Below are 68,902 nucleotides of genomic sequence, written 5' to 3'. Positions count from 1 at the left end.
CATCACGTGGACATTTACAGCAGCCAAATACTCTTTAAACGCCGCGACGTTGATTCTAAATGTGGAGGGAAAAACAGGAGGACCCGGAGACAAATCCACGCAACCACGGGGAGAGTGCCGCCGCAAACTCCAAATATACAGCAGTAGGGTCGAGATCGAACCCGCAACCTCCTGCATACCAGGTGAGGTCGTCACCATGGCGCCAGTGTGCAGGAGCGAGATGGATTATTGCTGTCGCAAGATCGTGGAGGGATGGCGAGAGCTTGTGGAGACCTTGATCCAGCAGTGAATAGATCATGGCTGATGATAAAATGTGCTTTTCTTTTTTCCTTGAGCACAATTCCCCTCTGTCACAATAATAAAAAAAGCCCTACAAACAAATGTGTGTTATTACAACTGACTCACGAATAGACATTTTATTTTGTAAGGCAATATACTGTACAATACGTGCTATGCGTACACTACACACGATACAATGGCGGGATCCGGACAATCTGACCCCATCTTTAGGCGGTCCGCCAACCCCAGTCCCCAGGGAATGTTTGGCGAATGAACCCAAGGCACCTCGCGCAGGCCCAGAGAACAACATCAAAGAGCAGCGCCATGCATCAGTATTCCTCTAACCAAGCGAGCAGAAGTACGGGGAAAGCTGTGCTCGACACAACCCCCCCCCCCCCCCAAGACCGACGCGGGGAGCGTCTCAGACAAGACACCTCCTGGAGTGTGACCTCTGACCCCCAGGCCTGTCCACTACCAAGCAGATGACCTCGTTGTTTTGTTTTGTGTCTCAGTCAACGCTCACCCGTGATTCATCACAATATATTACAGCGTGTAATAATACTTGCATTTAGACTGCATTCATAATGTCAGGGAACGTCTCAAAGTGCTAGTGTTTAGTCAAGGGAAACCCCGAGTGTGTGTATGTTGAACTTCGTTCGCGATAATCGGGGAGGTGCGGGGGAAGGACCACAAACTAACACACAAAACGCAGTGCTAAAGAAATCAGTTGTCAAAAACGAATTTCAGCTTCATTGTCCCCTGTACGGCACATGGTGACTCGCCACCGACCTGCAAATGCGCATTACTGCCAAGTGTCATCTCAATTGGGTCATTGCTTTATTTTGCCTTCCATTTATTATCATTATCATCCCAATCCACTGCTCGATGAGTACCTCCTCACACCTGCGCAAGTCATCAGGGTTATCTGACCAAACTTTACCACCCGCTGCTCAGTGGAGGGTGGGGAGGGCCGAGAGCGTAGACGTGGGAGCACAGAGGTGCAGTACAATAATGCATATTACAGCTTAGCCTCTGACTGCCCTGTTAAACCCGAAACTGGCTGCCAGAATTCAAATTTCAGCCACGGCTACCATCAGTGGCGAGTGGTATCTGACCTAGACTGGTCCACCACCTTCCATTAACCTACACCAAGGATGGTCAAGCAACTCGCATTCACCAATGCGACAGGACCTTACCTGCTACAATAATAAGTAATATTAAAAAAAAAAACTTTTTCAAAAACACGCTTTTATTAAATGTACCAGTAATGGAAGAACTCCACGACTCCAGGAAAGGGGCCCGAAGCTTGCAATAACGTAAGGGACCGTGGCCAATTACAGCCAACGTCAGTTGACCGTAGACAATTAGAGCCAAGCCGAAACATAACATATACAAAAGAATGTTACAACATTTTTTTATGATAGAATATAGTATTGTCGTCAGTATGACATAAGTATACCAAGTTTACAGTCGATACCATAATTGTAAGTGGGTTAAAATTGAGTTACAAGATTTGAGGCTACAACAACAACGACAACAACAACAGACAGAGTGAGTTAAAAGAAAGCGTGTAATAATACAAATAATAAAAAGTAGTTGCGTTTAATTGCACTGCGGCCCGTAACAACCGCGCTACGCACCAAAGTGGACGTCGCGGGTGACGCGAGATGAGGGTCCCCGTGACCTGGCGATGCGGCCACCTTCGCTGTACGACAAGGCCCACGACAATGGCTTCGTCCGTCGAGCTAAATGTCGTCACATCATGCCTGTCGGTGTTCGTTAAATTTTGCAACTTAGTACATTTGCTAATAATTCTGGTTGAACAAAGACGACGAATAAAAATCCACGGTTTTTAAAAAAAAACCCACATCCGTTTCCCGTTAAATTAGCGCATTGCAAAAATGTCATCCGGAATAATTGACGACGTGGGGGGTTATTTTCCTAGTTCGTCCGACTATTGTATTCTTTATTGTCTAAATGTCAACATTTACGGGCGTTATGGATTATGAAGTTGCTTTGTTAAAAGACTCCTGGCAACAGCTCACATGGAGCGAACTTGGGAGCTGAATAACTTTTTTTTTTTTAAAATCGTACAAGGTCACAAGTTTAAAACCCCAGCCAATCATTCCTCCGGGTCGCTAAACGAGTACCGCTTTGTGGGGTAAAACCAATGACAGTAGTTGGTTGCGTAAACTCATTTCCCCTCCTTCCCCCCCCCCCCCGCCCCGTGAGAATTTCCACGGTAGGCACTGTGGGGGTCCTCAACAACATCAGCGGGGAGCTACTCTGCGTGCCACGCTGGCCCGGGTGGGGGGAGACGCTTAGACCTATGTACGACATTATAAAATAACAAAGAAAAGCAATTTGAATTCGGCAGAGGCATCAGCAGTGCACCAGGTGGGGTAAAACGCGCCGCTCCAATTTCGCCTGGGCATTGCGTAACGATGCGGGAGGAGGCGCTGACGCTCGTCTTGGGGGTGGCGTCCCTGACTCAGAGGCTCACCGTGCCGCTGCCGTACAAGCGAATTGTAATTCGACGATGATGAAGTGTCTGAGGTTGCGATTGTGTTTGGGTGCCAAACAAAAGCTACGTTGGTATTATTACAGTGTGTAACACATTTTTTTTATTTTGTTGTAACCTTTGGTTCTTTCGGTAAAGTCGCGTAGATAGAAAATAATAATGTAAAGGTAAAAACAAAACACGACGTTTCGATCGCAACACATGCGATCGTCGTCAGGTGAACAAATATAGGGCTGGCGGAACGTTGAGAGAAATATCGCGAGAGAGCTGTTTGAGCGAAATGCAGAGCCACCGCAACTAAATGTTTTATATGCTTGGAGTAGGCGGGGCTGGAGATGGAATTTGCAAGTAAATGCAAGATCGCAAAGCGAGCTTTAAGTCAAGATTTAGTAAGTGTTATTTCCTAATTGCTTATGCCTTAAAAGTACAGAAAATGGCTGTTTTTCCTCACAAACTTTGCTTTTGTGACCAGGACAGTGATACTTTGAAATTTACCTATTTTCAAAGAGAAAACGGGCGAATTTGTGTCTTTCGTTCACAAAAAGTCCTGGTCACAATAGCAAAGTTATTGGGGAACAATATCCATTTTCTATACTTTGTAGGCATAAGCAATTGAAAAAATAACACTTACTACCCATGAACAAAAACAATGGTGTTACATGGTGTAATCATGATTTCTTCCTACGTGGGGCGAGGCGGCGTGCGACGCCCATGAACCCGGCCACCCCATCTCAAGCAGGAGCAGCGGTGGACTTCCCTGCCACGTGGCACCTGAAGCGGACGGGATCCCTGGCTCCCTTCGCAAACCCTCACCGAGCGGTGCGGTGCGGTGCGACAAGTGTGGTCACACAACCCCAGCGACCGGCGGGGCCGGCATGCGGGAAGCCGACAAGCGTCACTCGATGGACAAAGCGCGGATCAATTCTCGTTATTGGTATCTAAGCGGTAACTGTCCGTTCACTGGCTCGGGCGAGAGGTCTTCGTGCGTTGGCGCAAGATCGCAGGATGGTTTTCCCCACCGCACCAAACTGCGTCAGGACAGCAGCTGGCGCGTGGACTCTCGTCGTGCTGCATTCACTCAAGACACAAAGGTGCGTTGTACAAACGCGATGCAGCATTTTGTTCGTCTGCTGAGCCCTTTGTGATGCAGGTTTGCCCTTGAAAAAGAGACAAATTTTTGTCGCAAGGGAATCTCGCCTGGTTTTCAATAAAACTCTGGACGACGCTCGATACTCACTGCCGCTCTCCGTGCGTTCACCATCAGTCTTTGTTCACTTTTTCCCACAAATGTTTAGATAATGTGGTCTTCCACTCAACCGAGCGTGGAGGTGGGCGCTCATCTGCAGTGAACAGCCATGAGCCAGCCATGGACATTTCACATTCCGATGGCGGTGGGGAAGGGGGGGGGGCGAGTATATCCAAAATAAAACTACTGCTGGCTTTCTGCACAAGGTGATACCCATCATACCTACAGTACGTATTCCTTAGCGTCCGTTGATACCTCTCACTGCCCTTCCCCCGTACCTCCAATTAGCAGGGTTGGCTACGTACGGTGCGAAAGAAGTTCAACGCACAGTACATTATACTCATTGTATTGACCCCGGGAGGGGGGGGGGGCGATGATGGGTAGAGTTGACCCCGTAGCCAGAATTAGAACTCACAGCTTTGCAACTGCGAGCCAACTGCCCTCCGATGATCGCCTATTAAGAGGGAGGCTTCACGTCGTTTTACAGACTTGGGAACAGAGCAGATGAGAGATGAACATTATTGTCGTGTTGCTGTTGATTGAGTTTAAACACAAACGGCTACGTGCGGGCCCTAACAGCTTCAACTGGGGGGAGTGGAAGCCAAGGCAAGGGGGTGGAGTGTGCAATCGCCCGTACATTGTGTTCTGACCGTGGGGGCATTTACAAGCGGAAGGGTTTTATCGTTCATGGGTGGCAGCGTGGCACAGTGGCAATATTCGAGCTTCGTGGTAATAACGACCTGGATTCGATTCCCGACTCGGAGTTTGCGCGTTCTCTCCTCTCCCTCTTCTGCGTCGGTTTCCTCCCATAGCTTAACCCCCCCTCCCCACACCCCCATACCAATGCAACTGAGTATCGGTTGAAATATCGCAATGCTGACAAAATGACCTGCAAATCACTCAATTGGGAAGCGACATCGTGAAAACGTTGGCAGGAACTTCTCGAAAAAAGAACACGGGAGACTTGCCGAGCCTTTCGTGGTGCACGTAAGCGTCATACCGCTCGGCACAACAAAATAAAATACCGCTCCCGACGCCGTGGGCGTAGTTTCCACCGCCCCAGGGCGGATGCTGTTGGGCACCGCTGCGTCGGAAACTTTTGAAAGTCACAAAGTCGCACGAAGCCGGCGCCCAGCGGAGCCGCCGGCCTCTCCGTCCGTCCATCATCCTCCCCCTTGATTGTGACCCAGCAGAAGAGGCTCCCTCGTTTCAATTTACCCCCCCCCCCCCCCCCCACAAACAACGATCCTGCATTGAACGGCGTCGGAACATTATAGCGCGGCAGACGGGGCCACGGCCGTCTCGACCAGGGTCGGCTACCTGCGACTCCAGAGCCGAGAGCGACTTCGTTACGCGCTGTTTCGTGACTTCAATGTGCACGGCACTCGCACGCATTGCAGCTCTTGAAATATTGAGGTGTGGTTTTTTTTTTAACCGAATTTGAACAAAAATGGCTCTTCGTGTTATTTTGGTTGCCGACCCCTGAGCTAGACAGAGAACAAAACTCGGGGCTCGTCCAGCAACGGATTCTAGAGCCAGGTTCCTTCTTTTTTAATCTCCATATATACAAGGCAAAGTTATGAATGTGTGTCTGTTCATAATGTTTAGCGTACTTCCCGACATGCAACAAACTGGAAATTTGCCATATAGGTACTTTCCAGACGATACACCATGCACAAATTCTAAAAATACACTTTTGTTTTTTTTCTTGGAGGGTGGAGCTCCACAATGCTTATATTTTTTGCACGGCAAGTGAGCTGTGACGTCAAATCTGTCACGTGACATGTGGAGGCGTAACGCATTGTAGTGTAGCGGGTAGTGCGCTGCGCCGGTGACGATTATTTGAACCGGTCCTGGGCCTCCCCTAGGTCGACTCAGCCTCAAACAAGTAACTGGTGTGGTGTGTGAACATCGCAACTGGGGAGACAAAGGCGGCCGGGCGTGGTGGATCCAAGTCCCGGGTGAAGCCGGGTAGTAAAGCTAGTATAGAATAAAACTGAAATAAAACTTGCTGCGGCTTGTTTCGTAATGCAGCGCTTCACCCGACCGGCGTGGTGAGCAACACGAGTTGACTTAGAGCAACACGAGGTCACTTAGAGCAACACGAGCTGACTTAGAGCAACACGAGTTGACTCAGAGCAACACGAGCTGACTTAGAGCAACACGAGGTGACTTAGAGCAACACGAGTTGACTTATAGAGCAACACGAGGTCACTTAGAGCAACACGAGGTCACTTAGAGCAACACGAGCTGACTTAGAGCAACACGAGCTGACTTAGAGCAACACGAGGTCACTTAGAGCAACACGAGCTGACTTAGAGCAACACGAGCTGACTTAGAGCAACACGAGGTCACTTAGAGCAACACGAGCTGACTTAGAGCAACACGAGCTGACTTAGAGCAACACGAGGTCACTTAGAGCAACACGAGCTGACTTAGAGCAACACGAGCTGACTTAGAGCAACACGAGGTCACTTAGAGCAACCCGAGCTGGCTTAGAGCAACACGAGGTCACTTAGAGCAACACGAGGTCACTTAGAGCAACACGAGTTGACTTATAGAGCAACACGAGGTCACTTAGAGCAACACGAGGTCACTTAGAGCAACACGAGTTGGCTTAGAGCACCACGAGGTCACTTAGAGCAACACGAGCTGACTTAGAGCAACACGAGTTGACTTAGAGCAACATGAGTTGACTTAGAGCAACACGAGCTGACTTAGAGCAACACGAGCTGACTTAGAGCAACACGAGTTGACTTAGAGCAACACGAGCTGACTTAGAGCAACACGAGTTGACTTAGAGCAACACGAGCTGACTTAGAGCAACACGAGGTGACTTAGAGCAACACGAGTTGACTTAGAGCAACACGAGCTGACTTAGAGCAACACGAGCTGACTTAGAGCAACACGAGTTGACTTAGAGCAACACGAGTTGACTTAGAGCAACACGAGTTGACTTAGAGCAACACGAGCTGACTTAGAGCAACACGAGTTGACTTAGAGTAACACGAGTTGACTTAGAGCAACACGAGGTCACTTAGAGTAACACGAGCTGACTTAGAGTAACACGAACTGACTTAGAGCAATACGAACTGACTTAGAGCAACACGAGCTGACTTAGAGCAACACGAGTTGACTTAGAGCAACACGAGGTCACTTAGAGTAACCGGTTTGATTGAATCGTTAAATTGAAAAGCAGGATAGTAGGAGTTGTTATAATGAAATACGTCTGATTAAAGCCCACCTTAGAGAGGGGGGTAAAATTGTATTAGTGTTATAGCCACTACTGGTCACGTTACACCGATCTATATCAACTACACAACACGCTCCGTATCGGTAACCTGAAGGCTTTAAAATTATTTTAAAAAATATTTATAAGGTGTTATTATGATGTTTTATTCGGTTTTATTTTAGCACAGGTTAAACTCATTGAGTAATACAATGCTAATTTTTGTTTGGGACCTGGTTAAAGAAAACTGGTTGCAGCGAAAACAGAGAAATAAAAACAATAGACGAACAACCGTACACAATCAAGTTCCAAATGGCACGGTCGTGCATCAACACCATGGTGCAACCAGCACGCAGAATACAAGGCTAACAGGACACATCACAAGCAAAATAGATATCATCATGACTTAAAGTCTGCAAAGCGAAGCAATTCGTTGCACGTACACTTGAGAGAAATTTATTAGTAATTAAGCCCACCTCTAGTAGGTGAGTGTTTTTTTGTCACGATGATTACATTACACTGTTTGCACCGTCTCAAACAACTATGCACGTTTCATATCAGTAACTATTTACTAAAACTATTTTTATGTTATCAGGTAAGGCCCACTGAGCGACATATCTCTTATTATAATATTTGGTTTTTTTACCCTTTAATCTGGCAACAAAACTGACACCTTTTTTACGAGGAGTCAGTCTTGTTGCCAGATTAAAGGGTAAAAAAAACTATTATCATATTTTAACTGGCAAATGAGGTACCAATGGTATATCTCTTATTGTTTGGGTCTTTCGGTAAAGTCACGTAGATATGTTCAAAGAAAATAACAAAAACCGCGACGTTACGATCACAACACAAGCGGTCGTTATCAGGAAAAGGGGGGTTAGCTTCTAAAGGCAAACTGTTTATAAAGGTTTGAAATGTGCATAGCCCAAATGTCAGCAGCATGGGAGGGGCAGCTAATGTTCCCGTAGAGTGGATGCCTGGATGGCATCTTATTCTTAGGTTTTTTCGGTAAAGTCACGTAGGTAAAAACTGAAATTAAAATTAATAAAAGTAAAATAAAAATCACGACGTTTCGGAGGCAACACAAGCTTCCGTCTTCAGGTGGAACCGTCCCAGCACGATTGTTGTATAAAGTTTTACGTGATCTGATCCCAAGTTTTACTTGATACAGCAATCTTTACTTGATACAGCAATTGTGCTGTGACGGTTCCACCTGAAGACGGAAGCTTGTGTTGCCTCCGAAACGTCGTAATTTTTATTTTACTTTTATTAATTTAAATTATATTTTTTACCTACGTGACTTTACCGAAAAAACCTAAGAGTATGAATCCTTGCAGTCACGAAAGCTTCAAATCTAGAATGGATGGCATCTGTGTGAAATCCGTTAAGCTATCACCCCAACCGTTGGAAAATAACCATCTGAGGACCAAATCAAAACCATCACCTTGCCATACATAGCAGGGGTCACCAAAAAGATTTCCAAAATCATGAGCAAACACAACATCCAGGGTCGATTCAACACAGTACATGAAATTCGTGATCTGATCCCATCTGTGAAGGATGTGATCCCTGACATGTAGTACCCCGGCGTCTACAAACTAAGCTGTGTCTGCGGCAGTAGTTACATTGGGGAAACTCAGCGACATGTCTCGGACCGTGTTCGTGAACATGAGGCAGATTTGAAACACGGTGGGACCAATACCTCGGCCGTGGCTGATCGTTGTTTTAATGCGGTGGGCACACACAAAATTGATTTCTCTAAGACGAAGGTACTTTGCAAACCCACTGGCTATCAACAAAGATTAGTTCATGAAGCCATCCATATATACAGACACAATTTCAACCGAGAAGATGGGTACAAATTGAGCAATCATTGGAAGGACGTTATCAACCAGTTTAAGTCATAACTGGCTGTGGTGTTTCCATCCTACCACATTCCGATGCCAGTTGTTATTTTCGGTTCTCCGATTTTACATGAACAGGTTAAATTTCTCACACTAACACAGCCAACTCGCGCGCCGACCTAGAGGTTGCGGCTCTGCGATCTTCCATTAACATGCTAATCTCTCACATTAACATAGTCACCTCAGCACGCTCGCCGTGGAGGCCGCTCACCGACCTTACGTTAACATGCCAATTCTTTGTTTTACCTGGCAGCCCTCTAATTGGTGGAAAACCCACCACTGTCGCAGGTCGCCACCCACCACTTACATCAACATTAGCTGCCCCGCCCATGCTGCTGACATTTTGACTACGCCCATTTGAACCCTTTATAAACAGTTTGCCTTTAGAAGCTCACCCCCCTTTTCCTGATGACGAACGCTTGTGTTGCGGTCGAACCTATCTACGTGACTTCACCGAAAAGACCCAAAGAATAAGAATTCCTGCAGTCACGAAAGCTTTAAGTCTATATGTCGCTTTTTTAAAAGCGACATGGCTCTTACAAATAATAGCTCAACTGAAGTGGCTTATCACGTGGAAATGTATAGCAGCCAAACACTCTAAACGCGTGATGTTGATTCTAAATGTGTGGGGGGGGGGGGGGGGGAACTGGAGGACCGGGAGAAAAATCCACGTAACCATGGGGAGAGAGACACTGCAGACTCCAAATATACAGCAGGTGTCAGGGTCGGGTTCGAACCGACGACCTCCTGCGTACCCATGAAACCCGGTCACCTCGCTGCCCCCTCCCCCCGCCCACGCCCCCCACTCCCATCTGCCCCCCCCACATTGCCCCCCCACCAGCCCCGAACAAATGCTCACATGCAATGCAGGCCCTGCACAATATCGCCGGTGATTACAGGGAAATAATACGGTGCGATGGCTCCCGCTGCCAAAGGAGCAATCTCGCGGCATGGAGGCCCATCCCGCGAGACACTTTCCCTCTCCTTGCTCTCTCGCTTGGTAATTTTCTCTCAAACTTTTCTGGCAAAAATGGAAGTTTACGGTACCCCCACCCCCTCACCCCCCGCCTCATCCTCCCACCAATTTTTTTAACTTAACAAAACTCCGATCGTTTTTTGTGTTGTTTGTTGCGGGGTCCAATTCGCCGGCTGGTTTAACCCCCTCAATGCTCGCCGTGCAGAGTTGGCACGACGCGGCCATCTTGCAACGCTGCCACGCGGCAAGCACGTGGGGCCCAAAGTCTGAGGCCCGCGCTCCATCAGCGTCGCACTTGTTCACTTACATCAACTTACCGCTGCTCAGAGGTCGCAAACGGGTTTTGATTCCTTTCCCGTACCCGTCCCCGGCCGCACCAGGGTCGCAAATGGGTACCCGTACCCTACCCGAAATGAGTGACAAACGGTGACTCACCAGTGACTCACGGCCTACCCGTACCCGTACCCGGCCCGCACCAGGGTCGCAAACGGCTACCCGTACACGGCCGGGTAGCCAGGTATCGGATAGGGTACGGGTATCGGGTACCCGGTGGCGACCTCTGCCACTGCTGCAGCAAGGCCAACTCCGTGTCAGTCATGATCAGGTTCTTTTGACCAGACTTTAGTAATAATTTACTTATGATGAAAATAATAATAATTTCCACTTGTACCGTGCCACGCAGTGTTTGCTCACTCTCGTAGGGAGCATCCCGGAGGTGAGCCGGCAGCAAAGTATCCCCCTGCCCCAAGCTCTGCGATCCTCTCCATATCAAGGTGTTATCGGCCCAATTCGTGAGTGTTTACATGCGGGAGCAAACCGGAATACCCGGAGAAAACTCACACGTGCGGAGGGGACAATAGCCAGATGGAACAAGAGTTTACAAGCCTGGGTGGGCACGTCCTCAACGCGCGCGGGGAGGTTACGGCAACATGTGTGCGATGATCCACTAACCCTCTCTGTCTCCACAGTGCTGGATTACGGTGTCACGTGTGCCACTTCACTACGCTGGTGAACGGGGGGCACCAGAGCCGCTTCAGATGACACTCGCCAACAATGCTAGCCGCCGCCGGGAATCGAACTCCGATGGCCGGATGTCGAGCGCAGTGCACTCACCGCTGTGCCACTCCTCTCCCCTCCCTTCCCTCACCAAGCACATTTTACCCAAATCACCCTAGATGAATCCAACCTTGTCAGATTCCAGAAACGAAGAAGGTTTGAACCTGGTCAGTCCTTGGCTGGGAGGCCGTTTAGACACTCCTGGTGATGTAGGCCTGAGCTTCACGGTCGCTAGGCGATGGCGGTACAGCGATGGGCTCAATCTATCTGTGTGGAGCTACGATTGTCACCCCTCCCTCCTATGCGTGGTGGATTTTCTCCGGGACCTCCGGTTTACTTGCCACACGATGCCAAACACTCGCTCGTGGAATTTGGCCGAACATTTCAAATGCCGCGGGATCCTCCTGAGGAAGTCTTGAGACTCGCCGAGACTTTTCCTGAGGTAAATTGTTGGCATCGTTATTATGATTTCTCACTCCTCAGCCAAGAAGTCAACTTTCATTCACAGCAGTGAAGGAAACAGGTGGACTCGAGGGCTGGTGATGTGAGTGGAAGCTTTGGGGATCTGCGGTGATCATGATGAGGTGGGTGGGGGGGTGAGGATGAGCTGATGGGGGTGTAGTGGGGGGGGGGGCAGCCTCTTTTTTTGTTTCTTTGTGGCCGTGGTACAATTAGTCCCAGGGCCTTGGTGCATTCAAGACGATGACAAAAGAGAATAAATCCTTGAGCTGTCACCAAAAAAATTATTAATAAACCGCGCCAAATCCAGGGCTCAGATCCAGCTGCGTCTGTCCGGGTCGGCGGCGCGGAAAACATCTCCACACCCGGCACACCACGTCCAGTATACAGTAGGGTACCTCCCACTGTGGCTGTGGCTACTGCGAGTCACGTGCTACCTACTCGAGCAGCGACTGAGAACAATTTCTGCATGCAGCACACCATCTATATTTAATGTACGTTTTTTTTACTTCTTCCGCACCGTACGTAGCCAACCGTGCTAATCGGAGGTGCGGGAGAAGGACAACAAACTAAATACAAAACGCATTTTAAAAAATATTAGTTTAAAATCTTGATTTAAAAGTGCATAGCACCCAGTGACTAACTAATATTGGAAGGGAGAGCGTTCCAGACGGCCACAGAAGCGCATTTGAGAGCGTGCTGCGCGGTGACCGTCTTTGTGATGGCTCGGCATTTGCCGCTGCGATGACGACGGGAGTCCGCGTGATGGTGGTGTGCGGTTGTGTTCGTCGCAGTGCCGCCTACTCCAGCTCGCCAGCGACCCGGGGAATGTTCGGTGAGCAACGGGGCCCTGGCGACGCGCACGAGCAGAGCGTGACTCCTCGTGCGCGCTCCTCGCTCGCAGAACGGGGGGGAGGGGGGGCGGTCTGGCTACCTGCGAGCGTTGCGCCAGATTCTCAAGAGGCAAAGGATGCCACCAGAGAATCTGAGTCTTTTGTTTCGACCGGTGGAAGAATCCAATGAGCGATGGGGCTCTTGTTCCCACAGACGTCCAGAAATGCAGTGCACTGGCGGTCAGCCAAGTCGGCGGGAGAGGGGACAGGTCTCCACGGGTTTGTCTGGAGCCAGTCGGTGGCCCTCGGTGGGAAGTGGCGGAGATTCTGGCAAGTTGTAGCGGTGCTAATCTTAGTCACACTCGTAGTCCAGTCGACTGTCACCTGTGCCGTTAAAGTCGAAACTCAGTCTGTGGATCTCGATAAAAACTCTAAACTATTTTTGTTTATATTTTACCAGCTAAGGCCTCACTGAACTATGTAGCTCTTTTTAAGAAGCGACCTGGCCACAAATGATACCTCAACGAAGTGGCTTATCACGTGGACATCTATAGCAGCCTCATACTCTAAACGCACGCTGTTTCTAAATGTGCAGGTGAAACTAGAGGACCCTGAGAAAAATCATTGCGACCACGGGGAGAGAGACACCGCAAACTCCAAATATACAGCCGGCGTCAGGGTCGGGATTAAACCCACGGCCTCCTGCATACGAGGCGAGCGAGTCAACGTCTTGCCATCTCGTCGACAAAGCAGCCACAATGTTCAGTCAAGCGCTCCGAATTACTCAGCGTTGGTGACTAGGGGTGCGTAATCCCATGCCCTTAATATTATCGGGCCAGTGAACCCAGTAAATCTTGGTATATATGTATACAGCCAATTAGCATGTTTGATCTTCTACCAGTGCACCGCAGTCTCTATTAACGCTGCTAAATTCTCCCAGTCCGCGCCTCCACTCAAACTCGTTCATTTCTCCTCGCCACGGACGGTGGCGCTTTGCTCCTTTGGTTTGCAGGAGTCGTCGTCGCGCCTGGCGATGTCCATCCGGGCTTCGTCACGACCGTCGCCCTCTGCGGTGGAAACAAAAACAAAGGGCACGCGTCTCTCTTCAACGAAATTTCCGCCGCCGAATGTCGTGAACGACCTTGGCTACGTCCAGCGGCCCAAGGGGTCGGTGCCGGGGGGGGAGGAGGCTGCGCGTTCCATCGGCGGACATAACGCGCGCATACATCGAGTCCCCGCTTTAGAGGCAAGGACATTGGCTTTCCTCGGTGTGGGGGGGGGGAGGTTGATATTCCTTTCAGCAAAAGTTTCTAAGGGTATACAGTATGTACGTGTATTAAAAGAGCTTTTGTTATGCGCTATATTTATTTATTATTTCTAACACTACGAGGTTGGCGAGTGCTCCCCGTAATTTGCCGCACGTCTAAATGAGCTATTGAATCAAGGCGACCCTGGATGTGACATCAGCGCACGAGATTTTAATGCGATGCTTTATGCTCATGGTCTCTCGGCCTGGCCTCTCTCTCTCTCTCTTGATCTTCATTCCCCCCCTCCCATGACCCCCCGACCTCCCACTCAGTCTTCCCCTCCTCCCACTCCATCTCCACCACTCTTCTCTCCCCCCACCACTCCATTCTCCCCCCCCCCCTCTTCATCATCTACTATTCTCTCATAGCCCCACACCAACCGTCTCCCCCACCCACCCCACCACCGTGCCCTCCGGCTTCTCTCATGCTCACCTCTCTCCCCCTCTCCATCTCACTCCACCGCCTCCGAGCCTCCCTCCCCCGCTCCCTTCTCCTCACGTCGCACCTCCTCCCCGCGCGATCCGCTCCTCTCGCTCCGTCCTTGCGTCCCCCCACCCGCTGGGCCGGCGTGCGTGCGCTCGAGTCGTCTCCGCGGCGGGCGGGCGGGCGAGCAGCAGACGCGGTGCCCTCTCCCATCGCGGGCTCGTGCCGCTTTGCCGCCGGGAGACGGCAACACGCGATCCACGGAGGAGGAAGAGGGGGGCCGGGCCCGAACCATGGAACACTCCGGAGAGGAGACGGAGCGAGAGAGAGAAGGGGGCACTCGGGATCGCACGCGCGCTGCCAGGTAAACTCACAGGCGCGCGCCCGCCCGCACTCCCCTCCTGCGTGACGCCACGTGAGCGCGTCTGCGACGGCGACCCTCGTTAGTGATGGGGGGTTCGTCCGGTGCGCAAGGCGCTCTTCGCTCGGATGAGTGCTCGCGCGCGAGAGAGGGAACCTTTCCCCGTGGCGCTGCGTTAAGCGAGCGCGCAGGAACCTCCCACCCTCCCCCCCAACGATCTGACCGCGGCAGCACTTTTTGGGGACGACGTTTGCCGCGGGACGTATAAAGAGGAGAGACACCGATTACGCTTTTTAACGGCAACTCTCCTGCGTCGGGTGACGGACTGAGCTCCGACAGGTTCCACAGAGCGCTGTTTTATAATTGCGGCGTCACGGTACAAAACGAGAGACCCGCGGTCTCGACGGGCACCCGCTTGGTTATAAATAATATCCATAGACACAAATGCGTGGCTTCGCATTTGCGCGCGTACGAGGCGAGCTTCATTCGACGTTCTTGGAGAGATCTGTGCCGGCAACGACGGTCGCGTCTCTGCCACGGCACGCGGAGCGAGGAGCCGCCGGGTGCCATCGGCGCGGCTCCCAGCAGGGGCCCTGGGGAGCCCCGCGCCGCCGTCGCTTCCCCACGACGCGGCCTCCGTCAAACGGCGCTTGCTGAAATGACAGCGCGATGTTTGGCTTTGTGCCGCAGCAAAATCCAAACGACCCCTCCCCTCCGGGGGGAGAGGAGGAGGAGGGGGGAGGCTAAAAAGGTTGCCCTGTCTGGCGCATGCTCTCTGCTGCGTTGCTTTGATACATTTGCCCTTTTTTTAATTCATGAGCAACCTTTAGAAAATAAAACTATCGGGAACAACATTCGGGACCGGTGGGTGGTACCGCTATGCATTATTGCAATCAAAATAAACCGGAGGGAGATTTAGAGGTTTTTTTAATTTCTATTTTGCAAAGCTGTCAAAGTGGGGGGCCCAGTTGTGAAAAAAAGGAAATAAAAAAATAAACATCACCCCTTTACATTTCTTAAAAAGTGGCAGCAAAGATTTCGGTGGATTTTATTTATGCGAGGAGTTTTCTTTACCGCCCCCCCCCCACCCTGACGTGGGTGGCACGGTGGCATCGTGAACCGGGGAACCCGAGTTCGATTCCTGGCCACGGCTAACATCAGAGGCGAGTGATGCCTGCACCTGTGCTTGGCTACCGATGTGCACTGACCGTAGTGGTGAAGTATGGTGGAACAAAACAATCCCCACGTCCGACGGGGTGTTTGAGAGACCTTCAACCCGACAGAGGATTGACAATGGGGCTGCATCATCATTATTATTACATTTTTAAGTGTATGAAGAATGATCATGGGAGGATGCCTCATATCTCCAGATTACGATCAAGAGCGGCTTAGAGCAGACAGAGTGCTTTTGTTAACGAAATCAGAGGTTTAGTTGTGGTTTTTGTCTTCTTATTAAATATATTCAAATGGATATGTGTCTTTTACTCTAAGGCTTTAATGAGAAATATTGAAATTGCTACGGGCAGGACAGTAAATCCAATGCAAGAGACTTCTAGAACACAAATCGCCGCCGAGCTCCTGATGACAACACACGCGCCGCTTTTGCTCTCCGCGATACATTCGGCTGCTCGCTTCTCGCGTTTTTATTTTTTTAAAGGGCCGCGCTTTTGCGGGCCGCGTCGACACGGCCGTCCACAAAGGTGCAGTAACACAAAAAAACACAACAACGCATCTTACCAACGGGGCAAATTTTGCAACAAAACGTTACATTCTGAAACGTAAACAACGTCCGGCACGGTCGGAAGGCCCGTGATTCGTGCGGAGCCCACACGGAGCCGCGCGATCCACGTTTGAGCCACGTGGAGCCACGTGATCCACGTTGGAGCCACGTGGAACCATGCGATCCATGTGGAGCCACGTAGAGCCATGCGATCCACGTTGGAGCCACGTGGAGCCACGCGATCCATGTGGAGCCACGTGATCTACGTTGGAACCACGTGGAGCCACGTGGTGCCATTCGATCCACGTGGAGGCACGCGATCCATGTGGAGCCACGTGATCTACGTTGGAACCACGTGGAGTCACGTGGTGCCATTCGATCCACGTGGAGGCACGCGATCCGTGCGGAGCCACGCGATCAGCACGGAGCCACGCTGAGCCACTCGGAGCTACGCACGCTGCAGCTGCTCAGCTTGTAGTTCAACATTTAATTGATTTGGTGCCTGCCGCAGCTAATCACCGGCAGGATTTAGCGCCTCGGGCGGGCGCAGTTTATTAAAATTAGCGCGGACGCGACCATATGGCGGGGTGTTTATTTGCTTGGCTTAAATGTCAGCGCCGCTGAAACGATAGCGCCTCTCAGTCTGGGGCTTTGAGCGGCGCCAGGTGTCTCCGTGCCTGGAATGTCAACCCGGGGGGAGCGGGAGAGCCACCGCGAGCGCCTCCCTCCCCGATGCCGCGGAGAATCCACGGGCGCCGGCGTCCGTTGCTTCGTCGTCACCGTCGCATCCTCGGGATGGGTCGTGGTCGCGTTTACATTGACGATGCTGTTGCTGCTGCCTGCTGTTGCTGCTGCTGCTGATACGTGCGGTGCGAAAGAAGTTCAACGTCGTGCATACAGCAACAAAAAGCCACAAGGTTACTTCGAGCGCAAGATGTTTTCGCCAAATGAATACAATGTGTGATCAGTCAGGATGACAGTAACAATGATGGTAACCGTGGCCGATTATGCTGAAAACAACACCCCCTCTCGCAGACATCGCTATCACTCCGCGGGTTTCCGTGGCTGTGCAGCTGTGCGGCTCTCCGATGTGCTCACGGTTCGTACCGCGCGTTGTTCGGCACGATGTCCGACGTGTCGCTCCACGTGCTGGGGGCTTCTTCAGGAACCGAATTTTGTTTAAGCTGGATACACACCAGAAAGAGAGACAGAGAGCCGCTCCCAGAGACGTCGCAGCCGGAGCTTGCGTGGTTTCCGTAATGTCGAGGGTCAGTTTTGTTTGACGCAAAGGGCCCTTCAAAGGCGTTCACTCCGCCAGGAGCGCCCGGCGCCGTTGAGTTGTGGCCGTGCCCCTTGGGCTTCGTTGGACCCCGCGTGGACACCTCGAGGAGTGTCTCGGAGAAGTCTCGCCGCCTCTTCATACCTCACGGGCACCTGTGGCTCCCCCTACACTGGATCCCGGCCAGAGTTCCAACTTAATTCGTTGAGGCCAACCACCACACTGCTACTGTTGGGGCAAGCGCTGTTAGCGAGCACCTATGAATGAGGGCACGACCTCACGAGGGGGTGGGTGGCCAGCACCACGCCCGGCCGTCTTTGTCTCCCTAGCGGTTATGTCGAGGCTAAGTCGACCTAGGGGAGGCCTAGGACCGGTTCAGATAATGTTTACGCCTCAACTACACGCTCACTCACCCACCTACCTACACACCCACCCACTCACCACACTGCAGGTCACAATTACACACTCACTCACCAACCCACTAACCACAATGCAGGTCACAACTCCAGCGGTTGAGTGAGCGGCTCGCAATTGGAAAGGTTGTGAGTTCACATTCTGGCTGGGGGGTTAACTTAGCCCACCGTCCCTCCAGAGTCGATCAAATGACCACGATGTTTGTGGGGTGATTATCCTATGAAGACACCCGCCCCTGCCATAGAAATGTTGAATTTCCACCACTGGCTCTAGGCTGTTCTAAACATTCATGAGCACTGCTTCGATTTGAGCGAGAAGCCTCTGACTCAATTGCAACTTTATTCGTACCGTTTGTTGTGGGCCGCTTGGCATCCTTGGCTTCTCGTCCTGTGCCCAGGGGGTGGCCTCTGCGAGTGGCAGTGACCGTGGCTGTGTGGGGGTCACGTCCCGTCCCCACCCCCTGATATAAATCAATCGTTGAATGAAAGCCCTTGTTAATAACCACGTGCTTTAAATGTTGAGATTGATCAAAGTTGACCACTCATCGAGGCGTGGGTGACGGAGGTTTCTATTGCGTGTTTTAACGAGAGCAGTGGGGCGGCTGTCGAGTGTGTGCAGGCGGTGCAACTGCACCAGGGCCCACCGAGAGTGGGGGGAGTTCGGGTGACCGGACTACGTAGAGAAGTTATAGAGGCGGGGGGGGGGGGGGCAGCAGCCCAATTTCACTCCTTGCACGAGGACCCCGTGCTAACCACCCGACGCCACTGATCAACACGGTGGCTGGGAGATGTTAACTAACTCGCCTGGTATACAGGAGGTCGCGGGTTCGATCCCTACGCTGAAGCCTGCGTATCTGAAGTTTGCATGTTCTACCCGTGGTCACGTGGATTTTACTCTGGGTCCTCCTGTTTTCCCCTCCACATTTAGAATCAATGTGCGTTTAGAATATTTGGCTGCTCTACATTTCCACTTGATAGGCCGCTTCGTTGAGCTATCATTTGTAACAGCCAGGTCGCTTCTGAAAAATAGTGATATAGCTCAGTGGGCTTTACCTGGTAAAATAAAAATAGTTTTAGTGTTGGTTTAGACACAGGACACAATTACTGCCGCATCGGTGTCACTGCGGCTGTGCCCTCCGGCACTGCGACGTCTGCTCGTGTCGTTTTGTCACAGACGTTCGACGTTCACCGCTCCACGTGCGCTGAAATCGTCGCTTCCCAGCATGCGGCGGGAAACGTCGGATGTCGTGCCGAACAACCCCGCAGCGCGGTCGGAAATCGCGTCCTGAATAGCGCAATTATTTTCTAATCAATACCGCGACCGACGGCGCGAGACATTTCTGCGTTGTAAATTATCCCTCCGATGCTTTCGGCAAGACATTTTTGTTCCACACGCGCCGACGACACGGCTCGAGAAACGCACACGCGTGTAATGGTTTAGTGCGCTGCCGTGGAAATAAATAATTTCGCCGGTAAAACAATCAAATCTCAGCGAAACAAAACTGGTAATGAGGCAGCGCAGACGGAGCGCGTTTGTTGTCGTCAGAAACGAGGAGGAGGAGGAGGTTTCCTCCAGCGTCGTGTTCCGCTGACTCGGCGTGCCGCTGTTACGTCGCTCACGCTCTGCGCGAACAATTCCGCTGCTAATTGCGCACGGAACTCTCGTCGTCAACACTTGAGCACTTTAAATGTTTTGCCTTTCAAAGGCAGGCCGTGTTCTTGCCGCGCACAACAGGAAAGATTTGAGAAATGCGTGACGAATGTTGCTGTGGAACGCGGGGTTTTTTCTATTTCTAGATTCGTTTTGTGCTGAGAATTTGTTTATGATCATTGCTGCTGCCATCGCGATCATCGTCGTCGTCATGGGTACCATCAACGTCATTGTCTGATGTATCTACGTATGTTGAACTTCTTTCACACCGTACAAAGCATTGCAGATGACCGCATAAGCGCATCTAAAAGCGTGCGTTTCAGTGGCCGTCCTTTGTTCGATGTCTCGCCAAAAGTCGCTGCGAGGATGACCGATGGTTTATTGCTCCTTGACAAGATGAACAAGGTATTGTGGTTGATGATGGTTTGAAAGGTCTCACAGGCTTTCCTGCACCAGGAAGTGTTTCATGAAACATACATTTTTCTAGATTTTTCACCATGTTACGACGTTTTCAAATCCCCCCTCGGGCCTTGAATGGAGGGCGGGGGTGGCCATCGCGGCCCACAAAAACCCCGCTGACAGTGGCAGCACTGGGGTTCAAAGGTCACTCACATTTGCTGCTGCATTCTGGACATAAACTGTAGTTTGTTAAAGAGGACGCCATAACAATCACGTAAACAGTTAACTATCATGCTCCAAAGATATCCAAAACGTTTTCTGCATTTTATCAAACGGCTTAGACACTGGAAATAATTTTCTCAGCTTCCAATTTTACACTTTGAGTGTAATGGCAGTGGTGGGCTGTGACCTTTTGATTATATACATATACATATTTGCTAAATCCGCAGAGCAGAATTACACGGCCAGATTAATGGAAGCTTGCTTTTATTGCAGCTGTCAGGCCTATTGCAAATCCGCGGGCGGCTGGTAATCACTTCCCTTCACCCAATAATGCCCGTGTGTTCCACGTGGCTTAAATTGGCTAAATACAATTTTTTGGGCCACAATGTCGCTCGGCTGGCACAAAACAAAGCCACGGCGCATCGTGATTTGGGGGCATTTTTGGTGTCGTTTTTATCTCATCGCGCTGGCACCGAACTATCCGCATCTCTCCTTTCGTTCGACGACGACGACGGCGCCCCGCGTGCCCACAGACGTCGCGTTCGAACGCGAGCCGTCGTCCGCAGGCGACCACCGCCGCGGCCGCCACCGTGGACGGGCCACGTGAGACCGCACACCTGCGTGGCAGGGCACTTAGCCCGCTAACGACCCCCCAGTGACGCCACGAGAACGCTAAAACGATAATGATCACTTCAGAGACATCAGTTCCATAACTGAGCTTCCACGGTGTTATGGTTAGCGCCCCGGACTTGCAGTACGGAGATCATACTCTTAGGTTTTTTCGGTAAAGTCACGTAGGTAAAAAATAATAATAGAAATAAAATAATTTCATTTATTATCATTTAATTCTATTATTATTTTTATTTTACTTTTTTACCTACGTGACTTTACCGGAAAAACCTAAGATGACGAATCCTTGCAGTCATGAAAGCTTCAAATCTAAAGTACGGAGATAGCCGGTTCGATTCCATCAATGGGGAACATTTTTCAAATCCCGCCCCCCTCCCCACCCCTCGCACAGCTTCCACCCAGCGGTATCAGTGAGTTGCTCCGCAGGTCACGTGCGGAGGGGCAATGGTGTTGGGGGTCCGTCCACCTCTTCCAACACGTCGGGTCAACGCGCAAGAGTCGAACAAATTCCGCTCGAGTTTGCGCCGAGTGGAAGCTCTTCCCGCAGCAGTGGCGTGAGCAACCACATCGCAGGGCTGCGCCGGTGCCATTTTCATTTGCGGCTGCCATTGTTAAAGCGACTGAAGGTAAGTGCCGGGGAGGACCCCGTAAGCAAATCAACTGGAGCGGCAGGAATTTGATGAGCTATGAAGCTCTTCTGCACAGATGTCCAGGAGAAGCAAGGGCAGAATAGCAATCGCGATGAACGTGGACGTGGCTGTGTGTTGTGTGAATGTAGGGAGCGGTAGCCTACCAACTTGTCGACGCACGAGCCGTTTAGCATCATGAAGCATGAACACGGCATGAATCCGGTATCAAGATGAGGCAGAGCGAGTGAACCCAATGAGAATGGCAGCGGTGAAATGAGCTCGCGTGCAGATGACTAAGTGGATTGTCGTGTTGCACGATCGTGACAGATAGACGGCTTCGGGAGGTCTTTAGCCAGCAGTGGATATAGATCGTGGCTCATGGTGGTGGTGGTAAGAGCAGTGGGTGTGGTGGTGGAGGCTATGCTAGTAGAAAGGGTTCCGTAATTAGAGCCCTCACAGCAGCAGTAGCTGCTGCTGCCAATGTGGCATCACACAACTGCTATCACCAGAAACACCATGACACCATCACTCAATCGCCACCAATATCGCCACTGCACCACCACAGCCTCACCACGGTACCACCAATATCACCATCACATCACCGCAGCATCACTCAATCACCACAAATATCACCGTGACACTGCCACAGCATCGCCACCATCACCACAGCAGCACCGACGGCATCGACAACAGCATACACCTTGACCACATCGCACTGCAAGAAAGCAACGCACAGAGGGGGTGGTTAGGGGTGGGTGTTGCGGAGAAGCCCGCGAGGGAGATGTTCAAGCGTAGCGCCCCCGGTATACAGGGGGGAGCCTCTTTGAAAATTAGCAGCCGCTGGGCTCAAGACGCCGGGATGTGCCGACACGAGCCGAGCTTGATCTGTAGCAGCAGGCCGCGGACATCACAGGGGAGGCTGCTGCTGCTGCTTGTGCTGCTGCTGCTTCTGGTTCTGCTGCTGCTTCTATTGCTTGTGCTTTGGTGCTGATGTTGGCTGCTGCTGCTGCTTGTGCTGCTGCTTGTGCTGCTGCTGCTACTCATTTGAGGCTGAGTCAAACTAGGGGACCGGTTCAGGTATACGTCGCTGGTGTTTGCCGGGAGCGGGAATCGAACTCGGGTGGCTGGGTTCGTAGCGCAGAGCGCTAACCGCTCCACCACCGCTCCCCCGCAACAACAAGCGACACACACACGGACACGTGCACGGGATCCTCGTTTCCCGTGCCGCACTTTGAAAGCCACGCGTCTCGTTGCCGAGGAGCACGCAGCAGTCTGTCTGTGCACCTGGAATATTTTTGGTACCACGGCATCCCACGTGAAAAGAAAGAGGGAGGCGGGGGGGGGGGTGAGCGGGGGGAGGGCTGCCATGGCAACTGAAAGCTGACGCATATCGCAGCACCTCCGCTCAATTAGCGTGGCCACAATTACACCACCACCACCACCGTCGTCTTACTCATCGCGACCTCCCTCTGTAATCATTAGCGCGCCTTTTCAGCGGCACGCAGCGCTGCTCGGCGTGCGGGGCGGGTGGGCGAGCGAGGGGAGGGGGGGGGCGTGCGTCCTTGGCACGCGAAACCGCGTGGCCCAGGCACACACACAGAGGCAACGGTCCCCCCCCGTGTGTGTAGCCTCCACAGCGCTGTCGGGGCAAGTGCTGTTAGCGAGCACCTACGAAGGCCGGCGCGGGGCTCGAGGTGGGGCCGGTGTGGGCATCACCGCGCTCGGCCGCCTGTTATCCCACTGCTGATGTTCACACACCGCAACGGGAACTCCGATTAGCACGGTTGACTACGTACGGTGCGAAAGAAGTTCAACGTACATGCATTTTAAGGCCGAGCCAACCTCAGGGAAGCCGAAGGCAGGTTCACACGTTTGGTGCTGATGTTGGCCGTGACCCGGTAACAAACTGCATGGGGTGCCGGCTTCGCAGAGCAGTGCGCTACCGCCCGACGCACTCACGCACACACACGCGCACACACGCACACACGCGCACACACACACGCACACACGCACACGCGCACATACACACACACACGCACACACACACACGCACGCACACACACACACGTACACACGCACACACGCGCACACACGCACGTCAAGGAGACTGCATCTGGTGCAGGTCAATCAGTTTCAAGGACAACGCATGGGATACATTATCAAAACATATTTGTTTGCATGTTTTTTAAAATGCAGATTTAATGCCTTGTAATAAAGGTGTCTATTTGGTGTTTGAACATCTGAACACCTTCTGTATTATTGTATGCATGTTAAACTTCTTTCGCACAGTAAGTAGCCAACCGTGCTAATCGGAGGTGCAGGAGAAGGACAACAAACTAAACACAAAAATCAGTTCTAAAGAAACGAGTTTTCAATCTAGATTTGAAAGTGCGTAGCTGGAATGGCTTCCCAATATCGGACGGAAGAGCGTTCCAGACGGCCACACAAGCGCATCTGAAAATGCCCGATGCAGTGACCGTATTTGGTCAAAGCCTTCTTCTTATCTTCTTCTTATCATCTTAACAGACTGTTGGGGTAAGTATTGCTTAGCAAGCACCTATGAAGGCCGGCAAGGCACACGAGATGGTGGGTGACCAGCACCACGCCCGGCCGCCTTTATCTCCCCAGTGGCAATGTTTACACACCGCACCAGGGTACTCATTTGAGGCTGAGTCGACCTAGGGGAGGCCCAGGACCGGTTCAAATAATCGTCACTGGTGTCGACTGTGAGCGGGCATCGAAATCCGATCACCATGCTCGTAGCGCAGCGCGCTAACCGCGACACTAACGCACCCCCCCCCCCCCCCCCGTGTGGTCCCACCACGACGAGGCCGAGCTTCCGAGCCGCGGTCCGTGACCCCGCAAACACCGCCGGGGACGCGACAACAACAACAACACGAAATGTGCCTTTGCATATCTACTGAGCCCCGCTGGAATATTTAATTAGCTCAATCAATGCGCACACAAAATCAAATGAGAGGCCGCGTTAATGAATGCGCGAATAGATGCGTCGCGCGTGTTGTTTCAATCCTTGCGGGGAGCACACGTGTCGCCTTCCCAGTCGTCTCAAGTCAGCCAACCCCATGGCACCTGGGGTCTCTCCCGTGACCTCCTCCTGCTGCCAGCAGCGAGGGCTCTCTACGCTCCACGGCCTCAATGTGCACCTAGCCTGGCACAAGGGCCGCGGTGGCGTCAGAGCCGCTCAGACGGCGGCTGTCATTGTGGTCGCGTGAAGCCGTGAGGTTTGCGCCGCCTTCGCCGCGTTAAGATCGCACGGCGAGGGGAAACGCCGGGCATTAGGCTGCAGGACTCCTTATTACCGAATCGGGCCATTCCAGGTCATTTAACAGAAGCAGCAGCAGCAGGAGCAGGGGGAGGCACGCGTCCTTGTTGGACATTCTAAAGAGGCCTCACATAGCGCAGATCCACCCACGCCCCCTCCGCCAATATCGCATCTAATCTCGTTATCCACACTACAGGTATCAGACTGCGCCTCTTTAGATTAAGTCAGCGTGTTACCTTACCACAAATCGGGCTCGTCTTTCACCCGTGCAGACCCCCTGTGGTGAGAACGGAGCCGTGCAATTAAAACAATTATATTCTTTGAGTCTTTCGGTAAAGTCACGTAGATATAGGTTGAAAGAAAATAACAAAAAAAACTACGACGTTTCGATCGCTACACAAGCGGTCGTCATCAGGATCGAAACGCCGTGGTGTTTTGTTATTTTCTTTGAACCTATCTGCGTGACTTTACCGAAAGACCCAAAGAATATGAATTCTTGCAGTCACGAAAGATTCAAGTCAATAACACTGGTCAAGAAAAAAAAAATTCTGGCCTGGACTTTTGCAGCTGTTTTAGACTAATTTCAGGGTGCTGATTCCAAATCTGATCTCAGATTTGCTCTATCACATACATTTTTGTGCTATCGGCATACCCCATTTTAATTTATTTTACCCGAAATTAACTCTGTCACTTATGATTGCAAGTTGTTGCGAGTCAGTGACTGCTTTAGTGTTAAAATATGGTGCTGTATTTTTAGGATAGTGTGTTTATACTATCATTTTATGTAGATATCCACATCTTCTTGGTTCTTTCGGTAAAGTCAAAGAACCAAGAAGATGAATCCCTGCAGTCACGAAAGCTTTAAATCAAAATAGATATCCACATTTATTTAATATTTTTCTTCTGCAGTTTTTATTGAAAATGCAATATTTGATATCTCAAAAACCTAATGTGATAGACAAAAACTGATGCCAGATTTGGAATCAGCACCCCAAAATTACATTAAAACCGTTGGAATACCTTATGCCAGAAAAAGTGTGTTGACCAGTATAATTAAGACACTTGTTTAGGCTTCATGCTGCACCACACTCGCTGGTCGCCACGTGGGATGCCCACTCGTGTCCCTCCGCGGTGCCAAATCAAAATGCCTCCACCCAGCGGCCGTAATTCCCCTCGGCTCAATGCCAGTACCCATTATGCACCTCAGCTCGATCCCAGTACCCATAATCCCGTGAGAGAAGCCCTCCTCGTTATGGAAAATTAAAAGTTACTCCAATTGGTACGAATACAACTCGTGCAGTTTAAACCAAAATACAGAGTAGCAGTACAAACGCACGTCCTTGCTGGGTGAAGCCCTCCTCCCGCCGTGCCGGCCATGGGGGTTGGTTAACCATACTTCACCACTCTGGTCGGTGCGGGATGGTTAGCAGGGGGGGGGGGAGACGAAGACACTCACCCAGACCCAGGAATGTTTCGTGTCACTCGTCACCGGTGGCCGTCTCCAGGAATCAACTTTCACATGGCCACATTTTCTGAAAGCCACGTGGCGAGATGTTAACTCCCTCGCCTGGTGTAAAGGAGGTCGTGGTTTCGATCCCGATGCAGACGCCTGCTGTAGATTTCGAGTTTGCATGTTCTCCCCGTGGTCGCGTGGATTTTTTTCTCTCCCTCCACGTTTAAAAACATGCGTTGACAGTATTTGGTTGCTATAAATGTCCACATGCCAAGCCACTCCGTTGAGCTATAATTTGTGATGGCCAGGTCGCTTCAGAAAAAGAGCTCTATAGCTCAGTGGGCCTTACCTGGTAAAAATAAAATACTGTTCAGTAAAGTCACGTAGAATGGAAACAATAAAAATTATAAAATAAAACATAATAAAATAATTCTCACGACGTTTCGGCCACAACGCAAGCAGCCCGACAGACCTGGTCTTCACCTGAGGACGGCTGCTTGCGTTGTGGCCGAAACGTCGTGAGAATTATTTTATTATGTTTTATTTTATTATTTTTATTGTTTCCATTCTACGTGACTTTACCGAAAGAACCAAGAAGATGAATCCCTGCAGTCACGAAAGCTTTAAATCGAAAAAGTGTTCAGTAGTTGTTGTGTGTCTCTCAAACAGAGGCACAGACAGTGACTGAGATTGCGTCTGTTTATCCATAATACAGTTTTTTTTGTGTTAGATCGCGTAAATATAAATGTGTCGTTAAACCCGCCACCACCCGACACAGCCAACGAGTAAGGTTTGTCACGTACACAGAACGTGCCAATATGTTACTAGTACAACACACCGGTGTGTTGGAGAGCAAAGCCACAACATTTGCAATCTGAGTATGACGTTTCACCAGCAATTACAACTAGCTTCATCAGGCAACAGGCGGATTGTATGATGGATGATATTGGTCGCGAAAGCCAACGTATTAAACTGCATCTGTTTCGTTCTAAGTCTGTGCTTCCTGCTGCACCACCACTCGCTCCTAACACACACACACTGTCACCAAATCGGCTCGAATGAGCCCGATGCTATCGGATCTTCGAAATTATAGCAGGGTTGAAGCTTGGTTCGTACTTGTATGGGAGGCCGCCTGGGAGTATTGGGCGTTGTTGTCACGGGGATACGAGGTAACCAGCTTTGAATGTTGCAAGCTCACTCGCCACTGATGTTAGCAGCGACCGGGAACCACTGGGTTGGGTTTCGTGGATTGCGCGGCGAAGTTCTCCATTGTTCTGGTCGTGCCGCGTGTCGCTCGGCGCGGTGTCTGACGTTTCGCCCCCAACCGCTGAGAGTCTCCCAGCAGCAAAACTGTTGGACATCGCGCGCTAACCGCTGAGCCACCGCTCCAAAACCCAATCGTAAAGCAGCAGCAGCAGCAGTGTGAAGTTACCACGACGCAGTTGCGGGGAAGTTGCCTACAACCCCGTGGGCAACGTTTGTGTGGTGCTGCACCTCCTCTGCTGCACCAACCCCCTCGCAAATTCCAAACATCATAACGTCCCCCTCCTCCTCCTCTAGGCTGCTAACGACCTAATGACTCCTACTTACGTCCTCCCATAGACAACAGTTGCAGAAATCAATGCGTGAATAACGAAGATGTATACGCCGGTTTGATTTGTGTTTCTATTTATTACCACCCAGGAGGGCCTTTACGGCGCTGGAAATGCTCCTAATTCAAACTTCGCCGCAGTGTAGAGGCTTTTTTTTTTCAAGACGGATGTTTGTCAGTAAAAGCAGCCAGCGTGCGGCTTGCCTCCGTGAGACTCTTCCCATTGCGATGAGATCGTGTTGGCTTCAGCATAAAATATACGGAGGGGGAGCCGGATGCTTCAAACACGTCATGAAAGACTCCCCTATGAAGCCACACATTGTGCAATTCACACGGGGGGCGATTCATCCGGAGGAGGCAGCAGCAGCAGCAGTCGCCACAAGCAGAGGCAGAAGCAGCAGCAGCAGCAGCAGCAGCGGCGGTGGTGGCGGCGAAATCTAAGAGATAATTTTCAAAGTCGCATTTCGAGTGGGTAGCGAAAGGGAAATGGAACGTGCGCAGGGCAGCGCTGTGTGAGCTACGGGAGACAGGGAGACAAGCCGCAGCCTCCTCCTCCTCGCGCACGCCTCAGGAACGTGACAGCTGTTTAAATTCCACAGAACAAATATCCGATTTGCCAGATGCGTCACTGTCAGAAGGAAGTGGCAGCTGGGTTGAGCGTAGATATCGGCGCGGCCACGCTTTGCTGGGAGGGGGGTGGGGGACGAGGGGGGCGAGGGTGACGCGGCTGTGGTGGTGGACAGAGACGTGTGGATGTGAGGGTTTGGACCGGGGTGAGATCTCGGTGGGCCACTGATCTCGACGCCTGCACGGTCGTGCCACTCCGGCGCAGGCGTCACGAGTCACCGAAGCGCTCGGCTTTACCGATTACCGGCGAACGCAATTTTTGGCCGCGGTCGCCCGCCCGCTGGGCGTGTTTGGGCAGAGATCGTAGAAGCGTCACCACGAGCAGGTGCCACGGAGGATGCTATAATCTCTCGTAATGGCAATGAACGTTGTGAAACGTGTGCCGAAAAGCACGGAGAGGCGCATGCTTGGAATAGCACAGAGAGACGGAAGGAGGAACACGTGGATTGGAGTCCGTAGTCAAGTCGGTCGACAGTCGTGCGGACTTGGGCAGGACTACGTCACGAGAAGGGACGATGGTTGCACGTCGAGACTCACGACTGAGTGTCAGCCGAAGGAGGGAGACGAGCCCGAGAGGACAGCCGCTGTGAAGACGGAGCGCTGAAATCATGCCTTGGATTGATCTTGGAATTTGTTTGCGAACAGTAAAAGCCCCTGGGCCGACGGTGGCCGTGAATCAAATCTTGAAAATCCATGCACTCCTTCAAACTCGCGACGAGGACGGGAAAATAAAACTGAGTGAGCTACGTCGCCGGCTCCGAAAACCCATCGATTGCGTTTTGTAGGAACACATTTAAAAGGCGAGAAATAGTGATGGATCCTTTTGGCCCGGCTATTGACGACAGGGAGCCTATTATTGGCACTGATTTGACCCGTCTATTTAAATCAATTGCCCATTACTGTGGACACACATGCCAGCCTCCCACCGGGACTCTCCTCTACGCCTACACACGGCGCACACAGGACGGCACAGCGCTGCCACGCGTCGCTACCCACACGCTACACAAAGCCCTTCCAAGCCTCGTGTCGCCAAGACCTGTGCGAGAATACACACCGTGTGTACGGCCCCAGGGCACAGCCATGAACATCGTCGTCTTCATCATCAGCCACGATCAACTGCTGCATGAAGACCTCCCCCAAGCATCCCGTCACCTCTCGCGACCCTGCAATGTAATGATCCGCCCAGCACCCGCACGCCAATTACAAAGTGCTTGCCAGCAACAGACCACAATGCGATTTAAAGCTTTCGTGACTGCAGGGATTCATCTTCTTGGTTCTTTCGGTAAAGTCACGTAGAAGGGAAGTAATAAAATAATTTTATTATGTTTTATTTTTATTATTTTATTACTTCCCTTCTACGTGACTTTACCGAAAGAACCAAGAAAATAAACCACAATGCCTCGCTGATCTTCGTCAATGAGCATGAACCATCAAGCGAACTCCGGTCATCCTCGCAGTGGCTTTGGGCTCGACATCGAACAAAGGATCATCACTGCATCGCACGCTTTTAGATGCGCTTCTGCGGTCATCTGCAATGCTCTTCCTTCCGATATTAGGAACCCACTAGTTTGAAAACTCATTTCTTAAGGGCCCTTGCCTAAGGAATATTTAAAAGGCTATACGGGGGATCTTTGTCTGTGATCTCTCTTGTTCTGGGTGGAACGCCATGGGGTTTTAGGAAGCCGACTGCTTCCGTATGTTTTCTCACATATATATTATTTGCGTTACGTGTGTTGTCCTTCCCCCATACCTTCGATTAGCACTTTGTACGGTGTGAAAGAAGTTCAACATACGTAGATACATCAGACAATGACGTTGATGATACCGATGATGACGACGATGATCGCGATGGCAGCAGCAATGACCGTGAATACATTCTCAGCACAAAACGAATCTCGAAAAAGAAAAAAACCCCGCGTTTCACGGCAACATTCGCCACGCATTTTTTTCAAATCTTTCCTGCTGTGCGCGGCAAGAACACGGCCTGCCTTTGAAAGGCAAAGAAAAGTAAAGTGCTCAAGTGTTGACGACGACAGTTCCGTGCGCAATTAGCAGCGGAATGGTTCGCGCAGAGCGGGAGCGGAACACGACGCTGGAGGAAACCTCCTCCTCCTCCTCGCTTCTGACGACAACAAACGCACTCCGTCTGTGCTGCCTCATTACCAGTTTTGTTTCGCTGAGATTCGATTTTTTGTTTTTTACCGGCGAAACGATTTTTTTTACCACGGGAGCGCACTGAACCATGACACGCGTGTGCGTCGCTCGAGCCGGGTCGTCGGCGCGTGTAGAACGAAAATGTCTTGCCGAAAGCATCGGTCATCGCATCGTTTGCTTTCAGATGCGCTTCTGATATTAGGAAGCCACTGGAGGCTATGCATCTTCTTGGTTCTTTCGGTAAAGTCACGTAGAATGGAAATAATAAAATAATAATAAAAATAAAACATAATAAAATCATTCTCACGACGTTTCGGCCACAACGCAAGCAGCCGTCCTCAGGTGAAGAACAGGTCTGTCAGAAAGACAGCGTCTGAATGAACACCATCAGGCTTGGCAGAGTATATTTCAGCTGGGTTGGAGAGGGAAGAGCGCCTTGACAAAGGAATTTGCATATCAAGAGGAATTTAGCATATTTATGGGAAATTCAGGTATGTGATTAGTACTACGTATGCCCGTGCATTATGCAGGATTAACAGCATCAAAGGGAGGGGATATGGGAAATGCAGGTATGTGATTAGTACTACTTATAAATCGAAATTTGGAGGCTATGCACTTTTAAACCTAGATCGAAAACTAATTTCTTGAGAACTGCTTTTTTGTGTTCGTTTTTTTGTCCTTCCCTCGCACCTCCGAAAAGTACGGTTGACTTTGTACGGTGCGAAAGAAGGTCAACATACGTTCGTGCATACATGAACTGATTTCATCGCTCCGTCTCCTGGACGCTTTTTCACTCGGGGCTGCCTCCATTCCAGATGTGGACGCGCTGCCGTGCGAAAGTCGCTCAGCCCCATACTCGTTGGCTCTTTCGCTAAAGTCACGTAGGTGAAAAGATAAATGAAATAAAAAAAAATTAAATCACGACGTTTCGATGGCCACACAAGCAATCATCATCATCAGGTGTGACAACCACAGCAATAAAAAAATTACTGTAAAAATTTACTGTAAAAAATATTCTTGCTGTCGTTGTCACACCTGATGATGATTGCTTGTGTTGCAATCGAAACGTCGTGATTTTTTCCCTTCATTTATTTTTTCACCCACGTGACTTTACCGAAAAAACCAAAGAGTATGGATCCTTGCAGTCACGGAAACTTAAAATCTAGAAATCGCTCAGCCCCTTCAATTGCGCCAGGAGGGCATACCGAGCTCGCGGATGGAGGACGCGATGCACGAACGCGACCACGAAGTCGGAGTTAAGCGGAGGAGCTCTACACGGCGTGTCGGCCCCAAGCTCGCTGCGAGGGTCGTTCAATGCCGGAGCGGTGGAGCAAAGGCTCGTGCCTCCAGGTCTGGTTCTCGCCAGGCGGTGAGTGCGCTTGTCACAGAAGCTTGCCTGGGTCGTGGCCAGGCACTGGCGACTCGTCATTAGGGGCCGTTCATAAATGACGTCACGCGATTTTGGACGATTTTTGACCCCCCCCCCTCCCCTTCGTCACACGGCGTCACAAAAAGTCAGACCCCCTCCTCGAATATGACGTCACAAAGCTCTGCCCCCCCCCCCCCCAAAATATATAAAACATGCTTCAAATCGCTTTAAACTATTGCTATTGTATAGTGCGTATGTAATGTGGCGCTGCACTCTGATGTTGTAGGAGAAAACATTTATTAAAAAGTCTATTTAATTAAGTAGAACGTGTTGTCTATATTTATTTATAGTTGCGCATTTTGATGTGACGTCACATTTCTCAACCCCCCCCCCCCTCGTCACACATCGTCTCCAAATGTCTAACCCCCTAGGTGCGTGACGTCATTTATGGACGGCCCCTTAGGGCCTGGTCCCACGAGTGGAAACACACGGAAGAGAATCCGCGAATGATACCTAGCTGCTCATTATAATGATTACAAACAGCATACAGCCTCCCCTCCCTCCCTCCCTCCGCCTCTTCCCCTCCACCCCCTCCCTCTTCCTTCCCCTTTCTCCAGCTCGGATCCAGCCCCCCCCCACCCCCCGCCACTGGGCGTTTCGGTGCCCCACCAATACGACCACCACCGTGGCTTTGGGATTCATTTCATCCGCCGAGCTCCGGCACACCGCATCCAACGTGCCCCCCCCCCCCCTCTATGGCCTTGCCCACCGCTGGTCACTTGCCGGATAACTTCGGTGTCTGCCAGCGACCCGGTAAAAAAATATTCAGCGAGTAATTAAGCCGTGCACGCGGTGATCACGCCTCATTACCCAGAGCCACTTACAAGCACACGGGAGCTCTGCACGCGGTAATTACCACGCGGTTAGGTGCACAGGGAGAGAAGGGCGGGGGGGGGGTTCCATGGGTGCAAATGGATACATTTGCAAAAAAAAAAATACACCTGTGGTTTAATCATCGTTGATCTGTGTGGCTCTACGCAGCAAGGTAACACTCAAATTCCACCATGAGGGAAATAGATGTGATAGCTGCTGCTGCTGCTCCCGCTGCTGTTCCGAGGAAACGACGTTTCACGCACTTGGCCTCCCGCAGATTATTCCGCGTATGTAAAGAAAAACACACACGCGCTAGTTCGTACGGCGTTACCAATTAGGCGCTAATTGCAGGACGCGGTGCACCGCGTTCTCTCTCTTCTGTTTGTGTCAACATCAATTAACATCTCACACGAGGTGGCAGGAATTGTTATGGCTTGGATGGAAAAGCCTTACTACAAATCTCGTTTTTTTAATTCCTACAGCCTGTTTACACCATCGTCGTTATTATCGGTGTCATTATCATCATCATCAGCTTCAGTCATCGTCCTTATGGTTTACGTAACTTAGCGGTGGCTGGTGTCAACAGAAATCAAATCTGCAGATATCCAAAAATAAATGGTAACAGAATAACGGCGCCGGCCAGAAAAGCGTTACGTTTCAAACGACACGCAAATGCGAAAAACACACACGGCCTTTGCGCATTACGTAACAACAACAAAAACCATCAGCAGTTGCTGACGGTGGTGATTTATTGACAACAATGCATTTTTTTCAATAAATGCCGATGCTTCTATAAAATACACAAAGAAATGCTGCTGCATCGTGTGTTTTTTACACATTTTAGTTTTGTACACACACATCGTTCGCAAACATAGCAGTGGTATGGTATGAGCCCTGGGTGCAAGGAACTAACATATTCGTTCTCGTGTCCACTTTCCCCTCCTCCCCTTAGTCCGCAGTGGTGAGGCTGCAGCGACGGCGCTGACACCGAACCAAACACGCGGTCGCCTCTCCGATGGTCCTTCGTTTCTCGCGAGGAGGCTGTTCTGTTTCGATTTAAAGCTTTCGTGACTGCAGGGTTTCATCTTCTTGATTCTTTCGGTAAAGTCACGTAGAATGGGAATAATAAAATACTAAAACATAATACAATAATTCTGGTGAGAATTATTTTATTATTATAAATTATTATTATAAAATAATTCTGGTGAGAATTATTTTAATTCTGGTGAGAATTATTTTATAATGTTTTATTTTTATTATTTTATTATTTCCATTCGACGTGACTTTACCGAAAGAACCACGAAGATGAGGCTGTTCTGGTTTAGATATCGCCCTCTGGGTGCCGTGCGTTAGTTTGTTTTTGTCATCTCGCCGGCTGCCCCCAGCCCGGACCCCCACGATGGCACTCGCCGTCCTTGGGCTCGCCGCCTTCATATCCCAACGGTAATTCGGGCCAAGAGACAGCGGTTACCCCCCCCCCCCCCCGCGTGTGCAGGGCTGTTAACTATTTATTTCATTAGCTCTTTATTGAGTCACGGTCGCTCAGCAGTGAAATACGTCTGGCACGCGCAGCCCGGCTGGAGGATTAAGCGGCCGTGTGCCGTCGCTGACGTGAAGCGTCACGCTCGGCGGCGCGCGGCGGGACAGCCGGATCCACACGGGGGACGAGGGGGGGGGGTCTCTCTTTGCTTCCATCGTCCATGCCGCCTATCAACCCCCCCCCCTCCCCCCTCCACGTACCCCTTGAAACGTCAAAACAGACAACAATTTGTTGATCAGCTGACCCAAAGCTCTCCCATGTCTGGGCACAAGAATCGTTTTTTTTTCTTCTTAAGACTGAAATCTTTTCCAAATTTCTAGAGGCGGAACGCGACGACTTCGATCACTCGGCCGAGCCACGAACCGCAGCTGTCCGCTTCCCCGAGACCGGGCGCGGGGCAGAGACGACGCGCGCCGCGGGCTTGGGGACGCGCTGCGAAGCGCCGCTTTGATGGGCGACGCGAAAGGGGCACTCGCCACTCTCGGCCAACAGCCGTGGCCGCGTTCGTCGGTCGTCAGTCAGGAGAGGAGCAATCTGGGAAGCCCCTAGACGTCTCCTCTCGCGCTCCTACACACGTCAAACCGCACCAACCCCCCCCCCCCCGCCACTACCGGCGTCCCTTCTCTCTCTCTCTGCCACATTCCCAGCAAAGCAAAAGGAGCGTTGCATTTCAATCAACCGTGGAAATTCGGCGCAAATGGCCAGCTGAGCCGCGTTCTCGTTTCAAGGGGAGCGTTGCCGGACACGCGACGGCTTTTCGTTGAGATTGTGGAGCTTTCGGTTCCACGAATTAAAAAAAAAATGTTCGTCCATGTCCTGTCCACTGCTGGATAAAAGTCCACCTCTGGACGTTGCCAATGTTCAATCTCCAGCGCCCGTGAAGGATAATGATCGAGCATGGAAAAGTGGAGAGTGCGGACAGACAGCACCTAATGCAAAGTTACCGCCGTTCAATAAACGCGTAAACGTAATTTAGACTCGCCGGGAAGAATCCGTGTTTAGCCGAGACGATGTGAATTCCTTTCATTGAGATGGTGATTGAGCCCAGGAATGCATTGCTAAGTGGATTGTGCTTTGTCCTCAACAGAACAAATCTTCCCAAAATGCAATGTGCCAGCAACAGTTAATCATTTGACTTTTCATATAAATGAATTTATTTCGGACTAATAGTTTGTGACTATTGAAGGGTTCGTCTTACACTAACCCAGCTAGTATTAGGTAGCTGTTAATATGCAAATGTGAAAACAGTTAATCAAAACATCGTTTTAACATTGAATGCTCGTCAGGTCCCATGGTGCAAAGTGCAGTCTCCATCCCTTAGTATCTGCTATTACCTTTGTATGTTCTAAGCAGAAGGGCCACCGCCTGAAACGTCACCGACTATAAAAATGTTCTCCTTTAAAGGCTTTGGGGTTACTGATATGGAGTGTGTTGATTGGTTTGAGACGATGTAAATTGGTGTAACGTGACCATGGTGGCTCAAAAACAATCCCAAAGTTGACCACCTCCTTAAGGTGGACTTTGATCAGACATATATTGCTTTATAAACAACGAGTACCATCCTGGTTTGCAATTTCAACCAGTCAATCAAACCGGTTGCTCTAAGTCAACTCGTGTTGCTCTAAGTCAACTCGTGTTGCTCTAAGTCAGCTCGTGTTGCTCTAAGTCAACTCGTGTTGCTCTAAGTCAACTCGTGTTGCCCTAAGTCAGCTCGTGTTGCTCTAAGTCAACTCGTGTTGCTCTAAGTCAACTCGTGTTGCTCTAAGTCAACTCGTGTTGCTCTAAGTCAGCTCGTGTTGCTCTAAGTCAGCTCGTGTTGCTCTAAGTCAGCTCGTGTTGCTCTAAGTCAACTCGTGTTGCTCTAAGTCAACTCGTGTTGCTCTAAGTCAACTCGTGTTGCTCTAAGTCAACTCGTGTTGCTCTAAGTCAACTCGTGTTGCTCTAAGTCAACTCGTGTTGCTCTAAGTCAGCTCGTGTTGCTCTAAGCCAGCTCGTGTTGCTCTAAGTCAACTCGTGTTGCTCTAAGTCAGCTCGTGTTGCTCTAAGTCAACTCGTGTTGCTCTAAGTCAACTCGTGTTGCTCTAAGTCAGCTCGTGTTGCTCTAAGTGACCTCGTGTTGCTCTAAGTCAGCTCGTGTTGCTCTAAGTCAACTCGTGTTGCTCTAAGTCAGCTCGTGTTGCTCTAAGTCAGTTCGTGTTGCTCTAAGTCAACTCGTGTTGCTCTAAGTCAACTCGTGTTGCTCTAAGTCAGCTCGTGTTGCTCTAAGTCAGCTCGTGTTGCTCTAAGCCAGCTCGTGTTGCTCTAAGTCAACTCGTGTTGCTCTAAGTCAGCTCGTGTTGCTCTAAGTCAACTCGTGTTGCTCTAAGTCAGCTCGTGTTGCTCTAAGTCAGCTCGTGTTGCTCTAAGTCAGTTCGTGTTGCTCTAAGTCAACTCGTGTTGCTCTAAGTCAACTCGTGTTGCTCTAAGTCAACTCGTGTTGCTCTAAGTCAGTTCGTGTTGCTCTAAGTCAACTCGTGTTGCTCTAAGTCAACTCGTGTTGCTCTAAGTCAGTTCGTGTTGCTCTAAGTCAGCTCGTGTTGCTCTAAGTCAACTCGTGTTGCTCTAAGTCAACTCGTGTTGCTCTAAGTCAGCTCGTGTTGCTCTAAGTCAGCTCGTGTTGCTCTAAGTCAACTCGTGTTGCTCTAAGTCAGCTCGTGTTGCTCTAAGTCAACTCGTGTTGCTTTAAGTCAACTCGTGTTGCTCTAAGTCAGCTCGTGATGCTCTAAGTCAGCTCGTGTTGCTCTAAATCAGCTCGTGTTGCTCTAAGTCAGCTCGTGTTGCTCTAAGTCAACTCGTGTTGCTCTAAGTCTACTCGTGTTGCTCTAAGTCAGCTCGTGTTGCTCTAAGTCAACTCGTGTTACTCTAAGTCAACTCGTGTTGCTCTAAGTCAGCTCCTGTTGTTCTAAGTCAGCTCGTGTTGCTCTAAGTCAACTCGTGTTGCTCTAAGTCAACTCGTGTTGTTCTAAGTCAACTCGTGTTGCTCTAAGTCAGCTCGTGTTGCTCTAAGTCAACTCGTGTTACTCTAAGTCAGCTCGTGTTGCTCTAAGCCAGCTCCTGTTGTTCTAAGTCAACTCGTGTTACTCTAAGTCAACTCGTGTTGCTCTAAGCCAGCTCGTGTTGCTCTAAGTCAACTCGTGTTGCTCTAAGTCAACTCGTGTTGCTCTAAGTCAACTCGTGTTGCTCTAAGTCAACTCGTGTTGCTCTAAGTCAACTCGTGTTGCTCTAAGTCAGCTCGTGTTGCTCTAAGCCAGCTCGTGTTGCTCTAAGTCAACTCGTGTTGCTCTAAGTCAGCTCGTGTTGCTCTAAGTCAACTCGTGTTGCTCTAAGTCAACTCGTGTTGCTCTAAGTCAGCTCGTGTTGCTCTAAGTGACCTCGTGTTGCTCTAAGTCAGCTCGTGTTGCTCTAAGTCAACTCGTGTTGCTCTAAGTCAGCTCGTGTTGCTCTAAGTCAGTTCGTGTTGCTCTAAGTCAACTCGTGTTGCTCTAAGTCAACTCGTGTTGCTCTAAGTCAGCTCGTGTTGCTCTAAGTCAGCTCGTGTTGCTCTAAGCCAGCTCGTGTTGCTCTAAGTCAACTCGTGTTGCTCTAAGTCAGCTCGTGTTGCTCTAAGTCAACTCGTGTTGCTCTAAGTCAGCTCGTGTTGCTCTAAGTCAGCTCGTGTTGCTCTAAGTCAGTTCGTGTTGCTCTAAGTCAACTCGTGTTGCTCTAAGTCAACTCGTGTTGCTCTAAGTCAACTCGTGTTGCTCTAAGTCAGTTCGTGTTGCTCTAAGTCAACTCGTGTTGCTCTAAGTCAACTCGTGTTGCTCTAAGTCAGTTCGTGTTGCTCTAAGTCAGCTCGTGTTGCTCTAAGTCAACTCGTGTTGCTCTAAGTCAACTCGTGTTGCTCTAAGTCAGCTCGTGTTGCTCTAAGTCAGCTCGTGTTGCTCTAAGTCAACTCGTGTTGCTCTAAGTCAGCTCGTGTTGCTCTAAGTCAACTCGTGTTGCTTTAAGTCAACTCGTGTTGCTCTAAGTCAGCTCGTGATGCTCTAAGTCAGCTCGTGTTGCTCTAAATCAGCTCGTGTTGCTCTAAGTCAGCTCGTGTTGCTCTAAGTCAACTCGTGTTGCTCTAAGTCTACTCGTGTTGCTCTAAGTCAGCTCGTGTTGCTCTAAGTCAACTCGTGTTACTCTAAGTCAACTCGTGTTGCTCTAAGTCAGCTCCTGTTGTTCTAAGTCAGCTCGTGTTGCTCTAAGTCAACTCGTGTTGCTCTAAGTCAACTCGTGTTGTTCTAAGTCAACTCGTGTTGCTCTAAGTCAGCTCGTGTTGCTCTAAGTCAACTCGTGTTACTCTAAGTCAGCTCGTGTTGCTCTAAGCCAGCTCCTGTTGTTCTAAGTCAACTCGTGTTACTCTAAGTCAACTCGTGTTGCTCTAAGCCAGCTCGTGTTGCTCTAAGTCAACTCGTGTTACTCTAAGTCAACTCGTGTTGCTCTAAGTCAGCTCGTGTTGCTCTAAGTCAGCTCGTGTTGCTCTGAGTCAGTTCGTGTTGCTCTAAGTCAGCTCGTGTTGCTCTAAGTCAGTTCGTGTTGCTCTAAGTCAACTCGTGTTGCTCTAAGTCAACTCGTGTTGCTCTAAGCCAGCTCGTGTTGCTCTAAGTCAACTCGTGTTGCTCTAAGTCAACTCGTGTTGCTCTAATCCAGCTCGTGTTGCTCTAAGTCAACTCGTGTTGCTCTAAGTAAACTCGTGTTGCTCTAAGCCAGCTCGTGTTGCTCTAAGTCAACTCGTGTTGCTCTAAGTCAACTCGTGTTGCTCTAAGCCAGCTCGTGTTGCTCTAAGTCAACTCGTGTTGCTCTAAGTCAACTCGTGTTGTTCTAAGTCAACTCGTGTTGCTCTAAGCCAGCTCGTGTTGCTCTAAGTCAACTCGTGTTGCTCTAAGCCAGCTCGTGTTGCTCTAAGTCAACTCGTGTTGCTCTAAGTCAACTCGTGTTGTTCTAAGTCAACTCGTGTTGCTCTAAGCCAGCTCGTGTTGCTCTAAGTCAACTCGTGTTGCTCTAAGTCTACTCGTGTTGCTCTAAGTCAGCTCGTGTTCCTCTAAGTCAACTCGTGTTGCTCTAAGTCAACTCGTGTTGCTCTAAGTCAACTCGTGTTGCTCTTAGTCAACTCGTGTTGCTCTAAGTCAACTCGTGTTGCTCTAAGTCAACTCGTGTTGTTCTAAGTCAACTCGTGTTGCTCTAAGCCAGCTCGTGTTGCTCTAAGTCAACTCGTGTTGTTCTAAGTCTACTCGTGTTGCTCTAAGTCAGCTCGTGTTGCTCTAAGTCAGCTCGTGTTGCTCTAAGTCAACTCGTGTTGCTCTAAGTCAACTCGTGTTGCTCTAAGTCAACTCGTGTTGCTCTAAGTCAACTCGTGTTGCTCTAAGTCAACTCGTGTTGCTCTAAGTCAGCTCGTGTTGCTCTAGGTCAACTCGTGTTGCTCTAAGTCAACTCGTGTTGCTCTAAGTCAACTCGTGTTGCTCTAAGTCAACTCGTGTTGTTCTAAGTCAACTCGTGTTGCTCTAAGCCAGCTCGTGTTGCTCTAAGTCAACTCGTGTTGCTCTAAGTCAACTCGTGTTGCTCTAAGTCAACTTGTGTTGCTCTAAGTCAACTCGTGTTGCTCTAAGCCAGCTCGTGTTGCTCTAAGTCAACTCGTGTTGCTCTAAGTCAACTCGTGTTGCTCTAAGTCAACTCGTGTTGCTCTAAGCCAGCTCGTGTTGCTCTAAGTCAACTCGTGTTGCTCTAAGTCAACTCGTGTTGCTCTAAGTCAACTCGTGTTGCTCTAAGTCAACTCGTGTTGCTCTAAGTCAACTCGTGTTGCTCTAAGTCAACTCGTGTTGCTCTAAGTCAGCTCGTGTTGCTCTAAGTCAACTCGTGTTGCTCTAAGTCAACTCGTGTTGCTCTAAGTCAACTCGTGTTGCTCTAAGTCAGCTCGTGTTGCTCTAAGTCAGCTCGTGTTGCTCTAAGTCAACTCGTGTTGCTCTAAGTCAACTCGTGTTGCTCTAAGTCTACTCGTGTTGCTATAAGTCAGCTCGTGTTGCTCTAAGTCAACTCGTGTTGTTCTAAGTCAACTCGTGTTGCTCTAAGCCAGCTCGTGTTGCTCTAAGTCAACTCGTGTTGCTCTAAGTCAACTCGTGTTGCTCTAAGTCAGCTCGTGTTGCTCTAAGTCAGCTCGTGTTGCTCTAAGTCAACTCGTGTTGCTCTAAGTCAACTCGTGTTGCTCTAAGTCAACTCGTGTTGCTCTAAGTCAACTCGTGTTGCTCTAAGTCAACTCGTGTTGCTCTAAGTCAGCTCGTGTTGCTCTAAGTCAACTCGTGTTGCTCTAAGTCAACTCGTGTTGCTCTAAGTCAACTCGTGTTGCTCTAAGTCAACTCGTGTTGTTCTAAGTCAACTCGTGTTGCTCTAAGCCAGCTCGTGTTGCTCTAAGTCAACTCGTGTTGCTCTAAGTCAACTCGTGTTGCTCTAAGTCAACTCGTGTTGCTCTAAGTCAACTCGTGTTGCTCTAAGCCAGCTCGTGTTGCTCTAAGTCAACTCGTGTTGCTCTAAGTCAACTCGTGTTGCTCTAAGTCAACTCGTGTTGCTCTAAGCCAGCTCGTGTTGCTCTAAGTCAACTCGTGTTGCTCTAAGTCAACTCGTGTTGCTCTAAGTCAACTCGTGTTGCTCTAAGTCAACTCGTGTTGCTCTAAGTCAACTCGTGTTGCTCTAAGTCAACTCGTGTTGCTCTAAGTCAGCTCGTGTTGCTCTAAGTCAACTCGTGTTGCTCTAAGTCAACTCGTGTTGCTCTAAGTCAACTCGTATTGCTCTAAGTCAGCTCGTGTTGCTCTAAGTCAGCTCGTGTTGCTCTAAGTCAACTCGTGTTGCTCTAAGTCTACTCGTGTTGCTATAAGTCAGCTCGTGTTGCTATAAGTCAGCTCGTGTTGCTCTAAGTCTACTCGTGTTGCTCCAAGTCAGTTCGTGTTGCTCTAAGTCAGCTCGTGTTGCTCTAAGTCAGCTCGTGTTGCTCTAAGTCAGCTCGTGTTGCTCTAAGTCAGCTCGTGTTGCTCTAAGTCAGTTCGTGTTGCTCTAAGTCAACTCGTGTTGCTCTAAGTCAGCTCGTGTTGCTCTAAATCAGCTCGTGTTGCTCTAAGTCAGTTCGTGTTGCTCTAAGTCAGCTCGTGTTGCTCTAAGTCAACTCGTGTTGCTCTAAGTCAACTCGTGTTGCTCTAAGTCAGCTCGTGTTGCTCTAAGTAAACTCGTGTTGCTCTAAGTCAACTCGTGTTGCTCTAAGTCAGCTCGTGTTGCTCTAAGTCAACTCGTGTTGCTCTAAGTCAACTCGTGTTGCTCTAAGTCAACTCGTGTTGCTCTAAGTCAGCTCGTGATGCTCTAAGTCAGCTCGTGTTGCTCTAAGTCAGCTCGTGTTGCTCTAAGTCAGCTCGTGTTGCTCTAAGTCAACTCGTGTTGCTCTAAGTCTACTCGTGTTGCTCTAAGTCAGCTCGTGTTGCTCTAAGTCAACTCGTGTTGCTCTAAGTCAGCTCGTGTTGCTCTAAGTCAACTCGTGTTGTTCTAAGTCAACTCGTGTTGCTCTAAGCCAGTTCATGTTGCTCTAAGTCAACTCGTGTTGCTCTAAGTCAACTCGTGTTGCTCTAAGCCAGCTCCTGTTGTTCTAAGTCAACTCGTGTTACTCTAAGTCAACTCGTGTTGCTCTAAGTCAGCTCGTGTTGCTCTAAGTCAACTCGTGTTGCTCTAAGTCAACTCGTGTTGCTCTAAGTCAACTCGTGTTGCTCTAAGTCAGCTCGTGATGCTCTAAGTCAGCTCGTGTTGCTCTAAGTCAACTCGTGTTGCTCTAAGTCAGCTCGTGTTGCTCTAAGTCAACTCGTGTTGCTCTAAGTCAACTCGTGTTGCTCTAAGTCAACTCGTGTTGCTCTAAGTCAGCTCGTGATGCTCTAAGTCAGCTCGTGATGCTCTAAGTCAGCTCGTGTTGCTCTAAGTCAGCTCGTGATGCTCTAAGTCAGCTCGTGTTGCTCTAAGTCAGCTCGTGATGCTCTAAGTCAGCTCGTGTTGCTCTAAGTCAGCTCGTGATGCTCTAAGTCAACTCGTGTTGCTCTAAGTCAACTCGTGTTGCTCTAAGTCAGCTCGTGATGCTCTAAGTCAGCTCGTGTTGCTCTAAGTCAGCTCGTGTTGCTCTAAGTCAGCTCGTGTTGCTCTAAGTCAACTCGTGTTGCTCTAAGTCAGCTCGTGTTGCTCTAAGTCAACTCGTGTTGCTCTAAGTCAACTCGTGTTGCTCTAAGTCAACTCGTGATGCTCTAAGTCAACTCGTGTTGCTTTAAGTCAACTCGTGTTGCTCTAAGTCAGCTCGTGTTGCTCTAAGCCAGCTCGTGTTGCTCTAAGTCAGCTCGTGTTGCTCTAAGTCAACTCGTGTTGCTCTAAGTCAACTCGTGTTGCTCTAAGTCAGCTCGTGTTGCTCTAAGTCAGCTCGTGTTGCTCTAAGTCAACTCGTGATGCTCTAAGTCAACTCGTGTTGCTCTAAGTCAACTCGTGTTGCTCTAAGCCAGCTCGTGTTGCTCTAAGTCAACTCGTGTTGCTCTAAGCCAGCTCGTGTTGCTCTAAGTCAACTCGTGTTGCTCTAAGTCAACTCGTGTTGCTCTAAGCCAACTCGTGTTGCTCTAGGTCAGCTCGTGTTGCTCTAAGCCAACTCGTGTTGCTCTACGTCAGCTCGTGTTGCTCTAAGTCAGCTCGTGTTGCTCTAAGTCAGCTCGTGTTGCTCTAAGTCAGCTCGTGTTGCTCTAAGTCAACTCGCGTTGCTCTAAGTCAACTCGTGTTGCTCTAAGTCAGCTCGTGATGCTCTAAGTCAGCTCGTGTTGCTCTAAGCCAGCTCGTGTTGCTCTAAGCCAGCTCGTGTTGCTCTAAGTCAACTCGTGTTGCTCTAAGCCAGCTCGTGTTGCTCTAAGTCAGCTCGTGTTGTTCTAAGTCAACTCGTGTTGCTCTAAGTCAACTCGTGATGCTCTAAGTCAACTCGTGTTGCTTTAAGCCAGCTCGTGTTGCTCTAAGTCAACTCGTGTTGCTCTAAGTCTACTCGTGTTGCTCTTAGTCAGCTCGTGTTGCTCTAAGTCAACTCATGTTGCTCTAAGTCAACTCGTGTTGCTCTAAGTCAACTCGTGTTGCTATAAGCCAGCTCGTGTTGCTCTAAGTCAACTCGTGTTGCTCTAAGTCAGCTCGTGTTGCTCTAAGCCAGCTCGTGTTGCTCTAAGTCAACTCGTGTTGCTCTAAGTCTACTCGTGTTGCTATAAGTCAGCTCGTGTTGCTCTAAGCCAGCTCGTGTTGCTCTAAGTCTACTCGTGTTGCTCTAAGTCAGCTCGTGTTGCTCTAAGTCAACTCGTGATGCTCTAAGTCAACTCATGTTGCTCTAAGTCAACTCGTGTTGCTCTAAGTCTACTCGTGTTGCTCTAAGTCAGCTCGTGTTGCTCTAAGTCAACTCGTGTTGCTCTAAGCCAGCTCGTGTTGCTCTAAGTCAACTCGTGTTGCTCTAAGTCAACTCGTGTTGCTCTAAGTCAGCTCGTGTTGCTCTAAGTCAACTCGTGTTGCTCTAAGTCAGCTCGTGTTGCTCTAAGTCAACTCGTGTTGCTCTAAGTCAACTCGTGTTGCTCTAAGTCAGCTCGTGTTGCTCTAAGTCTACTCGTGTTGCTATAAGTCAGCTCGTGTTGCTCTAAGTCTACTCGTGTTGCTCTAAGTCAACTCGTGTTGCTCTAAGTCAGCTCGTGTTGCTCCCCACGTCAGTTGGGCGCAGCGCTGCATCACAAAACAAGCCACAGCAAGTTTTATTTCAGTTTCATACGAAATAAAAAAAATTAACAAAAGCGACTTCACAGATGGCGGCAACGCAATCAGGGGGGAGGAGGAATCTGGCTCTAGAATCCGTCGCTGTATGGGCCGGTCGATTTCGCGGACGCTCTTGTGCCCGGTGGAGCTTTTGATTAAGGGAAATGTGGCCTCCAGTGACCTTGAGCAATCAAGGAGCTGGCGCCTGACGAGCCAAAGACCTCCCCGTGCACTCTCTAATCCCGACACGGGCCCCGGCCTTTTCTGCCCGTCTGATAGAATTCGTTGCGTCTCTCTCGGGATCTCGATTTTCGCCGCGCTTGTGCCGTCTCCATGACGGCGCACATCTTGTACGATCACCGTCGAATTAGATCTTCCCGTGGCAGACAGATGCAAGCCAAGGACAAAAAAAATGAGAAAAGGAAGAATTAAGCAAAAAAAAAACAAGTACTGCGAAAAAACCCAACCCAACCACCGCAAACCACAAAGCACTCGCGCTAATTCTTTACGCTTTCCGCGCGAACATCTCATCGCTTCCGCCGTGACAATCCTCTCCTGCTTTTACTTAACGTTTAATTAATCCCCTCCACATTCATTATTTTACATTTCAACCCATCCATTAATTCAGCCAATCGGCGCCGGCCGTACCATTTCCATGCCGACTACCGCTGTTTACTCGCCAGAGTGCATCGGCAACGTGGGCAAAAAAGGCCCCGCCCACAACCCTATTTCACCTGTGCCTGTACACAAACTTACCGTTGCAGTCTCTCTCTCCCAGCCCTATAAGCGCTGGGAGTCTCTAAGCTCTAAGCCGCATTCATTGCATTCATTAAGGAAGCCCTTGGGAGATTGGCAAAGTTCAGCTTTCGCTCAGAGAGCCGCATTCAATATCTCTCCGCATAAAGCTAGCATATTCCTTCGCCGCCCGTTGATACCTCTCATTGTTGCAGCTGCGGTGTATGCATAGCCCGCCAACAACAACAACAACAAAATATTTCACGCCGTGTCTCTGGCAGTCAACTTAAAGTGAAATTCAGTGGCACCAGCCCACACCATTGGAGCTCCTCGCACACGTGCGCGCACCCACCGTGGCTTCTCACAGAGTGCTCGGCAGTGCGGCAGGCGTTAGCGATTTGTGTGTAAAATCCATACGCGTATTTAATTTCGCAAATTAGCTCCGTGCCACGAGAGTCGTCCGTAATTCCGCGTGATTGGTGACAATGGTGACAGCACTGCCCAGGAGACAATCTGAACTTGTGAACCTCAACTCCTCAATCAATGAATGCGTTCGGCTAAAGACGACGTTTTGTATCTTTTTCTTCGAAGGGAGACGCCGCATCTTCGGGGCGGAAATTTCAGAGAAATCGGCACCCATGCCACCAAAACGCGGCCAACCGCCACCACCGCCGCTGCCGCGTGCACGGATCGCACGTGTGGCTCGAGTCGGGCGCTCCACGTGAAAACGGCAAGGGGTTTTTTTTCTTCCTCTGACAAATCTGCTCATTCATTATCCTCCAGGAGCCGCTCTGCCCGGCGAGGTGTTAATATGGTAAAACTCTTGGCTTCTCAATAAAGCTGAGGCCGCGGAATAACTTTCCGTGGCCTCGTCACCTCCAAACTAACGGCGCATTAGCGCATATTGTGTATGGGCTCCTGCACAAATGTTGGAAGGTGATCACTCGTCGTTGAATTTAATAAAAAAATGTTTAAATCTCTCCGTGATTGGAGCCGCTCTGCTTCCGGGCACCGAGGTGACGCGTGGGAGCGTGCGCGCTGTTACGCGAGCACTCGCGTTTCGTGCGGCCAAATTAAGCCGGCAGTGGTTTCAGACGCTCACCGGCTCACCCGTCAACCCTCAGCCTGAACGTCATATAAACATCGCTCCTCAACTCGACAGCCTGGAACTCCAGGAAAGGAAATTGCTTTAGCTCTGCGTTACAGTGTAGAATCTCCCTCATTATCTACGTTGCTAATCATTCTTAGAATTATTACAAAGGATTTTTTTATTGTCAGCCGGAGGTTGAATTTTCCCGGTGATGGAACCACTTCAGCGACGGCGGCGACGCTCGCCCTGCTGCCTTCCCTCCCGCCGCCCGAGTGGTTAGCATTTCCTGCACTGTTTCATTATTTCAAGTCTAAGCCGGCCAGAAGAGTGGCCCTGTATCTCATATCCTGAAATAACGCATTGATATTCAAAGCGACCGATAATAAGATTCATTCCTTGCGCAATAACGTGCCAGATGCTATCGCTCGCATCTCAAGCTGGCATCAAACACTGATCCTTAATTTGTGGGATTGCAAGACGGCTGCAGGGAAGGTGTTCTTGAAAGGTATATATATAGTGGCTTTTTTGCTTCAATATACATTCAAATCCCGCACATCCAATGCATCAGCGATGCGACGACGCTCCTAATGCAACATTTGCAAAAATAAAAAAAAACTGGTAAAGCCACGTTGGTGTGGGAAGGGAAATATACCAAAAAAATACAAACCTCAACCCCGGCTGCTATTTTACACGACTATTAGCGCAACATCTGATGGTACGTTTCTTTAAAAAAAAACCCTAGAGAGAGAGAGAGAAGAGGAGCACGGAGGGAGGTATTGTTATGAAAGATGAAGGTAGGGATAAGGGCACGCCTCCAGCCTCTGCCGCTCTCAGCAACTGAAGAGGAGTGAATGTGGAGTGCGCCAGAGGAGATGGATTGGGCGGCCTGGGCGACTGGGGCAGCCGGGGCAGGCGAGGGCCGGGCGCTGATGCGCGACAGGGGGGGGGGGGCCGAGGCCACCGCCGCCGCCACCGCTACCGCAGAGCAACGCGCGCACGCCACCCAAGCCCCGTCGTCGTCGTCGCCACGGCGACCGCCGATCCCCCGGTGCTCTCTCGCGGCTTAGCGGGAGACGAGGAGAGCGAGCGGACGGACGGATGGACGCGTGCCGTCCCCTCGCGTGTTCCGGCGCACCGCCCCTGCTATCAACGCCCCCCCCCGCACCGCCCGCCCTCCCCACTCGAGACTCGTGGCTTGTTCCTCTCGGGTGCCTGACTCTGCACACCCCCCCCTCCCCCGCACACACAACGCCCCCACCACTACCCCCACCGCTCCCCCCCACAACGCCCCCTCCCGCACCATCCCGTGCACCCCGCATGACTGACGGACCGCCTGCCCATTCGCTCAACGCCCCCCCCCGCGCCCTCCCTGTGCAGACTGAACCCGCCCGCCCCCCCCCCCCCCAGTGCCCTCGCCCAAAAACTCCCCCTCCCATCCGCACCACCGCTCCCACCGCAGCCCACGCTCATAACACTCAGAGCCACGCGCGCACTCATAGCGCGAGCGCACACACACTCTCACTCACACACTCATCTCGCACGCACCCACCGCACGTACACGCGCGCACAAGACTTGGTGCGCGCACACTGCTCGTCACACGCAGGCAACGCAGTCGCGCGCAGCACTCGCACTCGCACGCACGCACTCTGAGCAGCCGCGATGCTCCCATCCTCCCACCCCTCTCTGCCCGAGCAGCATCATCGGGAGAGATGGCAGCCGACAGACGCTCCCCCTCGCCGATCAATCGCCGCCGCCGCCGCTCATCTGCGTTGCGCCGACCGCATTGGGAACACGCCACTGCGCTCGCTCGCTCCGCCTGTGTGCAGGAGGGCGCAGCGGTTTCTGCCAGGACAGCCGGCGAATCCAGCAGCCGCCTGGGTGAGTGGCTGTGCTGCCCTTCCCTGCCCCGCGCTGCCCCGTGCTGCCCCGCGCTGCCCCGCGCTGCCCCGCGCTGCCCCGCGCTGCCCCGTGCTGCCCCGTGCTGCGCTGCGCTGCTCTCGCTCTCTCTCTGCGCGGTGTGCGGTGCGGTGCGGTGCACCCACATTATTCTCCCGGCTCCGAGCGCCAGGAACTCGGGTGCCTGTAGTTGACGTGGTCAGACCGGACGGTTGCCACCTGCTCTGCTTGTCTTAAGCTCGCCTTGTTGTTCAGGCGGTCGCGCGTCCAGGGAAATCTGCTTCCCAGGATATAACGCAAAAAAAAATCACAGTTCTTGTCAGTTGTGCATAATAATAATACACCACTCAAGACGAAGCATTTACATATTGGTCTCCCCTCTGCTGGTATCGTGAGATGTCCATCTTCCCGTGATGCAAACGTCCCGGGTTTTTTTTTCGTATCTCAGGGGTGGCAACCCTATCAGAGGGGTCATCAGCAGCTTCCCACAGTTAATTTTACCCCGAGAGTAATTTTCTAAGAGGTGACATGGGCCGTGGCGTAACGCTGGCGGATAACGATCTCCCTCGTGGAAACGACGGCGTGGATGAATCATCAACGTTCACTTCGCTTTGGTGATCGTCGTTCCGCGGACAATCCCCAGCTTGGCGCCGATATTTAACGGCAGGGTTTTGCGCAGATGAGAGAATTGGCGGGCGTGTTCACCACCACTAACGCCGTTCCGTTGACAATTCCATATCCGTTTTTGTTTCATTGTCAATTTATTCTGGACACAAATTATTTTGCTGTAACGTTTTATTTTTTACGTAAAGTACATTTCCTCATTGCCCACACTCCCCCCCCTCATTTCCTCACGTCGTACGGCTGATGTTGATGGAGAGCAACAGCTGTAATTTTACATCGAGGTGGTTGAGCCAGATGATTGCGTCGGGAGTAAAGGAGTGGTGATTCATCGCTGTAATGATGCCTCCTCCTTCGTATTTGTGAATCAGGCACCGAGTCGGTCAATGTTCCGCGGTTCTGTGTGGGTGGTGACCATAGTCACAGAATGCTGTGGAGAGGTTTCCATTTTACGTTTGAGCATCAAGTATCCTCATCTGCTACCATGGTTATGGGCGGATGAGGTTTAAGGTTGATTTCCTCACTGTGCCATTACTAAGGAAGGCATAGGTCCGATTCCGACCCTGACGCCTGTATATTTGGAGTTTGCGTGTTCTCCCCGTGGCTCACGTGGATTTCTCTCCGGGTCGTCCGGTTTTACCCTCCACATTTAGAAGCAACATCACGGCTTTTGGAGTATTTGGCTGCTATACATTGCCACGCGACAAGCCACTTGTTTGAGCTATCATTTGTGGCCAGGTTTGCTTCTGAATAAAAGAGCTACGTAAAAATTACAAATACTCTCCACCTTTCTGCAAGTTAAATGTTTATTTTCGGCGGAAGGCGTCACTTGTGGACGCGGTGTTCTTAGACGCGATTATATTTAGATGCGCATGCATACACTGCAACTTGCAAAAGAAGCCCTGCAATTCACACTCAACCGTTCCCATATCAGCCGCTGTTGTAAAGTGCAAAAAAAAAACCAACACCAACAGCACACCGCCGTAACCGTCCATGGACAATGCTGAGGAGCGACCCCCGGGGAGGCAAAGCCTCCCCCGTCTCTGACGCTGAACTCACTCACGGACGCACGCACGCAGGCACGCGCGCGGCGTTCGCCCGTATGTTCACCCGTACGTTCACATCAATTTCCTTACAAAAGGCCGCTGCAAGATTTGGTTTTGTTTAACCCGGTTGAGAACACAAGGGACCGCGATGAAGAAGACTCGTTTGCGAAAGTCGACCTGTGGGTCAATAAAAATGAAAAACGACAAACAAATTAAATAAGACTATGATGATATGCCGTACTCCTTAACGCTGGCTGTAGGGTGACTCATTGTTGATCCACTAATTGAAGCCGATCATGGGTGACTCATTGTTGATCCACTAATTGAAGCCGATCATTGGGGGTGGTTTGACCATACTTCACCATGCTGGTCACGCAAGGGTTGGGAGAGGGGGGACATCACTCAAAACTGATGTTGGCCGTGGCCGGGAGTCTCACTCGTGTCGCCGGGTTCGTAAGCGCAGCACGTGAGCACGTGGGCCTCGGCTCCACCCCGATAACGACGACGATGGTGACGATGATAGACAATGAGAAGGGTTATAAGAGTGCAGGGAATTACCAACATTAATGCTACGTGTGTGCTCGTTATCACAGCGTGTCCAACCCATTGCTTTACTGGGCCAAGGTGCGCGTGCAAGAATAGAATGTACAGGCCCTCTATCAATCAATCCACTGAACGCCTCCCGAAGTCGTTCTGGCCATGGGGGTTGTTTGATGGTAGCTCACCACCCCGGCGAGTGCAGCTTGGTGAAGGAGGGAGCCAGGACTGGTTCGCACATCGCTCGGCCGTGTCTGAAAATCGCCGGGTTCAAAACAACTTCCCCGTCGTTGCACCCGAGAAAGGAGTCGTCAAATTTCATCACGAGCACGTTTGGTACGCGGGGATTCTGGGAGCGCAAGGCTGCGGAAAAGAGCTTTACAGCTCACCGGATTCCTCGAGTACAAATAAATATTCTGATTGTGAAGGCGCTATGTTTCACAGACAGGTTCCGCAGGAGGCGGACAACCGCGATGCGTTTCTCATTTGACAAATCCGCCGAGAGATTTCACATTTGGCCAAATTGTACCATTATGCTGGCACAGGCACGGCCAACCCTAAATTCAATGACGTCAAGGAATCTTTAAGATCCACTGTACAGCAGACGGCACTCGTGTAAGATGAATACACCGCAGTGTTATTAACCAGGGCGGCCGAGCCATTTGAACCGCGAATCTCTCGACCACGTCACCATCATCAACCATGGTCAGGAGTTGGCAACCTGCGGCTCTTTAAGGAGTCCTGCTTCGTGGCCGCTATTTATGAAGGACCGCCGTCTCTAATTCACGTGCACTGCGAATTCGCAAATAATGGCTCCTCTTTTTGTTTTGCCTGCCGACCCCTGGCCATGGTCAATCCCCTGCTGGATGAAGCCCTCCAAACAGCCGTCATCCAGCGCAATCTGCCGCGATTCCCACCTTGAAAAACTCCACGCGGCACCCGCACACCGGTTGAAATTCCACGCTCCATCTCCCGTGCGAACGCGTCCTCTCAGACGCCCTCCGAGGAAAGGAAACAGTCAAATTGTAAATTCCTCTTTTTTTTCCTCCCTCTCTTCTTTTCGCGTTGACCTCACGCGCGTCTAAACACGCGGTAGCGCGGGTCGCCCTGCGTGAGGCCGTCCTCACCACGCGTCCACTCCAAACCTCCATTTATTTATTTTTCCCTCATCAGGTGAGACAACCCAGGGCCCCATTCCCCCATCCCCCACCAACACCCATCATCAGCAACAAGGACTAAGAAGCCGGTTGCCATGGCAAACCCTTGTACCCCCCCCCCCCCCTCTCTCATCTCCCCTCTGTTCCCCAGCCTCTCCACACGATCCTCCGCCTCCTCCGCCTCCTCTACGCCCCTCCTACCCCCTGCGGGGTCCCCTCCAGCTCCAGGACGGGCGTTCCACGGCCCCCTGTTTCCACCCCTCCCCCCCACCCACCTCGGCCCCCCCCTGCCCCGCCATCAGAAGCCTCGGCCCTCTCACCACGGGGAGGGGGAGATAAGCGGCCAGCAGCTGATTAGCGGGATAACGGAGTGGAGGCGGCGACGGGGAGAAGGGGGCCCCCCGATAATTACTTTGAGCCTCTGAGGGTCGTGCGGTGGCGTGGTGGGATCGCAGCGTTGACCCTCGATAAGGAGAGAGATTCTCTGGCAGCGCAACCCAATAGCGGAGAACACAAAAATTTAATCTGCAAATTCAGATAAACAAGCGGGTATTAGAACATCCGTTTGGGATGTTTGACAGAGCCAATTTTCACTTGGTTTTTTTTTTTGGCTTCGGAGCACTAACCGCACGTAATCATTGTTGTGGTTGAGAAGAAGCAGGAATATCTTTTGCGCCAATTAAAAAATAAAGTAAACTTAATCAGTACAATAGCGAGTTATTTCACGAGCGTTAAATTTTTTTGTTTAAATATATCCGATACTTTGCGGTTGCAGAAATTGGGTGCAATTATTTTTTTTAATCTTTTGCCGCACTGTGCAACAAAAAAATCAGCTCGGTAATATCCCAGAAGTGTCACCTTGATACAAGCTATAATTTGGTTGCACGGCAGCAACTTTTTCAAACGCAAAGAGAACGCGTAACAATCAATGTTATTTTAAGCAACGGTTTGTGAAAACAATAATTATTCAGATTTGCGATGAATTAACGGCAATCACGAGCGGCAACGCCCGGGCGGTGAATTCCCCCCCCCCCCGGCACGTCGAGACCACCACAGACATTCGTTCCGTGCAAACGTCCATCACGGAGACGCGCCATCATCATCATTATCTACGTGACTTTACCCAAAGACCCAAAGAGCATTAAATATATCGTCGTGTTGATTCAAAGGTCACGTGTGCCCAATTCCCGTCGACCGAGATAGGCATCGTGGTGTGGCCGGCTCGTGCTTAATGGCTCAGGGTGCATTCAAATTTCCGTGAGGCTCGGCACGGGCACGCGCGCCGTGCCACGGACTCATCTTCCACCGCTTCGCCGGGCTCCGCTCCCCTTTGGCCGCATCGGCCCTGCCTCCTGGGCGGCTCCCGGCGCCGCAAGTCTCCTTGGCAAATTTAAAGTCAAGCGCTATATTGCACACGGACCCCACCACATCGGTCACGCTCTCGCGCCGGTGATAATCAAAAGTGACATTTCTGAATTGAAAATAATTTTTTGTGACCGCGGAGTATGACGAGAGCCAAGGCGGGCGGGCGGGCGGGCGGGCGGATGGGCGGGTGACCGGAGAGCCGGCCTGCCAGCAGCGCCGTCTCGCGGGCCGCAGATCGCGACACCAGCGACCAAACGACAAGGTGGTGCCTCCTCCCCCCTTCTCCCCCCACACCGGCCGGCACCCACGGCCATCTCAGCTCCCAGAGCAACCTCGGAAGCAGTCGAAGCAGTGTTTGTCATGTCCCGTACGTCGAGGTCTAGACCTCCCCACATCGCCTGTAACTTTGTTCATCCCAATGATTGACTTTAAATGGGGAAAAAAAATTGGCATTTAAATCGAGATTGATTGAAGGACCTGATTTCACCAGGTTAGAAACCATTGAGGCTCTCACGTCTCTCTTGCAATGAGGTGGCCGGGCTGCTGAAAGGTCACAGCGCTGACCTGTCACCGCTGAGATCCTGGTTCGGAATCCAGGCAGCAGCCCACATGTGACGAATATTACTCAGAGTGGCACAGAGGATGGTCAAGTGAAGTGCTGCCCCCACTGTGTGGAGCACAGCTGAAGGGTAGGCTGTTATCTAACACTGCTCTGAGAGGAGATCAAAATTAATCGTTTTCATCACGCTTGCTGAGCACAGAACCAAAATTCCGATGATGCCAAGCCGTCAGCAACAAACAGCACGAATGAAGTGGTAATATGAGAGTGACTACATCTCTTGAGTTGAGAAAGGTTATGTGAGCTTTTGAAAAGAGACTATAGGGAGGAATTCCAAAGTGGTGAAGCGTGAGAGAAGATGTAAGAAGAGGAGTGTTGTGTGGCTGTTGGAGTGAGTGAGCTGGTGTGACCGGGGAGTGTGGTAACGAGACATAGTTTGGATGAGAACAAACATATTCTTGGATCTTTCGGTAAAGTCACGTAGAAGGAAGGGAAATAATAAAATTATAAAAATAAAACCTAATTAAATTCTCACGACGTTTCGAAGAACAGAGCTATCGGAAAGACAGCGTCATTAGGACGCTGTCTTTCCGACAGCTCTGTTCTTCACCTGAGGACGGCTGCTTGTGTTGTGGCCGAAACGTCGTGAGAATTTTATTATGTTTTATTTGTATTATTTTATTACTTCCCTTCTACGTGATTTTACCGAAAGATCCAAGAATATGAGAACAAACAGTCAGTGTGAACTGAGTCTTCATCACGGATGGTGGAATGGATACTTCGTCTCATGCCACGACGCCGATAGAGCGATTGGGATTTTAATAAATGAATAAAGACCTGCCTGTCCCATGGCTTAGTCACGGCCTACAGGCGGGGGGGGGGGGGTGCTCAGTCCCCCTCTGTCGATTTGTTCTCGATCTGGCTTTTCCCCACGTTCACCTTTGCCCGTTCCGAGATGTCTGCAAGCTGCAGGGTGGGGGGTCCCGTTCACCGCTCAATCTCGGAATGCGCAAGCGGTTCAGCGTGGATTTTATTTCGAGAAGCGTAGCGCCGTTGTTTTTTAGACATTGTACTCACCGTATAGAACCGGGGCGACACGACCGCATTCTGTGATAGCCGGCGCCAAATTGTGCCACACGCCCTCCCGCATGGCCTTGTGGAAGTCTCGGTACCGATAAAGTTTTTTAATTCTTTCTTTCGGTTTAATTCCGATGACGTATGTGTACATCATCGGAACGGAATCAGAATAGAAAACTGACGTACACGTACGTCATCGGAATGCAAAATGGTTACGTAATGTCACACATTTCCGATAACATCCTCTATCTTTCCCTATCATCTTCCCATCTCCAATTAGCTCGGTTGGTTACGTAAAGTGTGAAAGAAGCTCAACGCAGAAACACACATACGTTGTTCATTTTCTCCTCAATCTTCCCCATTATCTTCCCCTCTACTGGGTCACATCCGGAGCATGCTCCGATCTTGTGCCACGTGCATCAGTATGTTTACTTGACCACAGGCTGCCCGGCCCCCCAACGCACAACATCTCACCTGGTATACAGGAGGTTGTGAGTTCCATCCCGACCCTGACGCCTGTAAATTTGACGTTTGCATGTTCTCCCCGTGGTCGTGAGGATTTTTCTCCGGGTCCTCCGGTTTGCCCCCCCCCCCCCCTCCCTACATTTGGAATAAACGTCAGGTTTACAGTATTTGGCTTTTATAAATTCCCACAGGATGATGACACGCCACTTGGTTAAACTATAATTTATGATGGCCAGGTCGCTTCTGAAAAAGAGCTGTGTAGCTCAGTGGATCTTACTCCTGGTGAAATAAAAAAAAATAATTGTTTCAAATTGTGTTTGTTTCACAGCTCCCACCCAAGGGCTCAGGGCTGTTGTTGCCCAGCGATTCCGTCACGAGGTTCCAGGCACCGCCGACAGCGGGTCCCGACGATCGCCCCCGTATTGATCTCGGCCACCCCCCTAACCATTTTGTTACCCCTTCGACAATAATAAAAAAGAATAACACCTGACGAGGCACAAGAAACCGTGCAAAAATTAATACGACGAAAGTGCTCGTGGCCTGCGATTTCATGCCACGGGAAATGGGGGGCTGGGGATGGCAACGGCTCGAGCAGAGTGCTCTCTTTGCGAAACCTTTACACGTATCAGCAACAAAAGAAGTAGGCAGTCTGTTCTGTACGGGGAATCTCTGCCTTTGTATTTACGGGATCCTTTTTGCTGGTATTAAGATAAGAAAAGGCTTTTACCAAAAACGGCCACTGCATCGTACGCTTTCAGATGCACTTTTGTAGCCGTCTGGAACGCTCTTCTTTCCAACAGTAGAAAGCCACTGGAGCTATGCACATTGAAATCTAGATTGAAAACGAATTTCTTTCGAAATTACTTTTGTGTTTAGTTTGTTGTTCTTTCCCCGCACCTCCGATTAGCACGGTTGACTATGTACGGTGCGAAAGAAGTTCAACATACATCTCCATACGTTCCTTCACGATTTTTTTTTACACTTCCCATCAATGACACGGACTCCTAGGAGTAAAAGATTTCAGCATCGCGAGTTAAATCCAAGCAAACTTCGCACCGCTGTGCGGAGGAGGCGGATTGCCCGCTTACTTATTTTGTTTCTCGTATTCTCCACAACGGTGCTTGATAATTGTGTTTTACATCGTTTTGTGTCAAACTAGGACACCCACATCTCACAGAGAGGGTCCACTGCCTTTTAAACATCTGTCAGTTCACCAGACGAGGTTCAAGCGAGCACGACGATAAGACAGTGAAGGCCCAAACCGGTCCAGTGTTGCTTGTGTTACTGCTCAAGTGATGCATTCCCAAAAGGCCGTATGGCTGACGAGATGTGTTATATATATATTTGGCAAGAGAGATATTGTTAAGGAGGGGTTATTTTCTGCTTTTTACATTTTTACAATCAATTCTCCACAACGACGCCAATAACAGTGTAACACATTGTTTTGTTCCCAGGTAGTAAAGTGTTGTTTCGTAATTGCTTATGCCTCAAAAGCACAGAAAATTGCTATTATTCCCCACAAACTTTGCTTTTGTGACCACGACAGTGATATTTTAAAATGTACCTATTTTCAATGAGAAAACTAGCGAATCTGTGTCTTTTTGTTCACATGAAGTCAGAAAAAAAACATATGAATCAAAATGAACATGTATTTATACTAAAGTAATACAAAAATGACTACAAAAGATTTAGACACCAAGGCGCACTACCACAGGCGGGACTGGCCACAGCAGACCGTGTTCTCTGTGGGGAGGAACAATCTAGAAAAACTACTCACTTCGAAATCTTTTGTATAAATTTTTAATTGAAAATAGGTAGATTTCGAAATACTGTATCACTGTCCTGGTCACAAAAGCAAAGTTTGTGGGGAATAATAGCTATTTTCTATACTTTTTATGCATAAGCAATTACGAAATAACACTTACTACCCAAGAACAAAAATTGTGTTACATGGTGTTATTATATTGTGTTAATGTTTTATACTGGTAGGAACCTCCTGGTTACACCAGCCCACAGGGGATTATTGTGTCCGTCGTGCAGGGAGGGGCTGGGTGGGGAGGGAGGGGCTGGGTGGGGAGGGGAGGGTGGGGAGGGGCTGGGTGGGGAGGGTGGGGAGGGAGGGGCTGGGTGGGGAGGGTGGGGAGGGAGGGGCTGGGTGGGGAGGGTGGGGCTGGGTGGGGGGTGGGAGGGGTGGGGCTGGGTGGGGAGGGGCTGGTCACCCCGTGATGCCCTTATCAAACTCAACGTTTAACCTACTCACGCCGGCTTGTGCCCGCCCTCACAGTCGGGCATATTTGCGGAACACACCACGCCGCCGTTGACCCTGCAGGCCATTGACCGAGCAACCCAACGTTCCTACCAGCTCCCTCCGCAGGAATGTGTTAAGGTGACAATACTGCTTTACAAGGGACAGGAAAACTCTTTAAAAAGCTATTTAAAAATACGTGTTGTATGTATGTTGCCAACCACATGTAGCCATCCGTCCTAAAGTGTCGCTCATTTAAAAATACAGACTCATGTAGTGCTCTGAGGTGGGGGGGGGGGGGGTGTAGTAGTGGTTAGCGCACTGCGCTGTAAACCTGGCAGCATCCTGAGATTCATTCCCCGCGGCACGGCCAGTTTTAAAGGCGCGTGACATCTGAACTGCTCCTGGCCAACCCGCACTGAGCTGCGTGGTGAAGTACGGTCGAACAAGCACCATGACCAAACATTGCATGCGGAGTCCTTCATCCAGCAGAGGATTGACAACAAGACATTATTATTATCATCATCATGCTGAAAAAAGTCACGAGTTGAAAGCATTTTCACAATGCGTAGCCGTAACTCTACGGCTGTGTCGTGAATGCACACTGTGTCTGTACCACAGGTTTATCACGCACACATTGGCACACGCAGTCACGACGCACAACAACAACCGCCATTCGTCACTAAGTGGCAGTGACGTCACCACGGCGCTTGTGCCACGCTATGTGCACGTTGAGGCCACGTGAAGTGTCGAACGCCCGCTGGCACGAGGTCACGGGACAGACCCAGGTGCCACGGGTCGACTGACTGAGATGAGCGGCTGATGCACCACCTGTGCCCCCTACTGTGCCAACTTGCTGTTGTTGTGAGTGTCGCTCCTCCGCCCTCCGTTGTTGGAGGGCGACTGCCTCCAACTGCCGGATAGCGTCCTTCACGAGCCTCCTCCATAGAGGCCGATCTTGACACTGCAAGTCCACTCAGCTCCACACCCTCCTGCACCACATCACTCCACCTCTTCTCTAGCCCGTGCTCCACCCAATTAGCCCCCTCGATCCGGCAAAACAAAAGCTGTTTAGGCATGTGGTGGCTGGGCATGCGGGCTACATGACCCAGCTAACGCAGCCTTGCCTGCCGGAGGAGCTCACCGATGGGACTTTGTGAAGATCTTTCAAGGATTTGTGAGCTCCTCACACAATCCAGCCTGGTTAAACCCAGGATGGATCGTAGGCAGGCCAGCCTAAATGTTTCTAACTGGCAAAGATGTTCCATTAGGGGGGGGTCAATGTTTTGCAAGCGTAGAGAAGGGAGGGAATGACTGTGGCCGAGAAGACCTGAAGCTTCGTGTGGAGTGACAGACCAGGTAGCTTCCACACAGTGTTACGCAACCGATGAAAAGATAATGCCGCTCGACTGATTCGGAGTGAAACCTCTGCTGTCACACCGAAGCCGGTCACGAGCACACTGCCCAGGTATGGGAAACTCTCCACTTGTGCTTAGTTTTGGTGGAGCTGATGGTAAGGCCCCACCTCTTAGTGGCAAGCTCCAGGTTCATCAGCAGCACCTCCAACTCCTCCTCTGAGTGAGCAGCAATTACCAGATCATCGGCATACATAACATGTTGAGCAATAGGGAGCCATCCCTTGACTGCACCCGGGCATCGATCAGCCTCCCATGGTATCTGTACCAGATGGAAATCCCTCCGGTACAGCTATTGAAGGCTTCACGAACTATGTGGTGGAAATAGTTGTATAAATAATGTGGGAGCCATTCCTGTTGCACCCCAAGGTGTACAGGGAATTTCTTCGACTCCCGGCCACGTAATTTTACCCGGGCCTGCTCACCATCATGAAGGTCCTTAATGATTATGAGTAGCTGGTCAGGGACTCTGAAAGCACGAAGAACAACCCAGAGCCCAGGCCTACTGATGGTATAATAGGCCTTGACCAGGTCAATAAAGCAGAGATGTAGGTCTTGTTGGAATTCCCTACACCTCTCCTGTAGCAGACGGACTGAAAATATGGCATCTGTGCAGGACCGCCCTTTCCTGAAACCGCATTGGGATTCCGCAAGCCTTTCCTCAGCGTACCTAGCAAGGCGATGTTGAATAATCCTTGCCAGGACCTTTCCCGGCACACTGAGAAGTGAGATGCCCCTGTAGTTGTTACAGTCTGTGTGGTCCTCCTTCTTAAAGAGGGGGACCACCAGGGCATCCTTCCAATCATGCAGAAGCCGTTCAGTGGTCCAGACTGTTGTTATGATGTCATGTAGGGCAGTCTGTGCACAAACGCCACCCTCCCTCAGCATTTCGCTTGGGAGATCATCTCTGCCCGGTGCCTTTCCTGGTCTCAGACTCCGGATCACCTTCAGTACTTCCTCAACAGATGGCACCTCAGCCAACCACTCACAGGGCGTGACTTTCTTCCAATATTTGAGGCATCGCAGCCTCAGCAGGGTCATCCCCACTTTGCCCCGCGATATTTTCCAGGCTGAGGGATTTCCCCTCCCATTAGGACCTCACAGAAATGCTCAGCAACTCTGCAAACCTGTTCGTGGGGGGTCGGAGATTGGATCACAGGTTGACACACCCAGTCACGGTGCAAGTATCCACATTGTGGCACGCTCCAGCGCCTCTGGTCGTTGCCCTCCACACTTTTTTTTTGGACGACAAGGAACGAAGCGGCACGCTTGCAAGCGGAAGTCTCGCTGGCAAGCGGCGCGAGCTGTCGCTCTGGCAGCCACATGGCGCTCGTCCACACGGTGTTCCCCGACGCGAGAGACTCGTTTCGCGTCCGTACCCCGGTGACGTCTCGCCGGCGAGCCCCCGCGAGTATCTCCGAATGTACACTATGTTGAACTTCTTTCGCACCGTACTAATATGAGGTGCGGGGGAAGGACAACAAACTAAATACGAAAAGCAGTTGTAAAGAAATGCGTTTTCTCACTAGATGTATAAGTGCATAGCTCCAGTGGCTTCCTAATATTAGAAGAGCGTTCCAGGTGGCCGCAAAAGCGCATCTGAAAGCTCGCGATGCGGTGGCCGTCTTTGTTCGATGGCTTGCGAAAAACTGGCTGCTGCCAGGATGGTTCATGCTCCTTGTCGAGATCAGCGGGATGTCGTACGTGGAACACGTTGGCCGGGGAGGCCGGGGACGACGGTCACGTTTGGGGCGCAGGCGACTCGAGACGAGGGCTGGCAGCTTTGTGGCGAGGCAACATGGATGTGCGGAAGGGAACGCGACGCGTGACCGTTGTGGATTGTGATTATTTGGCACGGGCGTGCAGGATGGAGGAGAGCTGGTTACCGAGACAGGCATTGGCATTGTCTCCACGGGTCCGGCGACCGAGGGGAAAATCAAAAAGCAGATGGTGGGAGTCGTGGCAGATCTTGCAGGTCCGCATGTCGACGGTGCACCAGCTGCGGGGGGGAGGGTAGAAAATTCTGCCGAGGTGCTGTGGCATCAACGGCTTTAACTGCGATAGCTTCATCTTGAGGACGAAGATAGCATGGGGAGCACGAGGCAGACGGTAATTACAACGATAAACAGGCGGCGGCCATCCACAGTATTTTTTTTGTTGAGATTTATCCAGCAATTCTCCAAAACGTTCAATAAATTCACATTTTATCATGATGTTTATAAATGACCAAACGCTCCGCAATGCACCCGATCTCATCAGATCTTAGAAGCTAAGCAGGAGTTGCGCCTGGGTTGTGGGTGACCACCACCATGAAAAAGGCAGGCACAGTCGGCGTTGTGGGCAATACAGTGCAGTGCAGAACATCCATCATTGCCCACCCCCGCCACCACCTTCATAAACCTGCACTGTCCAGCGTTGTGAAGTATGGTACGCAAAAATATATTTCTCATAGCTCGTAACCGGGTTGGGCAGACCCTCACCCAGGAGCGTACTGCTAACAAGGCGCTGTACTCACGTGTGAATTGCATGCGAGTACCTCCGATTAGCACGGTGCCGAAAGAAGTTCAACGTACATATAATGCCACCAACGAATGGTAATTTGAAATCGAGTTTCTGGAGCAAGATTGTCTGTGCCAACGGAGAGCTGGAGAGCCAAGGAGAGAGCGAGGCAGGGAGAGAGAGGGAGACGCTTTTGAACCTCCTGGGCAAAGTCGGTGACCTTTGCTTCAGCGCAGGTTTAATGCACCAGCAGATTTAATCAAATCCCACTTTTAAAGAGATTTATTAAAGCGATTTATTTATGCGGGAGAGTCTGCTGACCTTACGGGAGACGGTGCCGCAAAAGGCGCCGTTCAGATGTTCCATTCTGTACCTCGCGTGGTCATTCTGAAACATGCTTTATTTATTTATTTCCCTGGAACTTCGCTTTATTCCTTCGCCTCTACTTCCCTGCCGCCTCTCTCCGCCTCCGGCACCACAGTTCCTCCTCCGAACGCTGTTAACAATCACGCCCCTCCACAATCATCCAAAATTTTAAGGGCCCCGGAGTACGCAATAATGCGGCCATAAAAGCCTCAAACACCACCGAAGGCAGGGCCCATCAGAGTCTGCGATACAAAAGATAATAGTGGCTTCAGACAAGAGATTCTTTTTGAGTTGTTTTTTTTTTCTCCCCTCTCTCTGCTTTTTCCTTGTTAAGGCTCCGGCGCACTGCCGAGACGCCGCTCTCATGCCTTCTTTGTTACATTTCAAATTGGACGCGCACGCACGCGCACGCTCTAAACGGAAGCGCTGCTGAGATCAAATCGCGGCCGTCATGTTCGGCACAGGATCCCCGTGGCTCGCGCTCACTGCCGGCGTCGCGTTCCCCCGGCTGGCACGCAGAGAGCCGTTCCCGCTGAATCGCCCCCCCACCCCCCCATCGCGAGCAGTACGACGAGCCCCTGCAGGAGTCGCCGTGAACTGGCGACGCACCGACGTACCACGCAAAGCCCCCCGCGATAACCACATCGTCCATCCCAGCGCTGCAGAGGCGAGGGTTGGTGGGTGACCGCATAAATGACAAAATACAATATGAGACCTCCTTTACCAATGGCAAAATATAGTAGTAGGCTTTTACCCTTTAAACTGGTACAAAAACTGACACCTTAATACAAGGCATCATGTTTGCAATAACCACGACACAAGTAGTCAAAATGCAAACAAAAAGAAACAACGCTGATAATGATAATAATATGCACTGTCCTTGAAGTTGATTGGCCCACACCCGAGACAGCTTTCCTTAGAGCCAAGTCTCCATTGGTGTTGGACCAGATGACACCAAAAGGCGTACAACTCAAAAACAGTGCACTATCAGAGTATTGAGAGCTCGGGGTAAGCATTTACACTATGAGACATCTCCTTTACCAGTGGCAAAATGTAGTAGTAGTAATGTTGCGACACTTCTTTTCCGTGGGGATCACGGCGCCCACGGCGTGGCTCGGCAGCAGCATGCGGTCCAACAAAGTGCGGACTTGAATCATCTGTCACTTCTGTGCGGGATAAGAGCGCTGCCTCCTGGCATGCGTGGGTTTTCTCCAGGCGCTCCCGTTTCTTCGCACATGTATATAAGCACTCAGTAATTGGCTGGAAACATCGTTAAAGAGAACTGCAGAGCAATTGTTGGCTGCCGGCTCACTACCTGGCAGTCTTGCAGCTTGTCTGTGATTCATCAGCGATTGTGAGATGAAGCTAATTATGTATATTTTGAGTTACGTAAAACAATTAAACAGCGAAATATACGGTCACTTTCCCTGTTAAACATGCTTGTTTTCTCATATAGAAACTCAAAGCAAGCCTCGACTGTTGTAAAAGTTAAAGTAATATTTTTTGTTGTGACTGTCACCATGTGCGTTACGAACATCGTAAAGTTGCAAGGATGAGAAGACCAATGGCAGGCTCATGCTGAGTGAGCTGCGGTTATAGATTGAAAATGTTTGTTCTGTATACGCGTTTGCTGTGTATGTGTCAAGCGACATTCTGGGCACACTTGCCAATGAGATGATCCATCTCAGGGGATTATTCGAGTAAAATATTTCAGTTAAACAGATGGATACGTACTGTGTAAACAATCTTTCACTGCAGTGGAAGTACTGCAGAGCCCAAAAACAAGACAACAAACGTGAAATACAATTACGTTGGGGAACAAGTAGTGAACATTTATATATCGGAAGATGTCGTTGGTTGAAAACTGATATGGCAAACTATTTAAACGAAACTATATTTTTTTGTTTTACCAGGTAAGGCCCACTGAGCTGCACAGCTCTTTTTCAGAAGTGACCTGGCCACATATTACAGCTCAGCGTAGTGGCTTATCATCTTGTAAATGTATAGCAGCCAAATACTCTAAACGCTTTTTGATTTTAAATGTGGAGGGGAAAACCAGATTAAAAATCCCCGCGACCACACGGACAGAGACATGGAAACTCCAAATATACAGCAGGCATCAGGGTCGGGATCGAACCCAATACCTCCTGTGTACCAGGTGAGGTAGTTAACATCTCGCCACCGTGGCACCCATATTGCACAACCCTACCCGTTCCCTTGGCCTCTTTTCCACGGGTTCTGCTATGACGACGGATCCCCTCTGGCTCTGGCTGGCATGATCCTGCGGCATGGCAGCCTGGCCACTCTGGTCTTGCGGCCGGGTGGAAGACTAGTGATTTTGTTGTTTCGATCTAGAAACCAACAGCAAGTCACAGTCTCCCGTCCGGCTCAGATCACACACACCGTGAGCAGCGTCACAAACTCTACGCTCCGCCACGAACTCCACGCTCCGTACTCCACGCTCCACTCCGAACTCTATGCTCCTCCACCAACTCCATGCTCCGTCACAAATCTTCGTGACTTCTTGCGCATTCTCGCCGCATGTTCGTCTCATTTGTGGACATCGCCGAAGTTGTTTTGTGTGCTGCACTTTTTTTTTTTTTACGCAAGCGCGAGGGGCTGCTTGGAATATTGAACATTCATAACAAGTTTCGCACTATAGCCTATATTTGAATAAATTGAAAGTTTTGACTGCAGTAAGGGGACAAGAGTTCTTCATTAAAGTGAAACGTATCCCAGTCACGACAGGCTGAAATACGAGAAAGAACATCTTCTTGGTTCTTTCGGTAAAGTCACGTAGAAGGGAAGTAATAAAATAATAAAAATAAAACATAATATAACAATTTCCACGACGTTTCGTGAGAATTGTTTTATTTTTATTATTTTATTATTTTATTACTTCCCTTCTATGTGACTTTACCGAAAGAACCAAGAAGATGAATCCTTGCAGTCACGAAAGCTTTAAATCGAAATACAAGAAAGAAGGCAGCGAAGTAGGAGGTCGCAGGCTGGAATGTAAAGCCATATAAACAACCCAGAAAACATTCCAGCAGCAGCACTTTTTAAATAACAAATTCATCTATGAGAATAACTATGGTGAAAGTCAAAGTGATTTTCTGCCCAAATGAGCATCGAGGCAGTCCTCATTTTCCATATGCAGCCCAAATCCACTGGTGGAAATTCCTCATTCCTATGACAACCACTTTTGGCTTCCCCACAAAGCTGTATTCATTTTATCGATCCCCGCAGGGATGATGATGATGATGGGCAGGACGTGAGCGAGTTTCTTTTTGCGGAAAGGGATTGTTACACGAGTGGCTGATCTTGATCGCGTGTTGTTACAGGAACGATGCGGAGACGTCGCCTGCCGTGCCGCAAGCACCGACGTCACAACGAAAACTCCGAAAACTCCGAGGTCGAGCGCCTGGAAATGGCTTAATTGCCAGACCTGGGCTTAATAAATACACTTTGGCGAATCACCTGCGATAACGGCTCTGAATGCTTCACCGTTGGCTGACATTCCGCCATCTCTCTCCCGTGTCACCATCTCTCCATAGAGCCGCCACCTCTCTCCAGTGTCGCCATGTCACCACGTCAACTCAAATATACTTTAGAGGAGAGATTCGCTTTGCAGATGTGCGACGGCGATGAAACGGTGTCGCTGCCCTTTCATCAAAGCAACGGCGACTCTGAGTGGACAGAAATTCATCCAGCGTGACGACGACTATGACTACCCAGCAAAGATCAGAGTGCGACTGACTGTGACTAGATGAACTTAACGAGTCTGAATGAACATACAGACCGCACCTATGATTAGCACAGTTGACTACATATGGAGCAAAAGAGGTTCAAAACGCATACATACATTATAATTAGAGACTGTAATGCAATGAGGAAGACCGAGCGTGGTAATTGGCTGTACATATACAGTATATATATTTTCATTATGGATGAAAATATATATTGAGTCCACTGATTGGCTCACGTTCTGAAACTTGTAGTGGGGAAGGAGGGGGGGTTATGCGGTCTTCACATCAACACTAAATAACTCAAAGCATGTGACTTAATGTGAGACGCCGCTTTAGCCGACGCGACAAAGAGGATGAGTCCACGACATGGCAGGCTCTCGACGAGTGAGAAGCAAGGTAAGAATGAAAGCGACGCGCGCGTGAAAGGTTCATCTGCAGCCTGGATACAATCTACCCACGGATAATGGAGTGAGGCAGCAATGACGATGGGCCAACGAGGGCACCACCAACACCAACGAAGGCAAATGCGGGACGGCTTCGTCGTTTGCGCGGAAACGCCACGCCGCGTCTGGTTGCAAAACGTTTCAGTCTGTCCCAGGCCCACACACAAGAGGGCCCCGCCAAGAGATGGCCCTGTGGATGGTAAACAAGTAGACCCCCCCATATGGCCTTGTGCGCCCCGAGTCTCCAGGAATATCTGAGCGGCCGTGTCTCGGTGCTGGGTCAATTCCATCAGATTGGTGGCTCGCGAGATTCGCCCGCCGATGCGCCCGTGGTGTTGTGTGACCTTCGTGAATATGAGATTACGCGACGCAATTGAGAAATGTGAAGCGTAAAAACATACGAGCACATCCCACCACACCCCGCGATTCACTTGGCTCCTTGCCTGGCTGCGAGTCAAGGATGTTTGTGCAGGAATTGTGCATATGCAGCCCCAAAAGTCAAATATTCCGTCATATAGCCTCAACAGACTATTTGGATCAAGCGTTGTTAGCGAGTAGCGCCTATGCAGGCTGGCACGGCACGCGAGGGGGTGGGTGGCCAGCACCACACCCGGCCGCCTTTATCTCCCCAGTGGCGGTGTTTATACACCACACGGGGAATTCATCGACCTATGCACACCAACACACCCACGCACTTGCACACATGAGTTCAAACTGCAGCCAGTTCATCCGCAAGTGTTCGAGCGCCGTGCGAACTTAATCATTCACAGCTTACAAGAGGTAACATTTTAATACATCCCCTGCCATGATCTTGATGCATCCACTGCTGGATGAAGGCATCACCAAAGCCGTCTCGCCATCTCTCTCAACCTCACAAAATCCTGCGCTGCAAACCATCGTATCTAGCCCCTGCACACGAGATGATTTTCATTGCTCCGTCCCCGTGATGGACGTGCCCCAGGGGCACGCTCGCGTTTCCTGCCCTCGGGGCGTGCTCGCGTTTCGTGCCGCGCGTGCTCCGAAGTGAACACGGACGTCGGTGACGACAGCCGCTCCACGAGTTGACTGAGTTTGTCGACCGCGAGACTCGTCGTCCGTTAATTACTGAACGAAAACAACAAAAAAACCACCCGCCGCACTGCGATTCGTTAATTTACCAATCGTGTTTTATAAAGAACAAAAAAACCAAGAAATTAATTAAACATTTTAATTTTTGCTCATTAGCAATGTGACAGTTGAAAAGGCTAAATCGGATCTCCCCTTAAAGGTTGGCAATGGCAAGACAATTGTAATTTGAAATATTTTTTTGGCAAGTTGAGAAAAATTAATGTGCAAGCACTGCTCCGTGCAACTAATTAAGAGCCTAATGAATGTGAAATTGTCAGTGCTAATTGTTGCCAGAACCCTACAGGAGGTGACATATATTAACTTATCCATGTCACACGTTAATTATTCTCTGTCTATTCTTTCATTAGCTCCCGTTCTCTGACATCAATTTCCTTAAATCATGGCTAGTGAAGTCAATTTACATTTAAGTGCATAATGAAACCGGCACTCTTGAGCACACACCGCGTGCCGATGTGACAGTCTTGTCTGGGAACGTATCGCTCGCGTTCAGATCAGATCCACCGCGCAAGACACCGCCGCAATGACCCTGCCTCGAGTGTTCACCTTGAGGGCTGCTGCAAGGGGCAGCAGCAGCAGCTCCAGCAGCAGCCGCCCGGCCAACGTCCACGCGATGGCCTCCGCACTCAGAGGGGACACCCAGATCACGAAGCATGCGCCAAAGCCTCGGCTCTCTCGCCACCCACCGCTACGCGAAGCACATGTTGCAAGAATTTCCGGCCCTCAGCTGGGCAGCAGCAGCAGCAACAACAGCAGGAGGCCTACATTGAGAAAACCTCACACATCGAAACACACGTACACTAAAGATGAAGAAGAATGCGTCCATGTGGTATCATGACATACAGTTAACAAATTGGTATCGTCTGCCGGTAGGAGTGCATTGTTGCTATTTGGTTTTACCCAATTAGATCAATTAAGTTACTTGTTGGGTAACTTTCAAATATGGACCGTGATGCCGGCGGCAGACACGGCCTATACCACGTCTGTCTGCTGCGAAGCAGAGGCGGTGTGCAGTGTTCTTGAGCTACACCTGCGGCAACATCAGGCGGAGGGGGCCTTGTGGCTGTTGAGGGCTGCTGTGCGACGCGTCGAACAAGCAGGCCAAGAGCGGGCAACTTTGGCCACCGACATGTGGCACCGGCGAGAGATGCTGGGATTGATGGGGGTGGGGAGCCTTCTCAGTCAGTGCCTTCAGACACCGATAATTTAACCATGCAGGTTTACGGTTCTTGCCACGAAATCTTTAGCTATCCAATGTGAAATGTGAATTCTTTGGCATGATGTCTGACGTTTCGCCCCACGTCCTGGTAGCATCTTCAGGAACTGAATGTGGATTTTCATGGTTGTGCTGCATAGCTAAATTAAGTTCCTGTAGGAGCTCCGAGTATTTGGAGCCAAACGTCGAACATCGTGCCGAGCAACGTGTGGTGCAACCAGAAAAAAAACTTCTCAGTGCTATCCAGCACAACCGTGAAAATTTCCGAAGGTAAAACAAGATTTGGGATTCCATTTATTTCTCCACGTGCCCCCATTATGGTTTAACGACACTATCTTATTTTAACCTTTATTACATTTAACTTTCCGAAGGATTCGGTTACAAGAGAGGTACCATTTGTTGTTGTTGTTGTTGAATTGTGTTAAGAGAATAATGTTACGTTGCATGCTCATGCAAAAGCAGATATAATTACCTGCTAGATTCCCACCAGAAATAAAATGCAAGAAAATCTCTCGGGGTTTTGCAGATTTTTTTTTTACTTCACACAGCTGCGGGGACATGCCCCGAGCACTGCACACAATTTTTATATATTTATATAAATGAAATAGTCAAGATCATCTTAATTACATTTTTCAAATTAAAAATAATCATTGCCTGCCCTCCGGATTGCCACCGCAGATTCTGCACTTACTTCGCCGCCTTCTCGGCTTGCTTAAAATTAAGGCCGAGTTCATCAAAGAGGTTTTTCCGAACCTTAATTAAACCGCTCTGCAGCCTTTTGGTTCTCTTGAACCAACAGACACGTGTGAAGGTACTCGTAAAGCCTTAAAATACTGGCTTCCCTATTACGAGCTGTGCCCAAACAATACGGCTTTGCATTTATCATTCTATTAATTGAACGTGCCTTGCAGTGAAACTCGGTCATAACTCACAAAGGTATAAGAATATTTGTCAGTTTTCATAATAGCCCATGAATTAAATAGAAATCCACAGGTTACATACGTGTCTGCATTGACACAAAACATGATCATCCA

General features: G+C 50.3%; 1 long non-coding RNA gene across 2 annotated transcripts; it reads left to right on the top strand.

Annotated features, from left to right (window-relative positions):
• The first annotated feature begins 14,395 nt into the window (after positions 1 to 14,395).
• On the top strand, positions 14,396 to 68,378 carry LOC133354216 (uncharacterized). Of its 2 annotated transcripts, XR_009756550.1 has the most exons (3): positions 14,396 to 14,597; positions 47,783 to 47,965; positions 64,680 to 68,378. It is a non-coding gene; the product is annotated as an uncharacterized LOC133354216 (long non-coding RNA). The 2 variants fall into 2 exon arrangements; XR_009756549.1 differs by lacking the exon at positions 14,396 to 14,597 and having other exon boundaries at positions 47,567 to 47,965.
• The last annotated feature ends 524 nt before the right edge of the window (positions 68,379 to 68,902 follow it).

Source organism: Lethenteron reissneri, chromosome 46, assembly GCF_015708825.2.
Source record: "Lethenteron reissneri isolate LAM-NWPU_2019-01 chromosome 46, ASM1570882v1, whole genome shotgun sequence".
In the NCBI taxonomy this organism is placed as follows: domain Eukaryota; kingdom Metazoa; phylum Chordata; class Hyperoartia; order Petromyzontiformes; family Petromyzontidae; genus Lethenteron; species Lethenteron reissneri.
This window is presented reverse-complemented; position numbering and strand designations above follow the sequence as displayed.